The following is a 72,089-nucleotide window of genomic DNA, read 5'->3' as shown; positions in this document are numbered from 1 at the left end:
CCCAAATTACAGCGAGATCATGCAGAGGTATCGGGAACTTCAGAGAGGTGCACGGACTGTGGTGCCACATAACAGTAGAATGAGCACACCAAGGACTGCAATGCAATTAACCTGAAGAATGCACACAGAGCCATCAGAGTACTGGTCAGCGTTGCAACAGTACACATTAGTAGTGTAGAGCCTGGCAAACTATGAATGTTTTTATTGTTATCTAAGGACGTCCACATCCTCTGACTGCTGAGGATAAAACTACAATGGATCTGTATGGTACAGTCATAACATATAGGGTTAAGGCATTGCAGCATGGTAAGACAATAAGACATGCAGATGGCGTCGCTTCAATATTCTATGCCACACAGCTGTGCAAAATCCCTTGGCCTGTAGGCAGCATGGTGTTCTGGGAATACTTAGGCTCCATGCGCACTGGGTTTAAAAAACACCAGTTCCCTTGGCTGAAAAAAAAAACACTCTTACAGAGCATTTTTGTACATATATTTAAGCACCTTTAGCCTTTTTTTTTACAGAACACTCCAGTCAAAAACACAAACCAGAAGGGTATTTTTTCCTGCCTCTAAACGTTGAGCTTAAAATATGCCTGTAATCCTCCTAAAGTGCATGGACACATAGGATAACATTGAGCTGCTTCTACTGGCAAAACACAAAAGCAGCGATTTTTAAGCCAGTGTCCATGGAGCCTTCTTAATGTGCACTTTTTAGTGGATTTACAAGTTTGCATAAATACATTACTGACATAATATGATATACAGCAACAGTGTAATTTCTCAAAAAAATCCACCTTTTATAATTAAAAATCTGTCCTTAAGCTGCATTCATTGGTTGAATAGTTACTCCCTGCTGCTAAAGCCACCCGATCACTTCAACACACCCTTAAATGTGCTGACCACCCCTACTGTGCATCTTTGGTTTCACTGCCATTCTAGGGGCTCGGGCTGGCCATGGTGGGCAGAGTGGAGACTGACAAGCAAAAATCCATTTACTCGTCATATCTTTAGTGAATGAACCTGGAAGCACTGAGCATTTTTAGAATTCACCATTGTAACCTCTCTAAAATTCGCACCTTTTTAACAAATGAAACCACCAAACTCCTCATTCACTCCCTTGTTATCTATCGCCTTGGCTATTGAAACTCCATTCTCATTGGCCTGCCTCTCCATAGGCTATCACCTCTTCAGTCTATCATGAATGCTGCTGCCAGACTTATACACCTTACCCACCGCTCAGTGTCTGCCAACCCTCTCCTCCAATCCCTACACTGGCTCCCAATCATCTAGCGAATTCAATTCAAAATACTAACCACAACATACAAAGCCATTCACAACTCTGCCCGAGCTACATTACCAATATTCTCTCTAAATATCACCCAAATCATCCTCTTCTCAAGACCTCCTACTCTCAAGCTCTCTTGTCTCCTCCTCCCATGCTTGTCTCCAGGATTTCTCCAGAGCCTCTCCCATCCTCTGGAACTCGCTACCTCAACCTGTCAGGCTATCCCCTACTCTTGCTACCTTCAGGCGATCCCTGAAAACTCATCTCTTCAGGAAAGACTATCTTGTCTCCAACTAATTTTTTACCTCTTCCATCAGTTCATTCCCCACAGTTACAATCTTTTGTACCACCTGCCCCACCCTATTAGATTGTAAGCTCTTGTGAGCAGGGCCTTCTTAATCCTCTTGTATTTTATTGTATTATAAATGTATTGTCTCCCTTTTATATTGTAAAGTGCTGTGTAAACTGTTGGCGCTATATAAATCCTGTATAATAATAATAATTTTGTCAATTCCGGATTCAAAGCTTCCATTGCTCGGCTAAAAAATAAAGAATGTCCAGAAAAGTCTCTTGGTAGCTGGAATGCAAGCAGCTCAAACTCTGAAGATATAAATATTTGCACTCTTAGCTACAAAAGTAGCAGAGAGATCATTATGTAAACAGATGTTACAAAGTATAGCGAAATGCATACATTTAGCAGATATTGTCTAACAACTATAAAATCAACTACACACAGCAGTCTCCAACCATTTTGGCACCAGGGACCGGCCAATTTCCCCAGGGAATGAGGGGTTTGGAGCAGGGGCTATTCACAGAGTCTGAACCCCTCTCCACAGTCCCTCCTTTATATCAGTGTCCTCAGTTCCCCTTTACATCACAGCCCCCCTTTACATTACAGGGCAGTGCCTTTTACATCACAGTGCCCCTTTACATTAATGTAACGAGAATTGCTCTTTAAAGGGGGCACTTTAACCACTTGCCTCCCGCCCTATAGGCAATTGACGGTGGCAAAGTGGTTTCATAATCCTGATCGGACGTCATATGACGTGATCAGGATTATGAGCCGCTGCTCCGGGGGCGCGCATCGCGGCGATCGTTGTTGTCTGACACCCGGCAACTACTATCTCGGTAAAGAGTCTCCGACTGAGACTCTTTACCACGTGATCAGCCGTGTCCAATCACGGCTGATCACAGTGTAAATGGGAAGAGCCGGTGATCGGCTTTTCCTCACTCGCGTCTGTCAGACGCGAGTAGAGGAGAGCCGATTGGCTGCTCCTCTGACAGGGGGGGTCTGTGCTGATCCATTATCAGCACAGCCCCCCCCCGAGGATGCCCACACTGGACCACCAGGGACGCCACCAGACCACCAGGGAAAAGGTAATCCTCCCTAGACCACCAGGGATGCCAGTCAGCACAATGGATGCCAATCAGTGCCCATAATGGATGCCAATCAGTGCCCACAATGGGCATCACTGATTGGCATGCATTATTGTTTGGCACTGATTGGCATCCATTACTACAGTATAACACCAATGCCGCCTATGAGTGCCCACCTGTGCCGCCTATGAGTGCCCACCTGTGCTGCCTATGAGTGCCCACCTGTGCCGCCTATCAGTGCCCACCCATGCCCATCTGTGCCGCCTATCCATGCCCATCTGTGCCGCCTATCCATGCCCATCTGTGCCGCCCATCCATGGCAATCCGTGCCAGCTATCAGTGCCAATTTGTGCCACCTATCAGTGTCCATCCGTGTCGCCCATCCGTGTCGCCCATCAGTGCCGCCTATCAGTGCCGCCTATCAGTGCCCATCAATGCCACCTCATCAGTGCCACTTCATTGGTGCCACATCATTGGTGCCCATCAGTGCCGCCTTATCAGTGCCCATCAGTGTAGTCCCATCAGTGCCCATCAGTGAAGGAGAAAACGTACTTATTTACAAAGTTTTGAAACTGAAACAAAAAAAACATTTTTTTTTTCAAAATTTTCGGTATTTTTTTATTTGTAGTGCAAAAAATAAAAACCGTAGAGGTGATCAAATGCCACCAAAAGAAAGCTCTATTTGTGGGGAAAAAATTCATTTGGGTACAGTGTAGCATGACCGCGCAATTGTCATTCAAAGTGCGACAGCGCTGAAAGCTCAAAATTGGTCTGGGCAGGAAGGTGTTTAGGTGCCTTGTATTGAAGTGGTTAATATAAAGGGGGCTGTGATGTAAAGGAAATTGCACTCTAAGGCCCCTTTCAGACGGAGCGGATCCGCCTGCTCAGCAGGATATCTCTCTGCTGGTCCCGGCTGAACAGGCAGATGACACGGTCCGCTCTCCTATATGGGGCAGTCAGGTGGAAATGGACTGCCTGTCCGTTTCCATCTGATTGTCATTCGATCCGCTGGACGGATGGCAAACGTCCCCATCCGTCTGATTTTAGCGATCCGGATGCCGGTGGGTGTCACCTGAGGCCAGTCACTTCACTGGATATATGTAAGAGTTTATAACCACTTTAAATAAACTGTCACTGATGCTGCGTACAGAGGAACGGACTTTGCGGCAGACTAGGTCAGACGGAATCAGTCAGACAATCTGATCGTGTGTGGGCTAATCCAATCGTTTTTCATTTTAAAAATCCGACGGACCTAGAACTAGAACATGTTTCAGATCTGTCCGATGGACTCAATTCCTATCGGGAAAACCGTTTGTCTGTATGCTGGTCCGACGGACCAAATACGGCGCAAGGGAAGTTATTGGCTACTGGCTATTGAACTTCCTTTTTTAGTCGCGTCTTACGTCATCACGTTCAAGATAAACACATTTAGTTTGTTCGTGTGTGGCCAAGTCCGTTCGTTTGGAAGTCCGTCGGAACTCCGCTGAAAAGTCAGTTGGGAAGACCGTCAGACCCAGTCCGCTGGAAAGTCCGCTCGTGTGTACGCAGCATAAGGGCCTGTTCACACCAGAACATGGTGTGGTAAACCCACATTCAGTGCACGTTTCCCACACTGCATTTAAAATGCACTGCAGTTGTGATCTGCAGCAGATGTCAATGCTAATGTAATGACCCCGCAAACACAGATCGCAAACGCAGTGCATTTTCCTGCACTGGGTCTTACAGAAGTGCCATGTAATCCGGTTGTAGTGAGTTTCCAAAAGTAGTGCATACACTACTTTTTGGTGTGGTGCAGTGTGATTTTAGCCCGTTCAAAATGAATGAGCTTAAATCACACCACTCTGAATGATATGTGCATAGCACAGGAATGTGAAGGACATTCTTGTGCGAATCCAGGCATGAACCGGCCCCAAAAGATTGCTCAGCTGCTGCCTCCTAAATGGTTGGATGGGAATGGGAACACCAAACAATAATATAGGGCAGTAATGGCAAACCTTGGCACCCCAGATGTTTTGGAACTACATTTCCCATGATGCTCATGCACTCTGTAGTGTAGTTGGGCATCATGGGAAATGTATTTCCCAAACATCTGGGGTGCCAACGTTTGCTATCACTGCTATAGGGGAATAAGAACCCAGTAGTGCAGTATGTTTAAGTATTATTGAACACATAAACGAAAATACAATAAGAATTGCACTCACAAAACATCAGTGGTAGTGAAGCAGTATTGTGTGACTGATGAGTAGACTCCTGGAACACCTGCCACTGCAAGTCTGTATGGAGCCACCTGCCTGCACTAGAACGCGTTTCGGGGAAGCTCCTCTACTTCCACCATGATTCCAGGAACAGCCTTTGGGAGGAGGTGGGAAGCTCATGACTGTTCCTGGGATTATATTCTGCATGATCTGTTCATGATTAGCTTCAAAAGAGCGCAGAGAAGGCTTCAGAGTCTAATAGACCCCTGATGTCTCAATAAAGTGAACCATTTACTTCATATGTGCTACCACACAGTGTGGGTGGCTTGTCAAGAACATTCAAGTTTTTACAAGATCTTAAGCAGTATTAACCACTTCAATACAGGGCACTTAAACACCTTCCTGCCCAGACCAATTTTGAGCTTTCAGTGTTGTCGCACTTTGAATGACAATTGCGCGGTCATGCTACACTGTACCCAAATGACATTTTTATCATTTTTTTCCCACAAATAGAGCTTTCTTTTGGTGGTATTTGATCACCTCTACGGTTTTTATTTTTTGCGCTACAAATAAAAAAATACCGAAAATTTTGAATTTTTTTAAAACTTTGTAAATAAGTACATTTTCTCCTTCACTGATGGGCACTGATGGGGCTACACTAATGGGCACTGATAAGGCGGCACTGATGGGCACCAATAAAGTGGCACTGATGAGGTGGCATTGATGTACACTGATAGGCGGCACGGATGGGCGGCACGGATGGGCGACACGGATGGACACTAATAGGTGGCACAAATTGGCACTGATAGCTGGCACAAATTGGCATGGATAGGCGGCACAGATGGGCATGGATAGGCGGCACAGATGGGCATGGGTGGGCACTCATAGGCGGCACAGGTGGGCACTCATAGGCGGCACAGGTGGGCACTCATAACAGGTGGGCGCTCATAGGCGGCACAGGTGGGCACTCATAACAGGTGGGCACTCATAGGCGGCACGGGTGGGCACTCATAGGCGGCATTGGTGTTATACTGTACTAATGGATGCCAATCAGTGTCAAACAATAATGCATGCCAATCAGTGATGCCCATTGTGGGCACTGATTGGCATCCATTATGGGCACTGATTGGCATCCATTGTGCTGACCATTGGCATCCCTGGTGGTCTAGGGAGGATTACCTTTTCCCTGGTGGTCTTGTGGCGTTCCTGGTGGTCCAGTGTGGGCATCCTCGGGGGGGGTGTGCTGATAATCGATCAGCACAGCCCCCCCTGTCAGAGGAGCAGCCGATCGGCTCTCCTCTACTCGCGTCTGACAGACGCGAGTGAGGAAAAGCCGATCACCGGCTCTTCCCATTTGCACTGTGATCAGCCGTGATTGGACACGGCTGATCACGTGGTAAAGAGTCTCCATCGGAGACTCTTTACCGAGATCTTAGTTGCCGGGTGTCAGACTGACACCCCGCAACAACGATCGCCGCGATGCGCGCCCCCGGGGGCGCGCAGCGGCTCATAATCCTGAGGACGTCATATGACGTCCGGTCAGGATTATGAAACCACTTTGCCGCCGTCAATTTGTAATAGGGCGGGCGGCAAGTGGTTAAACCCAAAAGCCAACATATTATATATTGTGGCTTACGTGAAGTGGCTGCATTAGATATATTTTCCTTTTTTTCACAAGGTGATCCTGCCAGCAAGTAATTTTTCAACTTTCTTTAACAGACCAAGCTGTCCAGAAAAATTTAGAATTTAGTGGAATTTAGAGAGTTAGGACAAGTTAACACTGAGAGCCGGTTCATACAGGGGCGACCTGGGATCCGTCTTTAAGTCGCCTCAAGTTGCGCGGTTGAGAAAATCAATGGAAGTGAATGGAGCAGTCTTAATGCACACTACTGAAGTCGGTCCGACTTCAGAAAAGGTTCCTGTACGACTTCAATCCGACTTCTAGGCAGGGCTGTCTTAATAGCATCATGGACCCCTGACAAAAGTAATGCTCTGGGGCCCCTACCATGGAGACAGCGCAGGTAAACAGACATTAAGTATGTGGGAGGCAGACAAGCTACATGAACAATCATTCTGTACAGCAAAGAAACTGTGGGAAAATACTACATACATAAAGTAACAAATGATGCTCAGGACAGTTGTAACAAATATAGACACGGCTGCCAATAAAAATCATGAGGCGCCATCCAGCCTGACAGGGCTTCAGATACCCCTAACATTCCAACATTGTGAACAGGTTGAACTGGATGGACTGGTGTCTTTATTCAACCTTACTAACTATGTAACTATATTGCAACCCCCTCTAAAACTTATATACATCCAGCACTCCTAACTTCACCCAACCACCCCCCCCCTCACACACACACACACACACACACACACACCAGGTTTCCCCCTACCATTGTTATCCTGTTACCACCTCCACACCCCTGGATTCTCAACCCCAAATACCTCCCCAGCACTATGGCCCCTCTACACCCCAGATATCCCCCCAGCACACTGATCCCTTTACACCCCACATATTCCCCCAGCACTCTGATCCCTCTACACCCCAGATATCCCCCCAGCACTCTGACCCCTCTACACCCCAGATATCCCCCCAGCTCTCTGACCCCTCTACACCCCAGCTCTCTGACCCTTCTCCATCCCAGATATCGCCCCAGAACTCTGATCCCTCTACACCCCAGAAATCCCCCCCAGCACTCTGACCCCTCTACACCCGATATATCCCCCCAGCACTCTGATCCCTTTACATCCCAGATATCCCCCCACACTCTGACCTCTCTACATCCCAGATATTCGCCCAGCACTCTGATCCCTCTACATCCCAGATATCCCCCCAGCACTCTGACCCCTCTACATCCCATATATCCCCCACGACTCTGATCCCTCTACACCCCAGATATCTCCCCAGCACTCTGACCCCTATACACCCGGGATATCCCCCCAACACTCTGATCCCTCTACATCCCAGATATCCCCCCAGCACTCTGATCTCTCTACATCCCAGATATGCCCCAGCACTCTGACCCCTCTACATCCCAGATATTCCCCCAGCACTCTGACCCCTCTACACCGCAGATATCCCCCCAGCACTCAGACCCCTCTACACCCTAGATACCCCCCCCCCCAGCACTCTGAGCCCTCTACATCCTAGATATTCCCCCAGCACTCAGACCCCTCTACACACCAGATTTCCCCTCAGCACTGTGACCCCTGTACACCCCAGATATACCCCCAACACTCTAACCCCTCTACACACCAGATACCCCCCCATCACTCTGACCCCTCTATATCCCAGATATCCCCCCAGCACTCTGACCCCTCTACACACCAGATATTTAAAACCAGCACTGTTACCATATACCCTAAGATACCCCTTGTATAGTGTCCCCACTAATCCATGATACCCCCTACACTGTGGCCTCTCTACATCCCTGATACCTCTAGCACTGTAGAAAGAGATACCCCAATAATTGCTACCCTCTATACCCCCTCAGCATTGTTTTCCCTCATACACCTTTGCTATCCCCCAGCACCATTATTCCATCCACGTAGTACCCCCTTTTCCAGTGGAGATACAGTGCATGTGAACTTTTGGCCCACCTCCACCAGCACTGTGACAAGGACTCACCTATACCAATCAAGTCATGAAGGCAGAAGGAGGGGTGGAGGAGGGAGCATTCCTCCGGGCATTCCAACTCTTCGATGCAAACAGTGCTGGACAGCTGGGCTCACCATGACACCATCCACAATGCCACTTCCGAGGCGGGCTCTCAGTGCTGCCAACTCAGCATCTCCCACTCCAGCTCCTACGTTTGCCGTTCCTTCAGAGCGCATTCACTGGTTACATCACAGGCTGCTGCTCACTGGAATATTTCCTAAACAGTGAATGTTTAGGAGATATTCATTTTACCTACAGGTAAGCTTTATTATAAGCATAACGCTATGTAAAAATAGAACCAAAGAGTTTACTACCACTTTAAACCCTCTGCCTATCCAGGCCATTTTTCAGTTCTCAGCACTGTGATACTTTGACTGACAATTATTAATTCATGCAACACTGTACCCAAATTATTTTATACAGGGCTCAAGTCCTGCAGGAACGCATGGGAACAGAGTTCCTGTACTTTTTTCCACAACAGGAACTCAGTTCCCGTTAGCAGCCATGTCCTGCAAGACTTTGAAATATGCGAGCTGTGTGGCAAAGTGCTACACCAGCAGCTGCCAACACAGCTCGCAATAGTAAGTGCCGCACACCTGACCATTCAGGCATTGCCAGTAGGGGGCCCCATGACAGCTTCCTCTTCGATCTACCTGTCAATCACAGCTAGCTGACGGGTAGATCAGGTCTAGGTCTAGATAACGGGTAGATCAGCTATTCTGCTCACAGGACATGCGGGGAGAGAGGTGAGCTGAGGGAGGAACATCAGTTTGGGGTGGTAAGCAGAGCACAATACCTGGCAAAGTTTAATGCCAGGAGGGAAGTTTATGTGGAAATATGTGAAGGGTTGGAATAGCAGCGAGTGTGTGTTGGAGCCCTGCAGAGTTTGCAGCCCCCCAAGCTAACATACATCTCCTAAGCAGGAACACATCACTATCTCCCCAAGCATTTTGTCCAGATAATGTGCAGTTAATTTATGACCTTTCTGTTTAACCCTGTGTTATCCAAACTCTGTTCAATGAAAAGTGTAAACTCACCACATAAACATTCTATATACAAAATAAAATTCCCCAATAAAGATCAGAACATGATGTTCACATTTGCATGGAAGCACATTTGAATGAATGCTGATTATTCAGAGAATTGCCGTATTTATGTTTATTGAGGATTGTTTTTTTTTTTATGTACTAACAATTAAGCTTCATACACACAATATGAAAAATACCACTTTTGAAGCGTTCGTGCATAAGAGAGTATAATTTTAATTTTTTTTGGTGGGGGAGTGGATCTTAGGTGGGAGTTCCCACACTTTTTTCCCCAGGACTTGACCCCTGATTGTATATCATTGTTTTTACAGACAGAGCTCTCTTTTCGTGCTATTTATTCACCACTGTTTGTTTACTTTTCACTATATAAAGAAAAAGATTCAACATTGTAAAAAATCCTGTTCCCTATGTGTTCTAAAACTATGTAAATACATTTTTTTTTTTAACTTCTTTTATTTACTTTTCATTCTGTGTGAAAGTTAAAGACTCCAAAAACCATGGTGTCTATATATATATGTATATATATATATATATATATACAGTATATTTGAAATTTATCAGCTCTGATGTTTGACTATCTATCTCATTTCTTGGGGCCTTAAAATGGCAGAACAGTACAAACACCTCCAAAATAACCAATTTTTTGGAAAGTAGGAATTTAAATAAGCAAATAAATTTAGCAAGAAGCATGGGAAGTTTTTTCAAAGTTGGGATTGTTTGCCACCATTTTTGGAAAATTAAGAAAGTAAGTATAATTTGATTTTTTTTTTCACAAAGTTGTCATTTTATTTTTTTTTATTTTTATTTTTTTACACACAGCATGGACATACTTACAATTACACTCCAAAACACATTCTTCTACTTCTTGAATATGTGAATATGGGGATACCACATCATTGAGACTTTTTTGCTGCCTATGGTAATAGGTAGTGAAGGGCTTGGGAGTGTTCGGATGAAACCCGTCAGGAATCCAGCACTACACACTGCCAATCATAGGCAGCATGTGTATGTGCAGCTGCCGGTCATGAGATGTGTCATTGTCTATGATTGGCAGTGTGCAGCTTCCTGGTGGGTTCAATTTGAACATGCTCAAGCCTATCACTATTAAAAAGCAGCAAAACTTGTAATATAGTAGGAAACCTTGTAAATTCTTAAGATATTTCTAGCACAGAGCATAAGCATACTTATAACTACTACACCCTAAAACACATTCTGCTACTCCCTCCTCCCGAGCATGGGTGTACCATATGAGCAAAACTTTTTCTCAGCTTAGCTGTGAAGAGGGACACAAAATCTAAGGAGCACCTTCAGGCCTTCAATGACTTATTTCCTGACTATCACATTTTTGGAGACCTTGGAGTGTCAGAACAGTAGAAGCACCCACAAAATGACCACATTTTGGAAAGTAAACACCCAATTGTATTTTTAGGAGGCATGGTGACTCTTTTGAAAATTTAATTTTTAAAACAAGTTTTCGAAAATTAAGAAAGAAAAAAAAATTTTTTTACACAACGCTGTCAATTTAACCCCTTACCGCCGAGCATACGCAGATGTGCGTACTCGGCTTTCGGGGGTTATACCGGGATGATGCCCGCAGCTGCAGGCATTATCCTGGTACTGGTTTTTAGAGCCGGCGATCGGCTTTCCAAATATAACAACCGATGCGGCTAAAAGCTGCTCGGCTGTTATACTGGAGGAGCGGGAGGGGGCGCCCCCCCTCCCGCCGCCTCCCGCCGCTCTTACCAGGGCTCCCGTTCAATCAGGAGCACCGATAAACAATCCGCTGCTTCTGGCGGCTAGGGAGGGACGTATGGGTGACCCCGCCCCCCTCTGATGTAACGCAGGTTTCCGTTACATCAGAGGGGGGCGGGGTCACCCATACGTCATTGGGGAACCCCTGGCTTCCCTCACTAGCGTCAGAGGGGGCGGGGTCAGGTGACGGGTGGCCCCACCCTCCTAATATAAGAAACGTCAGCGCTGGGATCCCCGCAGTGTCTCCTTAGTGGAGACAGAAGATGGATGCTTGAATGGCCTGCGCTGGACTGAAAATCACCTGTCGCTGGATCAGATCAGCCAACGCTGGACCCCGGAGAGATGATCATCCATCGCTGGATAGCAAGAGTGGATTAGCACCGCTGGAATCTTTTTTTTATTTTTTTTGTTTTTAATAAAGGAATTTTTCAAAAGTGTGTTTGTCTTATTTAACCATTTTTTACACTTTCTTTGTGAAATGGTAGGGGTACTTTTGTACCCCCTTACCATTTGAAACAGGGGGGGGGGCCGGGATCTGGGGGTCCCCTTGTTAAAGGGGGCTTCCAGATTCTGATAAGCCCCCCGCCCGCAGACCCCCACAACCACCGGCCAGGGTTGTGGGGATGAGGCCCTTGTCCCCATCAACATGGGGACATGGTGCTTTGAGGGGTCACAGACCCCCAAAGCATCCTCCCAATGTTGAGGGCATGTGGCCTGGTACGGTTCAGGAGGGGGGGCGCTCTCTCGCCCCTCCCTCTTTTCCTGCAGCCTGCCAGGTTGCGCACTCGGATAAAGGGTCTGGTATGGATTTTTAGGGGGACCCCCACGTAAATTAGTTTTTTTTTAATTTGACGCGGGGTTCCCTTTACTATCCATACCAGACCCGAAGGGCCTGGTATGGATATTTAGGGGGACCCCCACGTCAATTTATTTATTTTTTTGACGCAGGGTTCCCCTTAATATCCATACCAGACCTGAAGGGCCTGGTAATTGAATTTAGGGGAACCCCATGCTTTTTTTTTTTTTTTATGAATTGTCGGCTCCGTAATACAGAGAACACTCATTGAGTGTTCTCTGTATTACGGGAGCCGACAATTCAAATTGATTTTAAAAGATTTTTTTCCTTGCGAAATGACACTTTGTGCAGAGACAATTCTAAGCACGGGAAACATGTGAACCTTCACAGGCATACTATAGACACCCCCCCAGGTACGAAATTTAAAGGAATATTATACTTTTATTGTTTCACTTTAATCATTATTAAAATCACTGCTCCTGAAAAAACTGCCATTTTTAAAACTTTTTTTTGCATTGATCAATGTCCCCTGGGCCAGGACCCGGGTCCCCAAACACTTTTTAGGACAGTAACTTGCATATTAGCCTTTAAAATTAGAACTTTAGATTTTGAACGTTCGAGTCCCATAGACTTTAATAGGGTTCTAAAGTTCACACAAAGTTTAGGTCTGTTCACAGGTTCTGGTGCGAACCGAACAGGGGGGGTGTTTGGTTCATCCTAAGCAGAGATGTGTTCAGCAATCAAGAAAATGATGGTGTAGGCGGCAGGAAGGAATATGCTTGATAAACAGGCCAGGCTCAGTTCAGGCAGCAGGACGTGCGTCACTGCACTGGCTTGGTGGCCAGAACACTGTTTCTTGCTTACACTAGCAATCAGGAATATTGTTGCTGGCTGCACTGATCTAGTGACACTAGCAATGATGTGACTAGCAATCAGTAACACTGTTGCTGGCTGAATTGACTCTGGTAACAATAGCACTGGTGTAGCTAGCGATCAAGAACACTGTTGCTGGCTGCACTAGTCTGGTGACACTGGCAGTGGTTGTTGCTAGTGATTAGGAACATTTTTGCTGAATGCATTGGTCTACTGACACTGGTACTAGTGTGGTGGCAGATAGGAACACTGTTGCTAAAATACACTGGCACTGGTGAGGCTAGCATCAATAATGCTGTTGCTGGCTGTATTGGCTCTGGTGACAGTGTACTGGAGTAATCAAATATCAGGAACACCATAGCTACTTACGCTGATCTGCTGACCCTGGGACTGGTGTGGCTAACTATCAGGAACACTGTTGCTGATCTACACTGGTTTAGTGATAATGGTACTGGTGTGACAGCAATCGAGAACACTGTTGCTTTCTTACACTGGTCAGGTGACACTGAGACTGGTGTGGAGGCTATCAGGAATACTGTTGCTGGCTTACACTGACTGTTCTGGTGACAATGTACTTGTGTAGCTAGCAATCATGGACACTGTTGCTGGCTTACACTAGTTTAGTGACACTGGAACTGGTGTGACTAGCGATTAGGAACATTGTTGCTGGTTTATTCTGGCCTGGTAATATTATATTGGTATGGTGACGTTTAGGAACACTGTTGCTGGATGCACCAGTCTGGTAACCAAGGGGCTGGTGTGGTCGTGATCAGGAACACTGTGAGAAGCTTACACTAGTCTGATGACATTGAAACTCTTGTGGCTAACTGGTGGGGCTAGCGATCAGGGACACTGGTCTGGTGACAAAGTACTGTTATGGGTAGCAAGGGACACTGTAAAAATGTTGCTCTTGATCCTTTTGGGGGGAATTTATCAAAACTAGAGCAGCTGTATATGGCTACCAATCAGCTGCTAGCTTTAGCCCCTCTCTGTTTCCTCTCACAGGTGATTAGTGTGTGAGAGATAACACAACGCTGGTGACAAAAGGCAGCCTTTGCATATAATTATGATTGGGTCACAGTGATTACATGATACAGAGCCAATTTAATTGGCTCTGTACCCTGCTCTGTGCTCTACTGTGTCTAATGGACACAGTGATCCCACAGGGTGCTTGTGCACATGAGCACCACAAAGGGGAAGCCACTATGTGCAGTGACTCAAAAAGCAGCCGCCTAGATCTTATGTACAATGGGCATATGGAAAGTGGTTAAAGTCTGGATTCAGTCAGCTTCTGACAGATTGTAGCATCTGCTGTGCATTTACATTAGAGGCAAGCTGTCAAGTCTATGCTGCTATAAAAACAAGGGAAGGGGATCTGACATTTCAGTGCCTCAGTTGTGATATTGAAGACAAATTTCCTCACAATGCCTATAGCTACAGAGGTAAATGTGGGCTTGTTTTAAAATGTCTTTACTACTTTCTTGTCCAAAATCTAAATACAGGCATACCCCACTTTTAAGTACACAATGGGGTCTATTTACTAAAGCTGGAAAGTGCAAAATCAGGCTCACTTCTGCATAGAAACCAATGAGCTTCTAACCCCAGCTTGATCAATTAAGCTTTGGTAATAAAACCTGGAAGCTCATTGGTTTCTATGCAGAAGTGAGCCTGATTTTGCACTTTCAAGCTTTAGTAAATAAACCTCATTGTGTACTTAAAAGTGGGGTATGCCTGTACGTTAATGTGCACAGAATGGGTACAGGTTTACTCTGAGGTGACTTTTCTAAGGAAGATATAGACTTTAACGCACATCAATACAGGTCAGGCATGTACTGGCCATAGGGACTACAGGGAGTTTCCCGGTGGGCCGATGGCTCAGTGGGCCACTCTGATGTAAGGGGGCTGGTGATGGGACACTTTGATGTAAGGGGGCTGGTGATGGGACACTCTGATGTAAGGGGGCTGCTGATGGGACACTCTGATGTAAGGGGGCTGCTGATGGGACACTCTGATGTAAGGGGGCTGGTGATGGGACACTCTGATGTAAGGGGGCTGGTGATGGGACACTCTGATGTAAGGGGCTGGTGATGGGACACTCTGATGTAAGGGGGCTGGTGATGGGACACTCTGATGTAAGGGGGTGCTGATGGGACAGTCTGATGTAAGGGGCGGCTGATGGGACACTCTGATGTAAGGGGCCTGGTGATGGGACACTCTGATGTAAGGGGGCTGGTGATGGGACACTCTGATGTAAGGGGGTGCTGATGGGACACTCTGATGTAAGGGGGTGCTGATGGGACACTCTGATGTAAGGGGGTGCTGATGGGACACTCTGATGTAAGGAGTGCTGATGGGACACTCTGATATAAGGTGATATAAGGGGGTTGGTGATGGGACACTCTGATATAAGGTGATATAAGGGGGTTGGTGATGGGACACTCTGATGTAAGGGGGGTGCTGATGGGACACTCTGATGTAAGGGGGATGCTCATGGGACACTCTGATGTACGGGGGTGCTGATGGGACACTCTGATGTACATGGGTGCTGATGGGACACTCTGATGTAAGGGGGATGCTCATGGGACACTCTGATGTACGGGGGTGCTGATGGGACACTCTGATGTAAGGGGGTGCTGATGGGACACTTTGTTGTAAGTGGCTGGTGATGGGACACTCAAAATGTAAGTGGGCCGCTCTGGATGAAGTCCAGGGCCAAATTTCTGTCCCAGTCCAGCCCTGATACAGGTGCACAGGTTAAACATATCTTTTAAATAACGCTAGTGAACATCTGTGCAGCATGTTGGCATGGTTTGTGCTTTTGATGTGTGTTATAGCAGGGCTAGGCAACCTCAACCTCAGGACCTACTGATGACAACAGTATAACATGGGATTGTTGATAATGTGAACAAAATGCACGACAACAAACATGGAAAGGTGTGAACTCAGCCATGCTGACATTTCATTGGCTGCTAGATGCACCTACAACTCTACAGTTACCATCCAAGGTCATTTTAATGGTCAGACAAGCCTGCATGGGCTCAGTACCTAAATCTGTTGATTAATGTAAACATTCGGAACCAATCGTTAGGGACCTTAGAACCTTCCAGTTCTGGACAGACGTTTCTGCTAATCCATGCTTTAGTTCTGGAGCTCTGGACAGGCTCACTTTCACAGAACCATCTGAGGAGCGTCAGCACGCGGTACAAGTAAACACCATGGGCAGACGGTATATAGAGAGAGGCGACCAATGTTTATTAATGGATCCATCTGTTCCTGTCTTACACGGAGCGTGGGAATAACCTCCCCTCTAAACTTTCTGCAGATGGATCTAAATTTTTTGAAAGAGTCCAGAATCGCATGACAGAGCTTGGCTGATGTTACCAAAAGGTTTTTTAGATTAACCCCACATGCTGCAGAAAATTGCTATGAATTTCATCTTTTCTTTTTTCCCTTCATATGTTGCATATTTATTTCAGGCTCGTGACTCGGGATCAGCATGAAAGCCAGGTAAGTAGCATTGTCAGAGGAAGGCCAAAAATCGCTGCTCCAATATTAGACCTAGAATATGTTTCCTTAAAAATCTTTTCAGTAAATATCGATACTGATGAGTCTGCAAACTCGCAGCTCCATATGCAGCTGCTGGGTTTTTGCAAGTCTGCAGTTTGCACCATGGCATCTGTTCCCGTAGCCTAATATGCATCGGGGCTAAATACTTACATAATAAGCCAGGCTGAAAAAAAAAAAAACTTACATATTCAGAACCCAAAACCTGCCAGAAATCCAAAACATGTTCTAACAGGGAAACATGTTTTCCAGATCCCTAAATGCAATTACAGTGCCTTGAAAAAGTATTCATACCCCTTGAAATTTTCCACATTTTGTCATGGTACAACCAAAAGCGTAAATGTTTTTTATTGGGATTTTATGTGAGACACCAACACAAAGTGGCACATAATTGTGAAATGGAAGGAAAATAATAAATGATTTTTTTAATTTTTTACAAATACATATCTGAAAAGTGTGGTGGTGGGGATGGTGTGTTCAGGGTGATGTGCAGTGTTAGTTTTCCCCCCACACACAGCGTTTTGCTTTTAGGCCAAAAAGTAAAATTTTTATCTCATCTGACCAGAGAACCTTCTTCCACATGTTCACTGTGTCCCCCACATGGCTTCCTGCAAACTGCAAACAGGATTTCTTATGGCTTTCTTTCATTGGTGACCCGTCCATAGGGGGCACATGGGCGCCGTCCCCCCTATCCATGTGTCCGGCCCCCTAATCTACATGCGCAGTGCCAGGCGCATGGATTTCAATAGGGTTTTTTTTTTTAAAGCACATGATTAGAGGCTGAGACTCTAATTGGGTTCAAAAGAGGGTGGGCTCGGGGCGCAGAGCACTACCTTAGCCCACCCAGTTGTGTCTTCCTGTTTCTCCTCCTGGCCAATCAGGAATCGGTTCCTGAGATCCCATTGGCCAGGAGAAAAAGAAGGAGGGGGGACACAGAAGCCAGAAGCCTCCGCCGGATGAACTTAAACACGAGGGAGAGCTGCACTCTCTCTCCCTGCTCTGCCCGCCTCCTTTCAGCAGCAGGCATTCCCACACTGTTCTGTGGATCTGTCCTCCTCAGGCTCACCCTCTGCTGGGATCCTGTCCTCTTTGCAGTCCTCTACAGTAGATGTGAGGACTGCACATCTGTAATTATAGTGGAAGTGCTGCATGCTGTCATCCTGTGTACTGATGGAGGAGGGAGCTCCCTGCTTAGATCACACTGCAATCTGTCTGCTGAGCCGTGACCACAGTCATATGGTAAGTGAGTGGGGTCCATCTATCCCCCCTCGACCGATGGAGCACCAGCCACCACTGCTTTCTTTCAACAATGGCTTTCTTCTTGCCACTCTTCCATAAAGGCCAGATTTGTGGCATGCTTGACCAATAGTTGTACTGTGGACAGATCGTGAATGACAAATAAAGTGCAATGTGCCATATAAACAAACAAATATAAAAAAAAATATAAAGTGCTGGGTAAAAAACAGGGAAGACCATGCAAAGGTTAAACTGTCACAATTAAACCGCACAAAGAAATACAGATAAGCTTCAGTGTTGCAAAATTCTTCCAAAAAAGAGAGTGGAAATTCCTTCACCAACTTGATATACACCCAACGTGCTCTTATATAAGATCTGCTTACCAGAACATGTTGACTACTTTACTTAAAAACTGAGTCAAATTGGACTTTAGCAGGATTATGCCTACTGCAATGATGAAGCCCATGGCAAAGGAAAACCCCTCCTCCAATGGGAACACGTATGGGATATGTGGAAAAGATAAATAGAAATCAAATAGTGTAATCCTGTTTATTATAAAAAAAATAAAAGCATAGATAGGCCAAATGGCTACTTAAATCAAGGTGTGCCTTATCCCGACACTGGGATGGCAATCGTGACCGTTTGTCGGACAAATGCCTCGCGGCTCTCCCCCGCAGCTAGCATGTGTTCCACTGTCCTACCCAGAAGTAACCAAAGGGTAGGAAGTAACGTGACTAAGTACCGCCTCGACATACGTTTCGTGTTTACGTCATCAGGAAGCGTCGCTAATGGAGTGATCAGTTTGAAAGCTGGAAAGCAGGGGGACTGCCAGGATTACCAGGCATTTCAAATAACAGAAGCAATACTAAGAGGCTAGGATACATTTTCATATAAGTACATGGTACAAAACATACATATCAGGAATATGAAATACTGGGGTAACATACACTTTAAACTAGTACTTTTAAAATGAATACTGTTTTTTCTTTTAAACATTTTTTTTTTATTTGTTAGCCTATACTATAGGAATGTAAGCATTATTTAGGTCAGCAATTAACTGTCATGTTAACGGATGTGTAGCGGCTTTACTAAACTTGGCCTGGACATCTACACTTCAGTGACCTCTGGTAACCAAAGGGTTAAATATCTTTTCTTCCAGGCACAAAGCAACCCCCCCCCCCCCCCCCCTCCATAGCATGTTTGTCTACATGTTGTCAGAAAATATTTTCATTCTGTCAGTAAAGACCTATTCTATGTTTAGCAATCTCGATAAATTCTTTTGCCATCGCTTTTCCTTTATTATTATTGCACAATAACACATTGGAGATGAATCTGTCAGTAAACGTTTACATAACTGTCAGTATATTTAAAAACAATGTGCAATTCTGCTACCTCTGTGTCACTGGTCATTTACGCTGTCAGTAACTGTATTCAGAACTGTCAGTAGAAAGAAACAAAAAAATAAAATAAAAAATTTCCAAAACTGCATATTATTTTTTTAGTTTCTGTGTTTTACTATGTAGCATATAAAGCACAGCTGTCAGTTAATGTCTACAAACCTTGGGGGAGATTTACTAAAACTGGTGCAGCTGTGCTTAGTAAGCAATCAGCTTCTAAATGTCAGCTTGTTCAATTAAGCTTTGTCAATAAAACCTGGAAGCTGATTGATTACTATGAACAGCTGCACAAGATTCCGTGTGCACCAGTTTTAGTAAATCTCCGCCATAATGTCGAAAATAAAATAATACAAAAAAACCCCAAAAAACAAGCCTCGTACACATGATCGGATTTTCGGCAGGGAATTGTGAGATGACAGATTGTTTGCCTAAAATCCGACCGTTTAGTACGCTACATCAGACAATTGTTGTCCAACTTCTAGTAAATTTTCGGCTGACAACGGTCTGTTGTTAGATTTTCGTATCATGTGTACACAAATCCTTAACACAAAAGTCCAAAGTACAAACACGCATGCTCAGAATCAATGCTCACCAAACACGACATTAGCAGAAGGTGCCCAAAGAGTGGCGCTCAAGAGCTGAAATTCCACGTAGCACGTCACTACGTTCGTGTTTGTTGGCCAACAATTGTGTGCCATTATTATGCAAGTCAAGTTCCTGGCACACGCCCTTTGGACAAAAAAGTCTGACGTTCTGTTGGCCAACAATCCGATCGTGTGTACGAAGCTTAAAGCTGGATACACACTATACAACTTTTGCTGCTCAATTTCCTTTAAATGTACCTTCAACTATGTAGTACAAGGGCCTGTCTGATTGCATACAAATTGAAAGTGTTTAGGTTTGACCTTATATTATATGGTTTTGGTAAATCTAAAGGAAAAATAAATCGAAAGAAAATTGTATAGTGTGTATCCAGCCTAAACCAAATTCAATGCTGTGCAATCATTGCCTATCTGCAGCCTGCCTTTGCGCTCTGCATAACAATGGGCTGTAGACAAACTCTAGCTGTCAGCAAACATTTAGGTATCTGTCAGTAAAATAGATACTCTTAAGGTTTTTGCAGCCCTGCAGATTAATGTGTATCCTTTTTTCTTAACAGCTCCGTTCAGCCAGGATTTGGCGCTCTGCGCAGACAGACCGCCAGGATGTGATGCTTTTGCAGAAGTAGCTGGTAGAGAAAACAGGGACCCATTAAACTGCGTAACAGGACTGTACATGAAACCTGTGCAGTAGGGGGGGAAAGATTGGAGGGGAGGGGAGATGGAGCTGTGCACAGTGGCAGAGGATGGCTAGCTTGTAAAGGAGGAGGCAGGGGAATCACTGCAGAGGAGGAGGAGGAGGAGGGGAATTAACAGAGGAATCCCCCAGAACACAGAGACACATCAGAAGGATTGGACACAGGCAATCCAGGGGTGCACACATAGCAAGATAACAAGAAGAGGGCAGGGGGGTACAGACCGTGCGCAGCGGGCCCCTTACTTTGCACAATGAGCTTTCATAAGCCCCCGGTGGGGTTGCCAGAAGATGCCAAAAACAGGGGATCCCCGAGAAAAGATCAGGACTTGAGGGGCGCAGCCATTCTGCACCAACAGAGGCGCCTCAAACAGGCCACCCAGTTTGTGCACAAGGATTCTGCAGATCTGCTGCCGCTGGACCAGCTGCGGAGATTGGGCACCTCCAAGGACCTGGTGAGTAAACTGGAAAGGACTGGGGGGGGGGGGGGATAAGGGAACTGCTTTTGGGTTCATGCAGCAGGTGGGACAGGGTCGTGATGCGTCACTAAAATTTTTGATCGTGTGTTAGAAGACGTGCAAGCAGCACTGTGGGGGTCCTGCGTGAACAGGTATCACCACAGACAGCAAGGCATTTTTTAATAACACTTCAGCAAAGCTATGGGGTACACAAAGACCAATAGGAATGACTTGCAAAATTAGGGGAAAATCAGTCAAAAAGATTTTCTAATTTATCAGTCGAATTTTCTATTTTATTGATAGCAGTTATTGATACCATTGATCATTTTAGCGTAAAAGGGTGAGGGTCTAATAGTATCATTTAATGTTTAAGATAGAGAGAGAGAAAAAAAAAAACATCAATCAAGTGACTATTGTTAAAGGTGTAAAGAAAGATGGCAAAATATAGACTACTACCATACAGGATATTGTTATTGTTGTTACTTACCATTATTCCAATCATGCAAAGATTTTGAATCTTCAAAAAATCCTACAAATAGCTCAGTTATTGATTGTCTAGTATATACGTGATGCAGGAAAAAAGGGATTGCTTAGAGGTGTCATTATTTGGCAATGGATACAGGAAAAAGGGAGAAGAAAATGAGTGCTCAGGGGTGTCACTGTCAATTGCGTAAGGTAATGCCCAGGGGTGTCACTATTAGTCCCTGGATGGTGGAGAAAAAAAACTGCTCAGGGGCGTCACTGTCAATTACGTAAGGGAATGCTCAGGGGTGTCACTATTAGTCACTCGATGGTGGAGAAAAAAAAATGCTCAGGTGTGTCACTGTCAATCACAGGATGCATGAAAAGGAGATTTCTCAGGGTTGTCACTGAAAATCACAGGATGAAGGAAAAAAGGGGGTGCTCAGGACTGTCACTCACAGGGTGCAGGAAAAAGGAGAGCTCATGGGAGTCACTGTAAATCACAGGGTAGATAAGGAAAGGGACTGTTCAAAGGTGTCACTGGGGTGACTCAGAGTACAGGAAAAATGGACTGCTCAGGGTGTGCCTGCAAATCACAGGATGCAAAAGAAAAGGGACCTCTCAGGGGTATTGCTGTAAATTACCTGCTGGAGGAAAGGGACTGCTCAGGGGTATCACTGACACTCACAGGATAGAGAATGAAAGGGACTGCTGTAAGGTCTCAAGTCAGTCACTAGGGGGACTGCTCAGGGTTGTCACCATAAATCACAAGATGCAGGAGGAATAAAACTGCTCAGGGGTGTCACTGTCAGTCACAGGGTACAGGAGGAAAGGGGCTGCTCAGGGCGTCACTGTCAGTCAGAGGATACAGGAGGAAAGGGGCTGCTCAGGGGTGTCACTGTCAGTCAGAGGATACAGGAGGAAAGGGGCTGCTCAGAGGTGTCACTGTCAGTCAGAGGATACAGGAGGAAAGGGGCTGCTCGGGGGTGTCACTGTCAGTCAGAGGATACAGGAGGAAAGGGGCTGCTCAGGGGTGTCACTGTCAGTCACAGGATACAGGAAAGGGGCTGTTCAGTGATGTTAGTGTAAATCATAGAATACAGGAGGAAAGAGACTCTTCTGGGATGTTATGGTAAGATCAAGGGACTGTTTAGGGGTGTTACTGTCATTCACAGGATACAGGAGGAAAGGGACTACTCAGGGGTGTTACTGTCATTCCCAGAATACGGGAGGAAAGGGGCAGTTCAGGGATGTTATTGTAAAATCACAAAATTCAGGTGGAAAGGGGTTGCTCATGGGTGTCACTGTCATTCATAGGACACAGGAGGAATGGGGTTGCTCAGGGGTGTCACTGTCGTTCACAGGATACAGGAGGAAAGCGACTGCTCAGGGGTGTTGCTATAAATTTCAGGATACAGAATAATAGGGGTTGCTCAGGGGTGTAACTGTAATGCCGCGCACACACGACCGGACTTTTAGAGGGACTAGGTCCGCCGGTCTTTCCGACGGACTTTCGGCGGAGTTCCAACGGACTTTCCGAATGAACGGACTTGGCCACACACAATCACACCAAAGTCCGACGGATTCGAACGTGATGACGTACGACTGGACTAGAATAAGGAAGTTCATAGCCAGTAGCCAATAGCTGCCCTAGCGTCGGTTTTTGTCCATCAGACTAGCATACACATGAACAGATTTCTCGGTCCAGCGGAGTTCCGGTGGAAAAATGTAAAACATGTTCTATTTCTAAAGTCCGCTGGATTTTTGCCAAGCAAAGGTCAGATGGAGCCCACACACGATCAAATAGTCCGACAGACTCGTTCCGTCGGACCTTTGCTGTCCAAAAGTCCGGTCGTGTGTACGTGGCATAAATCACAGCAGGACCATTTTTAAGGCAGGGCAAAAGGGGCAGCTGCCCTGGGCCCCATCATTGCAGTGGGGCCCAAAACAGCTGCCTAATACTTGCCAACTATCCCAGTTTAAATTCCCTTATCCCTTGAAGTTTAAGTCCTGTGCTGTGTCCTGATATCTCAGTGTAAACTTCTGCTGCTGCTGCTGCCCATCTCTGCCCTATTGCCATGTAGAGATGACTAACCGGCAGACCCTGTGTTTACATGTAAATAACCTGCATTGATATGTAAATAGAGGCAGCATTCATATATATATATCATGTCCCCCTGAGGTCAAATCCACCATTACTTCTGCTGAATGCTGCCCACTAGGGAGGTAAAGGAGCATGCTCGAAAGTCCTGCCTACAACTGTGGTCATTAAGCCTAACATCAGCCTGTTCTGCAAAAGTAAGCAAATTGGAGGTGGAACCCTTCTTCAAAATAACATGGTGCCACAGCACCCTGAATTTTGGTGCATGTGAATACGCAGGCAGGCAGTGAGGAGATGATGTGCTGTAACCTTTACCAACCAATCAGTAAGCAGTAATGCTGTGCATTAACCTCTTGCAACCAATCAGTGAGCAGTAATGGTGTGCAGTAACCTCTAACAACCAATTAGTGAGTGGTATATAGATGTTCAGTAACCTCTAGCAATCAATCAGTGAGCAGTACTGATGTACAGTAATCTCTAGCAACCAATAAACAAGCAGAAGTCATGTGCTGTAACCTCCAGAAAATAACAGTGAGCCATAATGTGTGCTGTAACCTCTAGCAGACAGTCAGTAAGTGGTAATGATACACTGTAACCTCTGGCAACCAATCACAATCACTGCCTGATCTGAATCAGTAAACTGATTTTGAGCCTAGCTGCTGTTTATTGTATGTCTCAAAGCATGTGGAGAGCGAAATTCCATGGAAGAGGAGGCCCAAGAAAATGTTTGCCCAGGGTCCAGTCAATATTAAAGATGGCCCTGAATCACAGGATACAGGAGGAATGGGGATGGTCAGGGGTGTCACTGTCATTCACAGGATACAGGAGGAATGGGGTTGGTCATGGGTGTCACTGTCATTCACAGGATACAGGAGGAATGGGGTTGGTCATGGGTGTCACTGTCATTCACAGGATACAGGAGGAATGGGGTTGGTCATGGGTGTCACTGTCATTCACAGGATACAGGAGGAATGGGGTTGCTCAGGGGTGTCGCTGTTATTCACAGGATACAGGAGGAAAGAGATTTCTCAGGGGTGTAACTGTAAATCACATGATGCCTGTGGAAAAGGGTGATTGTGGCAGGGTAGGAGGTAAGAGTGCAGCCATAACAATCATACCAGTGAAGATCTGCCATTTCTTGCGGTCTCAGGATTCACAAGCAGAATCATCTTCGAACAGTATTATCTGGTTTTGCTGCATCAAGAAATGGCATTTTGTAGTGCTGTGTATGTGTGGTGAGGGCAGGCTTGCCAACATTCCTTCTTACTCTTAAAAGGAGACAGGGCCGGTTTTGCCAAACCAAAATAAATAATTTTTCAGACAATTGTATAAAAATAAACCAACAGCTTCATTTTTTTTATGAAGACATCACAGTGACATCAGTGAGAAGCCCACAGTACAGTTATCTGGCAGTATGATCATTGCTGTGTGTGCCTGGACAGGCTGGCATCACTCTGTAGTTTGCTGTGTGATGTACAAAATACTCCATGCTCTGTGCCAGGCTGACAACAAATTAATTTTCACTGCATCATCATCGTGGGAACAGGCTCCAACCGGCTGTTTATCAAATTAGGAAAAAAAGAAAACAAAATGACTTTATGGGTTTTCCTGACAATCTTTATATTTCTGTGTTTTGTATGGACTCTCCGCATTTTTGTGGATAGTTAGTAACCCAACATAGGGAGGGTTATTGTGTGACCAATTTCAGTAACATCAAGATTCCGATCTAGGCCAACAGTGGAGGTATAAGTCAGATAAAAGGGTTTCTTGTAGGTTCTGGGTGGAGTTGGGAAGAATTAGAGACCCTCTTTTTACTATCTGGGGCTCCATTAGAGAGATTCCCTGCCTGCTACTGGGTGCTGCTTAGCAGGTTTTAGACGAGTACAGGTATACCGGTACTTTAAAGTAGGGCAGACTCAGAAAAGAAAACCATGGTTCCGGTAACTTGCTTTAGATTTGTTGATTTCATGTAAGCAGTCCTGGCTTTACATTAAGCTGAGACAAAATTGTTAATTAGTTAAAGGTTATATTTAATGAGCTGAATTACCCTGCCATGCCATAGAGAATATTTTAATTTAGATGCAAGTTTATTGCCAATGACAGATGAGGGTTGCAGAGAATAAGGTGGAAAGTTAGTACTTTGTACTCTGTAAATAGAAACCAATGTAAAATCTGTGTGTGTTGTCACTACTGATGCCATTCTTTGTTTCTGGATGTAGCAACCTCACAGTGTGATCCAGAGGCGTCTTCTAGGTGGGAGTCCTATAAAAGAGACCAGCAGCTTAGTACCGTCCTTCGATCTTTGTAACCTGGGGGTGCAACCTACCAATGAATCAGCTAACGTAGGAGAGAGGATTGATGAAGACTTCAATACGGTCCAGTGCCAGCCAACAGCTCCTGATACCTCTAAGGAGACTCCGGGGAGCTGGGCACAACGCAGCCTGCTGATTAGTTGTAAGGTGAGACGCACGATACACAATTCACTCAGACACAACTGTAGCAATCCCAACATCCCAACTTGAATATTTAAAGTGGACCTTCAGTCATTTTTTCATCTATTAAATCTTCTGTCCTTGTTGTTTTAACTTTGGGTACTAAAATATTTTTTTCTGCCAGTAAATACCGTATACAGCCCACTTCCTGTTTCTTGTCTGCAAAAAAAGCCTAGGCTTATGACAACATGCACAGCTCTCTCTCACTCTCCTGAGAGTTTGCCAGGAGGGGGGGGGGTTGAGTCACAAAAGGGCCAATGAGAGCTGCAGAGCCGGAGGTGTGCCTCTGCGTGTCTGTGTAAATCCAGGAAGTGAACAGGCAACAGCTTCAGCTGCCCACATTTAAAATGGCTGCAGCCAGACTCAGTGGAGGGATATTTCTGCAGAATATTTGGCAAGTACAGAATCACAGTATATATAAAATAGGCAAAGTGGTTGGAGGGAAGCTTCAGAATGGCAGAGATGCTTTTATTATAAATTATGTGAGCAGACTGCAGTTCCTCTTTAAAGCCTAATTCTAGTCAATCTTATTTTTTGTCCTTGGATAAAAGGGGAAAGGGGGGGGGGGGGGGGCAGTTAAAGCTGATACCCAGGATAAGCAAATATTGCCTAAATACAAGAAGAATTTGCATCAATAGTTGAGTTTTGGTGTGCTTTGTGTATTTCTTCCAGATCTGTGCAGTAATACAGTGTGAAACTTTTCCTTTGTACATGAGCTTCCTGTACTAAAGACCGGTCACTGCTGCTCTCTCTACTTGTGCAGGGTGACTGGTCTTGTCTCCACTCCCTTTGGAGCTTTCTGCAGACAGCCTGTAATGGGTTGAGCCTGCTGAGTATCTCCCACAGCTCTTCTTTCTGCATAGGCTTTGTACAGCACAGTAATGATATTAATGCTATCTTATTAAAGTAATATCTGGGTTTCCAAAACATGTTTGGTCACAAAAAATGGAGTTTCATTCGTTGCGATTATTGAGAAGAATTTTTAAATTAAAGCATTTGTGGCAAAAATTCAGCTTTAAATGTTGGTTCCTTTTGTGACCTCATTAGAGAGATCTTCTCTTACTTCCTGTCCCTCTGACATCCATAGAAGGTGTAGCGCCCCCTAGCTGTGTTGCTAGGATTTTTTCTTGTTAGTGTAAGTAAATTATTCAGGCTTGGCTGGCAGCCAAGCCTATGTGTTTTTCTGTGTCAGGGTTTGAGTGACTCAGGGAGGGCTGGGTGACTCACGGCAGCATCTCTGAGACCTCCCCCTACTTCTAGAAACTTGCAGAAGATTCTAGAAGAATGGGAGTGGAGAAGGAGGAGCTACCTGGAGTATTCTGAGGGCCCTGACCAATCCCCAACAGATGGGTTGGCAGGCGGCAGGCCCCCTAAAATACACATAGTCAGCCCAGCGGGGGCAGTGGAGTTCGGGTGGAAGCTGGAGTGTTAGGCTGTCGGTAGCTCTTGAGGGTGCCCCCTATTCTGGTTGGGGGTGATCTTGGGCCTGGGCTTGGGTGTGTAAGGGGTCTTCTTCATAACAGAGGTGTCCTGACCAGAGGCACAGAAGCAAGTAGAGGACAGCAGGAGAACACTGCTGGGCAAATCTCCAGGGAGGAAGATAGCCAGGTGGGCAGGTGGGTGTTGCAGTCAAGAGGACTGGGTGTAAGCAGTCTGGGATGGATGCAGTGCCAATCTGGGAGGGCTGTGGAGTCTTAGCCAGGAGGGCTAGTAAAAGGGGCAGCTGCAGCCAGGTGGGCTGGCAGTGCCTGAGGGCTGGAATCAGCCACAAGAAGAGAACAGCTAGGCACTAGGAGTTTTGGCTATACTACCAAAGAGGCCCACAGTCCCAGCCTGTAAAGGGCATCAGCTACTGGTCTTATTGCACTCTTGTCAGACCATCCATGCAGTGCCAGCTGGTCCTGGAAAATTTGGTTCTACAAGCAAGATTTGTGCTGGAGGTAAAAGGAGAAGTGTATATACAGACTGTATATAGTTGTGTCCCTGAAGAATTCTATTACCGTGATCAAGTGGGCATCCCATAATTTCCCTATCCAAGTTTATTCCTCTCAATAAAACATAAAAACAAAGCACTACACTGTTTTTCTGACTCAAGTGTGCTGTGAAGATGCGGTGTGCCTGGTTGTGCAGGGTGGGGATCCCTTTCTATTTAGGGGGTGTGCTACAAAGGAATGGAGGTATAGGTGTCACTGGGACAGGAAGGCAAAGACAGCCAATTAAAAACACTGTCAAAAAATCTATCTCTTCCCCACTGAAACTGTATTTTTCTTTACATCAATGTCCCAATTGATGTCCCCATTTAAAAAAATAAAGTCTATATGAAACTGGCAAAGAGCAGAAGCCCTCTAACGGCTGTAAAAACTTACCAGGGGCTCTAACTCTTCTCTGTGTCATCTAAAACTAAATAAAATGTAGAGTAATGCCCTGTACACACGCTCTGACTTTTTTCGATCACAAAATCCGTCTGATTTTTTTCTGACGGATTTTGGCCCAAACTTGTCTAGCATACACAGGGTCGCACAAAGTTGTCGGAAAATCTGATCGTTTGGAACGCGGTAATGTAGAACGCGTACGACGGGACTATAAACGGGCCGGTAGCCAATAGCTTTCGTCTCGTAATTTATTCTGAGCATGCGTGGCACTTTGTCTGTTGAAATTGTCTACACACGATCAGAATTTAAATCGGATTTTGTTGGAAAATTTTAGATCCAGCTCGATCCGATCGCACATTTTCCGTCGGAAAGTCCAACCGTGTGTACAGGGCATAATAGTAGTAGGATAGAGACAATTGAAATACAATGTAGAAATTAGTATATAATTCACATACGTCCATAGATACATTCAAGTCCTCCTTCCATTAAAAGAAAAAAAGTAGTGCCAATCTGTACTTACCCTATCCACGCTCCAGCACTGTTCCTGATTTCCTCCTTGGCCCAGCACTGGAGGGCTTCTTTGGGGCAAAATCAACACTATCATTCTCACCATTTCCTGTGGGCCCAGAATGTCATTTACACCCCTCAGGGGGTAAGTTATTACACTGGCTGGACTTACATTACTCTAGGACTGAGTGACTCTCACATATGATTACTTGAGCGTCCCTCATTTCAGAGAAGTGCCGGTCCCCTATTACCACTGGAAGAAGAAGAAGCTGCAGTGATGTAATCAGACTGACAAGAAGGCTGCAGAAAAAATGTATGCATACCTCCCAACATTTTGAGATAGGAATGAGGGACACCTACTACCAAACGTATGTAGGCATAGGGTACGCCCCTGCCACATCCCCTTAAAGGAGAATTACCGAAAAAAAAAGGTTAATTAAATCCACAAGGGCTTTTTTTTTTTTTACCACTACCATTCCTTTATATTTGCTTCTAAAATTTACAAATGCAGCAATTTAGAATTTGGATGAAAGGTTTAGCACTGGGAACCACTTTTTGAAAGATAAAAAGTGCACTTTATATACAACTTTATAGATCAGACCAAAATGAGGAAGAATGAGGGACAGAGGGACATTGCTCCAAATCAGGGACAGTCCCTCGAAATCAGGGACAGTCCCTCGAAATCAGGGACAGTTGGGAGCTATGTGGTATGGAGGTTGAGGCTTCCTAAAGGGTTAGGGGGTGGCTGGTAGCTTTAAAGAGTCAGACCCTTCAAAGTGATATTTCAGTTAAAGGCGGTAGCTGGTGGACTTAGTCAGCCCTTGGCTTCTTACATGTCTTGGCTACTCCAGCTGTGAGATTTCCATTTCATAAGTCCCATCTGTGTTTCTGCACAACTTTCAGTGTTCCTACCTACCTTTGTAGGTCTGAGTTCCTCCTGTTACAATCTCCGTAGCAGACTAGAGCTACTTTTACCAAAATGTTTTAGAAAGCACACATGAATTCTCTTTGATGTTAACGTTTTTTCTCTTCTCTCAGGTGTGTACGCAGGATGTCTCTTGCAGGCTGTCTATTGAAAACTATGAGAATCTCATCTCCAGGTCGTGCATGCAAAGACTGGGGTAAGATGTGGTCCCAAATCCTAGAAGGCTAGTACCTTCCCTTACACTATAATTACTTCATCAGCATTTACAATAATCACTGAGACCTGAAATGCTAACAGCACACAAATATGGAGTATATACAACTCCTTCCTTTGCATTGTTTACCACCATTAGTGCTGTTTCAAATGCAGCTTTATACATTGACATATTTCAAGAGCCCCAGTCTGTCTTGACAGTATGGTCACCTGCTGACTTGGTTCCATCCACAGGCAGCTTCAAGTGATTGTAAAGGTTTTTTTTTTTTTAACCACTTTCAGACCGGACCATTTCGCTGGTAAATGACCAGAGGTCTTTTTACACTTTGGCACTGCGCTGCTTTAACTGGTAATTGCGCGGTCATGCAATGTTGTACCCAAACAAAATTTGCGTCCTTTTCTTCCCACAAATAGAGCTTTCTTTTGATGGTATTTGATTGCCTCTGCGATTTTTATTTTTTGCGATATAAACGTAAAAAGACCGCAAATTTTGAAAAAAAATGATATTTTCTACTTTTTGTTATTAGAAAAATCCAATAAACTCAATTTTAGTCATACATTTAGGCCAAAATGTATTCAGCCACATGTCTTTGGTAAAAAAAAAGTCAATAATTGTATATTTATTGGTTTGCGCAAAAGTTGTCACATCTACAAACTAAGGTACGTTTTCTGGAATTTACGCAGCTTTTAGTTTACGACTGCCTATCTCATTTCTTGAGGTGCTAAAATGGCAGGGCAGTACAAAACCCCCCCAAATGACCCCATTTTGGAAAGTAGACCCCCTAAGGAAATTGATAAGAGGCATGTTGAGCCCATTGAATATTTTATTTTTTTGCCTCAAGCGATTGAATAATGACAAAAAAAAAAATTTTTTTTTTTTTTTACACAAAGTTGTCACTAAATGATATATTGCTCACACATGCTATGGGCGTATGTGAAATGACACCCCAAAATAAATTCTGCTGCTTCTCCTGAGTATGGGGATACCACATATGTGGGACTTTTTGGGAGCCTAGCCGCGTACGGGGCCCCGAAAACCAAGCACCGCCTTCAGGCTTTCTAAGGGCGTAAATTTTTGAGTTCACTTCTCACTACCTATTACAGTTTTGAAGGCCATAAAATGCCAAGATGGCACAAAACCCCCACAAATGACCCCATTTTAGAAAGTAGACACCCCAAGCTATTTGCTGAGAGGCATGTTGAGTTCATGGAATATTTTATATTTTGCCACAAGTTGCGGGAAAATTACAAACTTTTTTTTTTTTTTTTTTTTTTAACAAAGTTGTCACTAAATGATATATTGCTCATGCATGCCATGGGCATATGTGAAATGACACCCCAAAATAAATTCTGCTGCTTCTCCTGAGTACGAGGATACCACATATGTGGGACTTTTTGGGAGCCTAGCCGCGTACGGGGCCCCGAAAACCAAGCACCGCCTTCAGGCTTTCTAAGGGCGTTACAGTTTTGAAGGCCATAAAATGCCAAGATGGCACAAACCCCCCCCAAATGACCCCATTTTGGAAAGTAGACACCCCTAAATTTAGGGGTACACTAGTCAGACTAGGTAATAAATGGCGGGTGCCCTGAAACTATAAAAAAATAACTAACCAACCAGCGTCACCTGTAACAGTTATATGGTGATCACTGGTGAAAGGGTTAACTAGGGGGCAATTAGGGGGCTTTATGCGGTAGTATATGGGGGTCCCTGGCGCTATAAAAAGCTGCAGCGAACCTAAATACCTACCTGCCTAACTAGCGTCACCTGTGACACTAATACAGCGATCAGAAAAACGATCGCTTATTAGGCTGGGTTCACACTGGAGCGATGCGGGAACGCCACGAATGCGCGGCGGGTTCCCGCATCGCATGCCTCCCGGCGGCAGTTCACACTGCCCTATGCGAACTGCTGGGAGTGTCAGTGAAATGTTACTGACACCCCCAGATCAGTTCGCATATCGCAGTGCGATCTGCAAACTCGGATCGCATGGTGTGAACACCCATGCGATCCGATTCTGCTGCGGGCCAAAAAAAGGGTCCCGTGCGAATTTGCGGCGGGTGCGGCGGGTGTGGCGGGTGCGGCGGGTGCGGCGAATGGCTGAACTCGAATCGCACAGAGATCGGATGTGATTTGCACTGCAGTGCGGTGCGAATCACATTCGTTCTCATAAACCGCTGCAATGTGAACCCAGCCTTAGTGACACTGGCGACGGGGGGTGATCACGGGGTTAAACCTTTATTGGGGGGGTTAGGGGGGTACATTATAACTAAAGGGGGCTAACTCTAACTGCCCTAACAGTTATTACAGTCACAAATGACACCAATGCAAAAAAAAAAAAAAAAAAAAAAAAAAATGACATTGGTGTCACTGTGACTGGGGGGCAGAGGTAATTGGGGGGGTGATCGGGGGGTAAAGGGGGGGTGTGAGTGTGCCTGGCATGTTCTACTGTGTGTGTAGAGTGTTGGTGCAACTTACTGATCCGCTCTCCTCCGTGTCGGAACGAAAAATACCGACACGGAGGAGAGAATACATCACTTCCTCTCCTGTGTTTACATTACAGGAGAGGAAGTGATGTCACCGGGGATTTCTATTCGTCGGGAGCGATCGCGAGGGGGTGGCCATGAATGAATGGCCGTCCCCTCGTCCGGGATCGCTCCCGTACGAATACCGACCGCCGCAGGCACCGGGCGGGGGCCCGATCGGGCCCCCGACCCGCGGGAGGCAAGGGACGTACATGTATGTCCTTATGCCTGCCCGTGCCATTGTACCGACGTACATCGGCGTGCGGCGGTCGGCAACTGGTTAAATACCAAACATGTTATACTTACCTCCTCTGTGCAAGGGTTTTGCACAGAGAGGCCCCGATCTTCCTTTTTCTGGGGTCCCCCCACAGCGCTGCTGGCTCCTCCTCATCTTGAGTGCCCCAATGGAGAGCCACCAAGGGGGCATTTGTATGGGTGTGCTCCCGAGTCCCCAGTGTCACTGGATTTGATTGGCAGCAGCGGGAGCTTATGGCTATGGCTCCTGCTGCTATCAAACTATCTAACTAAACCCAGAGACAGCGCCTGGAACTGCAGTGTTCATCCCCGTCACTGGAATGATCAGCTCAGGTGAGAAAAAGGGGGGCTCTGGGGGGCAGCTGCAGCACAAAAGGTTTTTCACCTTAATGCATAGAATGCATTAGGGTGAAGAACCTGATGGTTTACAACTCTTGTAACGCTTCAGTAAGATATTAAAGTTGAATCCAATGCAATTTTACTTCTGCTAATTGCAATACATAGGATGTTTTGCAGTCTTTCCAAGTGTTCGAAGACAAAGCCCTGAGGCCTGAGCCCTGTACCTGTGTAGCACTGACCCCCGAAGGAGCGGCTGGTTTTGTTTGGGCTTACCGTTACCTTCTCCACCTCATGCTCATCTAAAGGTTTCCCGGGGTTGATGGCCCAGTAAACTGTAGAGACCGACACTTGAATCCCTTTAGGAATTCTTATTTGCAAAAAAAGTTAAACAGAACTCCGTCTCTCAGTAGGGAATAGAGGGTATGGGTAAGAAAGCTCAGGTACTCTTGGAACTGCTGACACTTGAAATGTCTCTCTCTAGGTGATCCAGCGAATAGCCATTCGCAACTGGATATTTCATCTATCGAAGGGATATACAATTAGCGGACCTCCAGCTGTTGCAAAACTACAAGTGCCATCATGCCTCTGCCCCTGGGTGTCATGCTTGTGGCTGTCAGAGTCTTGCTATGCCTCATGGGACTTGTAGTTCTGCAACAGCTGGAGGTCCGCTAATTGCATATCCCTGATCTATCGGATAAATCCCCTTTTAGTGAATTTAGCAAAACTTAGTTGTAACCGAAGGATGAAATTAGGAACTCTCTAACGGTACCAGTATCTTGCAGCCGGTCCGGCGCTACCGTAAGAATGTGGATTCACTTGGTGTCCTTTCATCTTAGCTTCCAGGCTCTTACCGAGCACCCAGCCTCGTGCGTGGCTCTCTCCCGAAGAGTCCTCCCTTGGTTGCGTTTTCAGTTGCTGGGCCTCTCCAAACCTGAGAAGGCACCGGACCACCTCAGAACCCTCCTTCCAGTTACTGTGCCTCGGGCTAGCCAGCCCAGAGACTCAGGCCATGAGGGCCCCTGGGGGCTGGTCAGGAGGACCAGGAAGTCAGCACATACTCCTGGCCCGGAACCCAGAACCACGTGACCTCAGCACCTTAAGTACCCTCTCCCGGAATACACAGCGAGACAACGCACCTGCTGATTGGCTCAGAGTGAGAGATTCGTAACCCAATGCGTCCAACCAGACTGCGTTCCAATGCCTGCCAAAGGTGACACCTATGACCAGGCAGAACATAGTACAGTCCAGCCAAACTGATGCCAAAAACATAATTTACTGAAATTACAACTAAAACCCAACTATGGTCTTAGGAAAAACTAAATTTACAAAACATAGCACGTGCTCTTCGGGAGCCCGGCGCTACACCTGTAAATAGCTAACACTGACTGAAGGAAGATAGAAGAAGTAGGGAGGGTCTCAAGGGTCTAGGACTAAACTATGTAGCACTAAACAGTAGGGGAGGACAGATTAAGATACCAAAATCACATTAGTAAGGAAGCTGTAGTGGCCTAAAACCACCACTACATGTCAGCATACAACAAAACAACAACAACCTAATACAGTTCCATATAGCACATAAAAAATAAATGAAAACGGGGTAGAACAAGTAGCTTTTAGATACAATGGATCAATAGAGTTGTGCATTTAATCAATGTTTTGCTTTTTAATATGCAGTGTAGCATTAAAGATACAAATGCCCCCCTTCTTTCCCTTCCCCTCCCCCCTCTTATCTTCCACGTATCCTAACTCTCTCCCCCCCCCCCCCCCCCCCCTTCCCCAGGACCTTCTTAAGTAATATTGCTGAGACTTACTACCTTCAAACCCATATCCTAATGTGATGTAAAATAACAGCTCTACACATTTCTCTCTTGTTTAAATGTGCAACCAACCATCTTGTGACAATTCATGCAATAATATATCTGCGAACAAATGTGTATATGCATCGCTTGTACTGTAAAAATCCAATAAACATTTTTTCTTGTGAAAAAAAAAGATACAAATCTATTGTACTTTCCTATGGCAAACTTTACATTAAAGTGGTTCTAAAGGCCATAGCATCCCAAGGTATGGTGGTAAGTGTCAACCTCAGTCTGGACTCCAGACAGGCCACGTTCTCCACGCGTTTCGCTATACCCCTTGGAGCTCAGTCATTGGGATATTTGTTGTTGTTGTTTTTTTTTTATTTCCTTATCACTTATCACTTTTTAATGTTCTCGAGCAATTTGCAATGTGCAGAGAGAACATTAATCTGCTTTTAATTTTAGAATTAGAAGCATGCACCTGTGACCTAGTTCTGACACTATACTGTCACTGACAGCAAGGGTCTCAAACTATTTGGTGAGAACACATTAGGATTGTCACTATAACATCTGCATGTGACCAACATGACAGCTAATCACAGTGATTGCAAGGTGTTTTTTTTTTGGTGGTGGTGGGGGGAGTTTGTGCATTTAATCAACCTTTTACTTTCTAATATGCAGAGCAAAATTAAAGAAAGAAATCTACTGGTGCCCTTTTAATGTTCTCGGGCATGGTTTCCCCATGCCTACAGAACAGTAATCGACTTTCCATTTTAGAATTAGGAGCATGCACTAGTGTGCGCTCCTAGTTCTGAGACTGTACTATTTAGAAGCAATAAGCATGGTTTCTTGGTTACTTTACCATCAGCATGTGGTCATCATAACAGCCAATCATGTGATTTTTACAAACCAACCTGCTGGCTACAGATAAAACATTGCTGGTGACCTGCTGGCCGTTGGTGGTAATGCAGTTTACAAACCAGAGCTATCTACTAGAGAATTTGAAAGATGCCGATGCAGGCAGCCATCCCAGAATTGGGAAGATCTTCAGACATGGCTAGAAATCTGCTGTTCAAGTATGTGCGTGTACACATTTTACATCTTTATCTGCAGTTGTATGGCATTAACTATTTAAAGTTTGATTTTCAGGCTTCAGAGGTTAAGTGACCCTCAGGGGAGGGTGCCGGTGGAGGTCGAAGTAGGAAACGAGAAACTGACAAGCAGTGCTGTAATTGTTGGTAAGACAATGACAGATTCTAGCAACAGAAAGGGGGGCACATTGCAGAGATGGAAGGATCATGCAGGGCATAATGAAATCACAAAGCATGTGTTGCTTTGTGATTTCATAGTGCCCTGTATGATCATTCCAGGAAACGTGGTGGGACTCAGAGAGAGAGATGGACTGCTACACTGTGCCAGACAGCTTTTAATCTGTCTTAAACTGACCATACACTTTACAATCCCATTGTACAATCTCATCTATCATCTATCTAGTGCAAGGGCCTGCTTGATTTGATGCAAATTGAATGAATAGTTTAGGTGTGTTCTAAGTTCACGTTTTGGTAAATCTAAAAATCACTGTAGACTAGGATTGTATAGTGTATAACCAGCAATAAACCCCATACACACATTAGATTTTCTGCAGATTTTTGTGTTCAGATTTACCAAAACCATGTAGTGCAATGGCCTGTCTGATTGCATACAAATTGAAACTCTTATGCCGCGTACACACGATCAGATATTCTGACAACAAAATCCTGGATTTATTTCCGACAGATGTTGTCTCAAACTTGTCTTGCATACACAGCTGGCCGAGAACAATAAAGTTCAATAGCCAGCGCGGCTCTTCTGCTTAATTCCAAGCATGCGTGGACTTTTGTGCATCGGAATTGTGTCCGATGTTTTTTGTCAGAAAATTTGGGAACCAGCTCTCAAATTTTTGTTGTCGGAAATTCCGACAGAAAATGTCCGATAGAGCATACACACAAGCTCACATCAAACATTTGTTGTCGGAAATTCCGATCGGCTTAAGGTTTGACCTCATATTATATGGGCTTACCGGAGCCGTCGGCAGCGGCGGAGGGGATCGCGTCCTCTTGATGGCTCAGTATGGAGACGAGTGAGGGGAAGATGGCCCCCACCCATCTCCATACAATTGCTGGGCGGAAGCAACGTCAAAACGTCACTTCCGCCCACAGCTCTTAAAGGGACAATTTTTTTAAATGATTTTTTTAAATTACATTTTTTTTTATTGCATTTTAGTGTAAATATGAGATCTGAGGACTTTTTGACCCCAGATCTCATATTTAATAGGTCCTGTCATGCTTTTTTCTATTACAAGGGATGTTTATATCCCTTGCAATAGGAATAAAAGTGACAATTTTTTTTTATATTTTTTTTAAACAGTGTAAAACTAAAATATAAAAGGTAAAATAAATAATAATAATAATAAAAAAATGTTTTAAACGCGCCCCGTCCCGCCGAGCTCACGCAGAAGTGAATGCATACGTGAGTAGCGCCCGCATATGAAAACCACACATGTGAGGTATCACCACGATTGGTAGAGCGGGAGCAATCATTTTTGCCCTAGAGCCCCTCTGTAACGCAAAACATGCAACCTGTAGAATTTTTTAAACTATGGATCGCCTATGGAGATTTTTAAGGGTAAAAGTTTGTCGCCATTCCACGAGCGGCCGCAATTTTGAAGTATGACATGTTGGGTATCAATTTACTTGGCGTAACATTATCTTTCACAATATAAAAAAAAATGGGATAATTTTACTGCTGTCTTTTTTTTTTTTTTTAAAGAGATTTTTTTCCCAAAAAAGTGCGCTTGTAAGACCGTTGCGCAAATACGGTGTGAAAAAAAGTATTGCAATGACCGCTATTTTATTCTCTAGGGTGTTAGAAAAAAAAACAATATATATAATGTTTGGGGGTTCTAAGTAATTTTCTAGCAAAAAAAAACTGTTTTAAACATGTAAACACCAAAATCTCAAAACGAGGCTGGTCCTTAAGTGGTTAAAAAGGTTTACTCCTCATTTTAGTTTAATAGGTTTAGACATTCAAATCTTTCCATTTTGTCTAGGTCCCCAAGCTGTCCCCCCTGAAAGCCATGGTTTCCATACACCGAAGCTGGCCCAAAAGTCTAAAACTGTATACAGTTTGGGATAAAGGGCTTTATAATTGGTTGTATCTGGGCTGTAAACTAGCACCTCTGGATGTACACTTGTCCCAGGGGCATAAAGGAATGATTTTCTTACTAAAATGAGGAAGAAAACCCTCTAATTATGAAAGTTTGAGTGAAGTGAGACATGCAGATAACCTACTGTTTTTAGAAGGATCTACTGAGGATTAACTTGACTCTGAGGTCCAGGGAAAAATCTACCGTTTGTTAAGCCAAAAAAATAATAATAAATAAGCCTGTTCCCTTAAAGCATGTTATATAGCACAGTGCTTATGCTGTGTCTTTTAGCCCCCTGTATACCCTAGAAAACCTAGCTGATCCTGCCTGGCTATACCCTCCCCCCCTGCAAACAGACCACCATAATCATGGCTGCTAAGCCCTGACATTGTGGTCTATTTGTGTGATTCTGTCAGCCGCAGCTCTCCTGTCTGCAGCTCTCCCGTGTCTCTCACCCCTCCCCTCCCTGCTCGTACCTGGGCCACCCCCCCCCGCTCCTCTTTTTTTCATAAATCTTCTTATCCCCTCTGTATCGTTAGAACATGTGTCCCTGTGTCTGTGTAATGTAAAAACTCCACCGATCTGTACTTGTATAAATTCTCCCGGCGCCCAGCTGATCGTCGTATCTCTCTCTCCTCTCTCCCCCGCCTCCCCAGCTGGCGTCAGCAGGACAGCTCGGCCCCGCCCACTGCAACTGTGAGCCACGATAGAAGAGAGCAGAGCAATCATCTGTGCGAACGGAGTAGGACTTATATCGCTACAGATCGGCGGATTTTTTTATATTACACAAGCACAGGGACACATGTTCTTATGATACAGAGGGAATAGGAAGATTATATTACAGTGGCTTAACAACCACTTTAAACACTTCCAGGCCTATTCCTATTCCAGACCTCAGGCCTATTCTGGCACTTCGCTCCTACATAATACGTAAAAATCATCTTTTTTTTTTTCTAGAAAATAACTCAAAACCCCCAAACATTATATGTTTTTTTTTTTTTGCAGAGACCATAAGGAATAAAATGGCGGTCGTTACAATTTCTTATGTCACAGGGTCTTTGCGCAGCAATTTTTCAAGCACGTTTTTTTTTGGAAAAAAAAACAGTTTCATGAATAAAAAGAAAATAAAACAGAACAGTAACGTTCGCCCAATTATTTTGGATAAGGCCCCTTTCACACAGGGCAGATACGCTCAGCGGAGTCCACCAGCTCAACGGGAGATTTCTCCATTGATCTCTGCTGAGCCGGCGGATGACATGTACTTCTCTGCTCACTGAGTGGGGGGGGGGGGGGGGACCTGTCAGAGCCCTGCTGATTTCTATGGGGAAATCGGACAGAAACGGACAGCATGTCTGTTTTCATCAGATCCCTTCCGATACGATCTGCCAGATGGATGGCTAAACATATCGCCATCCTTCTGTTTTTAGCGGTTTGGGTGGCAGACGTGTGTCAGCGGACACATGTCCGCTGACATCCGCCTGCCCATATGAGGTTAATAGCCACACAGAATTTAAATTTATTTTGTGTGCACCAAATGATTTTACAATCCTAGATATTATTGTAAAGCTAGCAGTGACATCATCATTGTGCTGCACATAGCCCATGTAACCCAATAGACCTGTATCGTGTGCCTCTCAGGCTCACTGAAAGGGATGCTACTCCTTGATATCCACCGCTGGGAGTGCTGGTCGGGAGGGAGCTTGCCGCAGTTCCTAAGATTGCTCAGTGTAAAGGAAGGTATCCCTGTGACCGCACATCCATCTCATCCCAAAGTGCAAATGTAAGTGGCAACCTCAGCCTGGACTTTACAATGCGTTTTGCTCTGCCTTTCAGAGCTTAGTCAAGGTGGTGGAGATCCCAGGCATGTGGGGGAGTTTTAATGCATCATTGGCTGTCACGTTAAGTGAAAAAGAAATGTCAGGTGTGTGCAGATCTATTATGGAGCTATGTGAGAGACAAAACAACTTTGTAATCAACCACAGAGACCATGAATCATGGACCACAGAGACCTATAAACAAATATTGGATAGCACTGATATCTAAATGCAAAAATGAAAAGAGGAAGCCAACATTTTTTTATAGGTCTCTGCGGTCTGATTAGGTTGATTACAAACTTGTTTTGTCTCTCACATAGCTCCATAATAGATCCACCCACACCCGACACTCTTTTTTTTCACTAAACGTGACAGCCGATGATGCATAAAACTCCCCCACGTGCCTGGGATCTCCATCCCCATGACTAAGCTCCGAGGGGAGGAGCGAAACACGCTGAGGTGTAGCCTGGCCTGGGTCCAGGCTGAGATTGCCACTTACCACTGTACTTTGTGATGACATGGATACCTTCCTTTACACATAGCCCAGCAGAGCTGTGAGAGGGGCCCAACAGGCCCATCCACTATAGACTGCCTGCAGAAAACTACAACAGGGGACAGGGATGCTGCATCTTTGATCTTGTGAGTACATTTTACGGAGGGTAAGGACATTTGTGCTGTGCTGTACTTCTGCACTCTGCATTACATATTACTAACCAAAGAATTCTGTGCTTCATACTAATGACCCCTGCACTCTACCTTACATAACCTTGCCCTTTGAACTATGCATTACCTACAACTGACTCCTGCACCTGGCATTACTACTGGCCGCTGCATTCTGTATTTACTACTGACCACTGCACCTGATATTACATACTACCGATCACTGCATCTGCATTACATACTACTAGCCCCTACACTCTGAATTACTTACTCCTGGCCCCTTTACTCTGCAACAAATACTCCTGATCTCTAAATCCTGCATTACTTGCTCCTGACCTCTGAGTTACCTCCTACCCCTAAACTCTGCTTTGCATACTTCTGAACTCTGTGCTCCATTACATACTTATTAAATCTGAGGTGTGCATTACGTACTACTGACCCCTACACTCTGAATTACTTACTCCTGACCCTTTACTCTGCAATACATACTACTGACCTCTAAACTATGCATTACTTACTCCTGACTTATGAACTCTGCCTTACCTCGTACATCTAAACTCTGCATTACATACTTCTAAACTCTGAGCTCCGTTACCTAAATCTGAGATGTGCATTACATACTACTGACCCCTGCACTCTACGTTCCCTGCTACTAACCTCTGAACTCTGTGTTAATAACTACTGACCCCTGCTGTCTGCATTAACTACTCCTGACATCTAAGCTCTATGTTACTACTGACACCTACACTCTGCGTTGCTTACGTCTGACTTCTGAACTATGTAATACTCCTTACCCTTGAATTTTGCTTTACGTACTCCTGACCTCTGAACTCTGTCACTTACTCCTGACCTCTGAACTCTGCATTACTTACTACTGACCCCTGAACTCTGCATTCCTTACTCCTGACCTCTGAACTCTGCATTAATAACTACTGACTCCCATACTGTGCATTACCGACTTCTGACCTCTCAACTCTGCGTAACTTACTAAGGAACCCTGAACTCTTCAAACCTTCCTTACTTTTTAATGTGGCCTTGTTACAGTATCTCACAAAAGTGAGTACACCCCTCACATTTTTGTAAATATTTTATTATATCTTTTCATGTGACAACACTGAAGAAATGACACTTTGCCACAATGTAAAGTAGTGAGTGTACAGCTTGTATAACAGTGTAAATTTGCTGTCCCCTAAAAATAACTCAACACACAGCCATTAATGTCTAAACCGCTGGCAACAAAAGTGAAGATGTTAAAATTAGGTCCAAAGTGTCAATATTTTGTGTGGCCACCATTATTTTCCAGCTTAACCCTCTTGGGCATGGAGTTCACCAGAGCTTCACAGGTTGCCACTGGAGTCCTCTTCCACTCCTCCATGATGACATCACGGAGCTGGTGGATGTCAGAGGCCTTGCGCTCCTCCACCTTCTGTTTGAGGATGCCACACAGATGCTCAATAGGGTTTAGGTCTGGAGACATGCTTGGCCAGTCCACCACCTTTACCCTCGGCTTCTTTAGCAAGGCACTTCATCTTGGAGATGTGTTTGGGGTTGTTATCATGTTGCAATACTGCCCTGCGGCCTAGTCCCTGAAGGGAGGGGATCATGCTCTGCTTCAGTATGTCACAGTACATGTTGACATTCATGATTCCCTCAATGAACTGTAGCACTCCAGTGCCGGCAGCACCCATGCAGCCCCAGACCATTACACTCCCATCACCATGCTTGATTGTAGGAAAGACACAATTGTCGTTGTACTCCTTGCCGCCACTCGCGCTTGATAGTATCTGAACCAAATAAGTTTATCTTGGTCTAATCCTGACCACAGGACATGGTTCCAATAATTCATGTCCTTAGTCTGCTTGTCTTCAGCAAACTGTTTGCAGGCTTACTTGTGCATCATCTTTAGAAGATCCTTCCTTCTGGGATGACAGCCATGCAGACCAATTTGATGAAGTGTGCGGTGTATGGTCTGAGCATTGACAGGCTGTCCCCACTCCTTCAACCTCTGCAGCAATGCTGGCAGCACTCATACGTCTATTTCCCAAAGACAACCTCTGGATATGACACTGAGCACATGCACGCAACTTCTTTTGTTGACCATGGCGAGGCCTGTTCTGAGTGGAACCTCTCCTGTTAAATCGCTGTATGGTCTTGGCCACTGTGCTGCAGCTCAGTTTCAGGGCCTCAGCAATCTTATTATAGCCTAGGCCATCTTTATGTAGAGCAACAATTATTTTTTTCAGATCCTCAGAGAGTTCCTTGCCATGAGGTGCCATGTTGACACCAGTGACCAGTATGAGAGAGTGAGAGCGATAACACCAAATTTAACACACCTGCTCCCCATTCAACCCTGAGACCTTGAAACACTAACGAGTCACATGACACCCGGGTGGGAAAATGGCTAGTTGGGCCCAATTTGGGCATTTTCACTTAGGGGTGTACTCACTTTTGTTGCCAGCTGTTTAGACATTATGGGCTGTGTTGAGTTATTTTGAGGGGACAGCAAATTTACACTGTTATACAAGCTGTGCACTCATTACTTGACATTGTAGCAAAGTGTAATTTCTTCACATGTTGTCACATGAAAAGATATAATAAAATATTTACAGAAATGTGAGGGGTGTACTCACTTTTATGAGATAATGTATATCCTTGAAAAAGCAAGCAGCACCCTGATGATCTTTGATATCTTCCATGTGGTTCAGATAGATCTCCACCTCTCCAGGGTTGCCTACCCCTAGTCTAGCCCTTTTATACTGTATCCTAAAAAAATTGTCTTCAAACTTTAATATATGTAAGCTACATTCAAAATATGTACATTTCAGTTACAGATGACTACAGTCATTCTGGTGAAGAAGGAACAGAATACCCCTGGCAATGAAGGGGTGAGCCCACCCATCATAGTGGAAACACAATGGGTGCTGTAGCTTAGCTATATGGCTCCTTGGTCCCAGCTAAAAATAACTGACTTTTTAAAAAAACAATGACTGTATACATATCCTGGAATGTTATCCCTGTGAATGGAGCCAAGTTTCTGTTATCATAACAGGATTTTATACAGATTAGGTGCACTGAGCCCCTCTCCTGACGTGGAGCCAGTAACGTCATGGGAGGACACTGTATATAGAGAGCTGTATGTGTGATAATCATTTACATTTGGCTGGTCCACTTATGTTAGTCTCAGTAGCTTTTGTATTTTTAGTTGGGGCAGTGGCACTCTGTCTGAAACTATCCCACTTTGTGGGATAAATTAGAAAACAAACAATTAAAGAGGTTTCTATTTCTGGCCAAGAAAAATGCTAGTTTACTGGCTGTCATTCCAGTCTTATTGTTTCCTTATTTCCTGACCTAAGATAAGCATTCAGATCAGGAGTCCTAACTTTGCTCTGCCTTTATTTGCGGGTCAGTGACTCAGGAAGCACAGAAATCATTGGATCAGCATCTAACAGCAATTAGCAGCCTGGAAAATAGCGTTTCCAGAAGAAGAGCGACAATGGTAGCTTTCGTATTAGAGCTAAAATCCAGGCAAGCCGCTTAATACCCAGATGAAGTACAAATAGGGGAGCAGTGTTACTGTCAAATTTAAATTTGTATTTCTGTCCATCCAATTCTGAGATTCACAATGCTCTGCTCTGTCTAACAGGGGGAAGGAGACCTGATTTTTTTTCCTTGCTGCATTTCAGTAAAATTTACATGTCTTGTCCCTCCCAAAGCCTGTGACTGGACAGGGAAAAGACGAGCAGAAGACTGATGAGCTGATCTCTCTTCTCTTATCAGCATCCTCTTTGCACTGCAGCACAACTGCCGGGAGGAAGTGGGAGCTGGAACCCTCTAAAAAGAGTGTTTCCGCTCCCCCCTCCCCCCCCAAACAAAATGACATGCCAAATGTGGCATGTTAGGGGGTCACCTTCCCTTAAAGCGGAAGTTCCATTTTTGGGTGGAACTCCGCTTTAAAGCTCAGGTGGTGGCACTCACAAGTACAGAATCCAGATGGGGGAAGGGGATTTGCATGCATGCCATGTTATCTAATGATGCCATGCACCGGAATCAGCATTAAACTTTCCATTTCTCATGAGAAAAACTGCCTTCATGCAATGCCAGGCAAGGATGGAGGACAGGTACCCTTGAGACCCTCACACTTAAAGCGGAGTCCCATCCAAAAGTGGAACTTCCGCCGCTTATCCCTCCCCCACCCCCTCCCTCCAGTGCCACATTTGGCACCTTTCGGGGGAAGAGGATATGTTTCTTACAGGTAACCAGGCTGCGGCAAATTACGTCAGCAGCTCGACCCCCATCCTCCTCCCTACCCTTCTGCTGGGACAGTGGGAGAGCGCAGCGTGCTTCAAGCATGCGCAATAGGGACCTGGCCATGAAGCCAAAGGGCTACACTGCCGGGTTCTCTTATCCGCAATGGTGGCGACAACATCCAACCAGCCAATGTAAACATCAGCTGTGGTGCTGACATCGCTGGACTCCAGGAGAGGTAAATGTCCTAATGTTAAAAGTCAGCAGCTACAGTATGTACAGTATGTGTACAGTACGGTATATGTACAGTATATGTACAGTGCAGTATGTGTACAGTATGTGTACAGTACAGTATGTGTACATATGGTATGTGTACATATGGTATGTGTACAGTATGTGTACGGTATGTGTAGAGTACGGTATGTGTACAGTATATGTACAGTATGGTGTGTGTACAGTACAGTATGTGTAGAGTACGGTATGTGTACAGTATGTGTACAGTATGTGTAGAGTACGGTATGTGTACAATATGTGTACAGTACGGTATGTGTACAGTATGTGTACAGTACAGTAGGTGTACTGTACAGTATGTGTACAGTATGTGTACAGTACGTGTACAATATGTATACAGTACAGTATGTGTACAGTACAGTATGTGTACTGTACGGTATGTGTACAGTATGTGTACAGTGCGGTATGTGTACAGTATGTGTACAATATGTATACAGTACGGTATGTGTACAGTATGTGTACCTGCTGACTTTTCATTTTTAAAGGGGCGGGTGGAACTGTGCATTCCAATGCAGTGCATTAATGCAGATTACAGCACACATTGTATTGAATAATTGCAGTCCATTCACTATGAATGAGCCCCCTATACACCACAACGGATGGAAAAATGAGCATCATGCTTTTTTAACCATCGGACAGAATATGCGTTGTGATACGCTGCAGTGTGTTAGGCACAATGTACAATGCGTTGGAATGCCATTCACAATGAAGGGCACATTGCCACAACTCACACGTGTGAATGAGCCCCCAGAGGAGTAAACTGCTTCTTTCTTCTTTTTATACATTGGCTCTGCATGTCTTCCCATGAAAGGACTATAGAAGTGACTGGCAGTGAGCAGTCTATATTGACACAGGCAGGGTAGGTGACAGCAGCATACAAACGACCGCAGAGATTTATACATTGTTATTCTAAGCTTTCTGTTGGAAATTTGCAGTGAAATTATTTCCCCCCTAACAGATGACGGCAGTGCAGAATTCAGCATCGGTCTGGACACACTGGTGAAACTCAAGGTATGTCCTGCATTTCCTGTTCCATGGCTCAATGTGAGGTGAGACACGGTCTGGGCTTCATCTTGAAAACTGTTACCTTTTAAATATCTTTCTCATGCTTGCTGTACCATATTTCCATCACTACTAATATTACTATTACACATACACACACAGATCCCACCCATATCACCCTAGTTTTAGGTCTTTTGTCAGATACTGTATATTTTTTCATCTTAAGTGAGTGTAATACTTCCAGGTATTATTATCTCTAACAGAGATCACAGTAACCCCCTCCAGGCAAAGTCTTCAACTCCTCTTCTCTCCAGAAGGCCAGAGTCATCTTTGTTCAGGCATCGTCCACTTCCTTGACTTTTTTTTTGGGAGGTTGCATGTGATCAGCACAGGGCCAATCAGCACTGTCCAGACAGAGGGTTAGGGGTCATGAAGCCTCATAGGACATTCAGAGGAGAATGAAAACTCCTTCTACAAGCTTTAATCAGTGGACACTGGACACTGATAGAAGTCATAAGACTGCTATATACTGCTGATGAGAAAGGATATTTAGCAGTTTATATTTACTAACATATTTGCATTTCCATGTTCTGTGTACTGTGGGAGACCAGATATAGTGAATGCAGGCTCCTGGGTTTAGTAACACTTTAAAGAGAAACTGCAGTCAGCTCACATGATTTGTAATAAAAACATCTTTGCCATTCTGAAGCTTCCCTCCAACCACTTCTGTACTTGCCAAATATGCTTCAGAAATCTCCCTCCACTGAGTCTGGCTGCAGCCATTTTATCTGTGGGCAGCTGAAGATTCTGTCTGTTCACTTCCTGGATTTACACAGACACAAAGCTCCAGCTCTGCAGCTCTCATTGGCCCGCTTATGACTCATCCACCCTCCCTTCCTGGCAACCTCTCACAAGACTGAGAGAGAGAGCTGTGCATGATGTCATAAGCCTTGGCTTTTTACCAGACAAGAAACAGGAAGTGGGCTGTATAAGGTATTTACTGGCAAAAAAAAAAGTTTTACTATCCAAAGTTAAAACAACAAGGGCAGAAGATTTAATAGATAGAAAGTCGAAAAAATGAATGAAGGTCCGTTTTAAGTGCCATCTCAGAGATGATGCAGTCCTCTACATCCTAGAGTGCCCGTGCAGTTTTTGGCTGTGTTCACAAATGCCTGACACAGGTTTGCCCCTGTTGCAGCCTCTCACCTTGTGACTTGCTACAACGTAACAATGTTGTAGCTTGATCACTGGTGGAAAAGAGACTGAGGAAATGCTTTCTCCTGTCTGAGACATAATTTCGGCCTAGGCAAGCCCACTCAAGGATGACTTCTTAACAAACTTGCCAACCACCGCACGCCGATGTACGTCCCTACTTTGGGGATGGATATCATTGTTATGGCAGAAGCTAGCTGCCATAACCCCGGTATCCCCGTGTTCGGCCGGCGGTCGGCTACAAGATAAAAGTAGTCTCTGTGGCAGATTTGCTGCGAGATCCCTTTTATCGGTGGCGGGAGAGGGGATCGCGTCCTCTCACTTGCTGTGCATAAAGACGAGTGAGGGAAAGATGGCCCCCACCCATCTCCATGACACTGCAGGGCGGAAGCAAGGTCAAAACGTCACTTCTACCCATACGTCTTAAAGGCACATTTTTTCAGTGTCATTTTTTCAAATTACTACATTTTTTTTTTTATTGCATTTAAGTCCAAATATGAGATCTGAGGACTTTTTGACCCCCAGATCTCATATTTAAGAGGACCTGTCATGCTTTTTTCTATTCCAAGGGATGTTTACATTCCTTGTAATAGGAATAAAAGTGACCCAAATAATTTTTTTTAAATGCCCCGTCCCGACGAGCTTGTGCACAGAAGTGAATGCATAAATGAGTAGCATCCGCATATGAAAACGGTGGTCAAACCACACATGTGAGGTATCGGCGCAATCGTTAGAGCGAGAGCAATAATTCTAGCCCTAGACCTCCTCTGTAACTCAAAACATGCGACCATTTTTTAAACGTCGCCTATGGAGATTTTTGAGGGTAAAAGTTTGACGCCATTCCATGAGCGGGCGCAATTTTGAAGCGTGACATGTTTGGTATCAATTTATTTGGAGTAACATTATCTTTCACAATGGAAAACAAAATTGGGCTAACTTTACTAGTGTCTTATTTTTTTATTCAAAAAAGTAAATTTTTTCCAAAAAAAGTGCGCTTGTAAGACCGCTGCGCAAATATGGTGTGAAAAAAAGTATTGGGATGACTGCCATTTTATTCTCTAGGGTGTTAGAAAAAAAAAGTAATTTTCTAGCAAAAAAAAAAGGTTTTTAAACATGTAAACACCAAAATCTCAAAACAAGGCTGGTCCTTAAGTGGTTAAAATTATTGTAAACGATCACCTTATAAAACAACCCATTCCGTTTAAAAAAATAAAAATGAAAGGCATAACATTTGTGTATAGATATAAAAATATATAAACACTTTTTTAACCCTTTTTTTTATTATTTTCCCTTCACATTCCCTCTAATCTCAGCTGCGTAAAAGCTGGGGGGGAGGAGAAGCAGCAGTAAACTGATCTTCCTAAGGAAAGGCTGTGAAAGGGGGGGGGGGGGGGTGTCAGCATAAGTCTGATAATTGGAGAAGAGCAGGCTGAGTTCTCAGCATAGCTAGAGAACTGACCATGCAGTGTTTTCCTGTCTAGTGTGGTCCGTTTTTAATAGGAAAGTAGAGGGACTGGCAGGAAAACACCAGGTATTTTACATACAGGAAGAAATGCAAAGAGAACAGGAAACTTTCTCATACTTTGAGTACAGCAGACACATATCAAGAATATAAAATGTTGGGTTTACATACTCTTTAATGACAAAAAGTGGAGCTTATTTTAAAAAGATGATACTGTTGCTGTATATAGGGATATTTCTTGAATGATGATTCCTTGATTTCCTCAGAGCTGCATAGATCTGGAGCATGGTGTCCTAAAGACCCCTTCACAAGTGATCTCATTTCTGACTTTCTTCAACATTCATCCAGAGGCAGAGAAGACCGCCATTATCTCTGCCCCAAACCAGTGAGCGCTGAAGCACCACCCGCTGGCAGGGGAGCGAACAGCAATGCTGGCCGAGAAGCACAAGTACAGCCATCCCTCTCCACACTGTGTTCATGGACAATTTTTCTGCATGGCCTTACAAGGCAGGAATAATCAACTGAAGATATGTTTGTATGCAAATGTGTGTTGCTAAAAAAAAATTGTTCATTTTTTGAAGTGTTCCAGGAGAAATTTGAACTGACAAATCTGTGACCATTCTTTATAAAGGAAGACATTTTCTCATACTATGTAGTGTAAATGTGTATATATATATATTAAAGAGTTATTTCCCAGAACTCAGCAGTGGCATCCCTAGTAAGTGTACAATACAGTAAACAATGTAACAATCACGCCTTTGCAGCAAAAAATTAAGAGATCAGTGTATTGAGGACAGTAGATAAAATCACATGGCAGCTATATTTGCTTACATGCTTTAAACAAGGGGTAGACAACCTTTGAGAGGTGGAGATCTACCTTAACAATATGGAAGAGATCAGAGATCGCTAGGATTTTGCGCCTTTTTATTTCTTCACACTGTGTGCAGTTACCTGCGTTTTTTTCCTCATGGATCAATGCAGGTAACTAAAATGACCCACAGAAGACCATAGTTTTCTATCTGTCATGTTCATATCAGAACACTGTGTTTCTCTGGGTTCCAGAAATGTGTGATATGCAACATGTTTGCATAAGGCCTGGTTCACACCTATGCATTTTTTGTGTGTTTTCAGTTTTGTGGAAAGGGCCAGGAAGTGGACTTTTTCCTGGTTTTTGGTTCCATAGACTTCAGTGGATCAAAAACGTGTATTAAAAAAACGCAAAATGCGGGGGGGGGGGGGGGGGGGGCTTGTCCAAGATGGCCACCTAAGCAGATGCTTACTTCAGAGCTCTGCTGGCAGGTTCTGCTAATATCCTTTCTTGGGCAGTAATACCACCTGCAGACAAGGGAATTTCAGCCAGATTATGTCTGGAAGGGGGAAAAAGCTCTGGTTTCCACAGACTGAGGAGATTACACCCCCCTCTCCTCCCGCACGTGTGGAGCCTTGTGTGGCACAGAAGTCCAACATGGAAAAGTCGCCTTAACCGAGCTTTGTGGCTGACATGTCAGCGATTGCTCTGTGCCAGTCTACGCTGACTACAAAGATTGAAGCGGTGCAGCTAGAAATGAGAGTCATGCGGCAGGACTTGGATAAACTCTGGTCCCGTGTCACTGAGACGGAGCACCAAGTGGGCCTCGCAGAAGACACCATCACAGAGCACTCCTCGGCTCTCAGCACCATACAGTACCATACAGGTACTATACCATACTAAAAGCTCTGGAGTACAAGGCGGATGACGCAGAGAACCGCAACAGGAGAAACAATCTTCGCTTTGTGGGGGTGGAAGGTAATAACCCTACAGTGTTTGTGGAGGACTTGTTGCGCACCCTGCTACCAAACACTCATGTTTCTCCATTTTACACCGTCGAGCGAGCACACAGCATTCCGCTTAGACCTGAGCCCCTGGGATCTCCTCCTCGTACCATCATACTAAGGCTCCTCAATTTCCAAGACAGGGATGAGGTGCTTTGTGCCGCCCGGGTCAAGAAAGGACATGGCCTACCAGAATAGCATTATTGCTTATCTTCCCAGATTATTCTCTTGAAACCCAGAATCTTAGGAAATCCTTCGACCAGGTGAAGGCGGTGTTGTGGGCTCGCTACATACAGTATAGTGTTATGTTCCCTTCCCACCTGCGGATTCAAGATGGGCAATCAGTTTGTTTTTTCACATCCCCGCGGGAAGCATCATCCTGGATAGACACCCTTCCTCCACATCGCTGACCATCTGGAGGCAGAGGATTCCACCTTCACAGTCCATACTCTCTTGTCTTTCCTTTTGGATCTCAGATCGGTTTGTAACACAAGGGTATACCCCCTTTTTACCCTATGTTCCTTTTTGCCTGTTGGGGAGTCCCCTACAGCGGAATTCTGCTGCTCTGATGTGACCACTGGACAGTGGCGGTGCATCCATAAGGGCGCACAGGCGCCGCCCCCATCTCTCCTGCCACCGCCTCTAGCACCAATAAATAGATTCATGCATTGCATGAATCTATCTATGGCCACCGATGCCACCCCTTATTCAGGCTCCCAGACCCTTTTCGGGTACAAGTGGCGGGGGGGGGGGTGTTTTTGAAGCACCTGATTAGAACCATAGGCTCTAAGAGGCGTCAAAAAATGTGACCTGCGAGTGCCATGCTGGGTACTCACAGGTCACTCAGCTGTGTTAGAAAAGCGAATGAATATGCGCTCTCCTAATACTAAACCGCCTCTCCACCAATCAGGTGCTCAGATCTGTTACCCATCACCTGTTTGGCTGAAATGACAGACGCTGTGATTAGATGCCAGGCGTCCAATCATAGCAGAGGACTGGAAGAGAGGATGGGAGAAGACATTGAGGAGCTGTCCCACCAAGACAGGTAAGTGCAGATGACGGGCTGGTGGGGGGCACACTGACAGCATTTGATATGGCACAGTGGCTGCGTTTGATGGGGCACAGTGGGAGCAATTGATGGGCACAGTGGTGGCAATTGATGGGCACAAGTGGCTGCATATGATGGGCATAGTGACGACAATTGATGGGCACAAGTGACTGCATATGATGGGCACAAGTGGCTGCATTTGATGGGCACAAGTGGCTGCGTATGATGGGCACAAGTGGCTGCATTTGATGGGCACAGTGGCTGCAATTGATGGGCACAAAGGCTGCATATGATGGGCACAAGTGCCTGCATATGATGGGCACAGTGGCTGGGTTTGATGGGCACAGTGAGGCTTTAATTGATGGGCAAAGTGAGGCTGCAATTGATGGGCACCATGAGGATGCAATTGATGGGGGGGTTTCAGTATTTTTCAGCTTGTTTGTGGCCCCCCCCCCCCCCCCAAAAAAAAAAGATTTTGAGCACCAGCTGCCACTGCCACTGGAGCATACCTGTTCAAGTTTTGTGCCCCTGGGCTCCTGGTACCGTATGGTGAGCTGTTTTAATGATGCTCTTTTTCTTTTTGTTTGCACTGGCCATACTTGAGATGCTGCCCAGGAGAAATTTCTTTATCACTGCAGGCACATTGTGCTAACTGACTACCAGAATCTCCTGTACAATGCAGGTGCTTGCTACGTGAGCCAATACATCTGGCTCACACCCCTCTAGGTTCTACCTTGGTTGACTAACTGTTTGGGGTTCATACTCTCCATGTTTTGGATGGGGTGGCAGGGAGGGGGGTGGGTTTTTTTGCTCCACGTAGTTGGGGGAGGAAAGGGGAGCAATGGTTGGTTTAGTTCTAAATGTTTTTTTCTATTTTATTACCTGTTTTGTGCTTTGTTCTGCATGGTGCCCTTAGTTACTGCAACACCTGACCTTAAATGTGCTGGAATACTACTTTTATGTATTGTGTAATGACTGGATATTATTCCACACTGTCCCTTATCTTTGCCGTAGGCCTTCCTGTGTCAATTACTACATTGAATGAAATCATGCCACTGGTGTTGGGTTATGACACTCCAGCTGTTTTCATACTGGGTGACTTTAACATGGTCCCCTGTCCAGGTGTGGATAGATTGGGGGGCAGGCACGGGGTACATCGGCGCTGATGTGATGGGCCTCTACATTTGCTCTTGCGGATGTTCGAGACACATGCATCCAGCTGCTCGTGAATATACTTGCCACTCTACCTCCTTTAATACCCTATCAGGGTTGAATTTGGCATTTGCATCCCCTGATGCCCTTAGTTGGGTTACCGAGGCAGCCATACTCTAGTGGCATCTCTGACCATGCTCCACTTAGCCTGACCCTCTCCCTGTCTGCCTGCCCTGGCTCTAGACTATGACATTTCTCCAGATTCTGGGCAACGGATGATAGACTGCAGGAACCTATGGTGGAATCGGTGTGCCATTTCTGGAATACTAATGGAGAATCTGAATCCCCCCTAGTGACCATGAAAACTTTTAAGGCATGGGTCAGGGGGGCATACATCTCCTGCATAGTGGTACTTCAAAGGGAGGCGTCCCACTCATTAGAATCTCTGGAGACTGAGGTGGCGGGACTTGAGCCAGAGTATGTTTACTCTCCAACCCCCGGATAGGTATTAGGCCTGACAGAGAACCCCGAGACAGCTTTCCCTGTTGAGGGTGGATAATACTAAAAAGGCCCTGTTCCACTACCAACAAAAAGTAATTGAATACGGAAGTAAGAATGGTTATGCTCTGGGCTGGCTAAAAGCCAAAATCCAACAAAGCACATTGCTAATGTAAAGAGGGAGAGTGGACAATAGTAGCCTGAGAATTGATTAATAAGGCATTCATGCAGTTTTTCAGCGATTTGTATAGCTCCAGAGTTGCGTACTCGCAGGATGACCTAGATACCTTTCTAGACCCTATTGCATTTCCAATTTTGGATGACAAGGCTAGAGAATGCTTGGAAGAAATCCAAACGGCCATAGGTAGTTTACAGGCGGGTAAGACCCCAGGTTTAGATGGGCTTCCTGTTGAATTCTATGCTAATGTTATGGAAGTAATGGCCCCCAAACTTACAACCCTCTTTTCCGATCTATCCTCCCTGGACATACTCTCCGAGTCTATGCAGGAGGCAATTATAGTGTTCATTCCCAAACCCGGTAAGGACCCTCAGCAATGTGCCTCATATAGGACGATATCACTGTTAAATTTCGACGCCAAAATCTTTGCAAAGGTCTTGGCGAATCGTCTGTCTACTGTGATTGAAGATCTGATGCATATGGACTAGATGGGTTTCATGCCGGGCAAGGGAACAGATATTAATCTAAGACACCTTTGTCCCAGTGGCAGCAGAAAAGGTGTGACGAAACACGAAGGGAGGAGCTACGTGCTGACGTCACCACGATACATGGAAGTCCCGGGCCTCGAGCTGTTACAGAGAGCCGGCTGGCATGGTTTTGTTATCTGTATGAGCCATAAACCCCTGTTAAGATGCTGGGATCTCTGCTCTGTGCAACCAAAGGCCTGGGCTGGGTATCAAGCCACAGGTGTGTATGATCTCCTATAATTCAGAGATCCACAAGAGACGGTAAGCGGCAGTTTGTGTGGAGGTGGAAGGCAGACCTTTTTCTTTTATCACCATTCCTGGGTGTTTTGTGTGATATCTGCACGGTGGAGAACAACTATCAATCTGAATGGACTATTAACTATACACTATGTGATTAGTTTTCCACTTTATTGTTTGTTTGAAATAAGGTTTTAGTACCATATTTGTCACCATTTATTTACAGCGCAACTTGATATTTACAAAAGACTGGGAAGATAGCTTGGAACAGGGTCCAAAACATATTTCCTCCAGAGATTGTTCCTTGAGAGTGACCCCCGTATGCCCACGCTGTAGACTCTACCAAGGTTCCTACATCCATATGTTCTGGGAATGCCCAGTGATTGTATCATACTGGCAGGCTGTTTTCGCTGAAATCAATCTTAGATTACAACTCACTCTGGAACCCACCCCATCTCTAGCATTACTGGAAATCACAGATGACGACCAATGTTCCCATCACTCTAAGCTTCTTGTAGCATATCTTCTATACTATGCAAAGAAATTCTGCTAAAATGGGCGTCTTTGACCGCACCGGAGGTGTCTGCCTGGGAAGCTCTGGTTGATGCGGCCCTACCCCTATACAAGATGACCTATTCCAACAGAGGGTGTCACTGGAAATTTGATATGGTCTGGTCCTCCTGGACCTTGACATGAATTCCACCACACTGCTGAGTCTTCATTGGGTGATGGTCATAACCGGTCCTCTTAACCAGGAAAAATGAATGTCTATAATGTATTTTGTATTATTTTTCGGTTTGTTCTGGACACTGTGCTGTCCGTTGTTCTGGCACAGGCTTAAATTGCCCTACCTGTCTAAGTTTCAAATAGGTTGTCTTATTGTACTGTGTAATTGGAAACCCCTGTTTCTTTTTAATTGTTGTGTACCATGCATCTGTTAATAAAGCATATATGTTTGTTAAAATAAAAGAAAAACGCGAAATGCACCTGCAATAAGCAAACTGCAACCCACATAGGTGTGAATCAGGCCTAATATCGCATCTCACTGGATGTCCCTGTATGTCACCGTGCAGCAAATGCAATGCACCATGCTGCTGTGTGGTGACATGAATGAAGTGTCACTTCGTACAGTGACACAAAAAAAAGGAAACTGATATGCTTAAACGTACATCACACTCCCCCCTACCAATAGCTCACTGCAGCCGAAATGGACAGATGCCTGTACACTAAACCGCTTCAATTTAGTGTGCAATCAGTGTGAACGGGCTTTTAAAGAATTTAACTGGAAAGGACAGTATGAAGAAAACTTAGAAAAATCTAATAAAACAGATGTCATTGTAAAAATATAAACTTGGCCTACCTTAAGGCTGGGTTCACACTGCCAACAGATGCTGCTTGCATCAGGGGTCTGATACGTCCTGTTCTCCATTTCAGGGACGAATAGGGGCCAAATTTTTGCCTGAATTTGGCCCTGTAACGGAGCCAAAGATGCACAGCGCTCCGCAGCCACAACAGAAATATGTGAATCGGCTCCATTGAGAGCCAGTCACAATCTCCTGTCATGCAAATTGGATTCGGAGAAACTTGCATCCAATTCACACTAGTTTGAGCCCAGCCTTAAAGTTAGCTTCAGTGATCAAGGTCAGTTGAATATATTGCAGCATACAGGGGTCAGTAGTATGTGACATAGTGTACAAGGGTCAGAAGTTAGTAGGACAGAAAATGTTGTCAGTCAGTGGTGCAGTGGACAGTGTCAGTGGGGCAGTGGATGGTGTCAGAGCAGTAGTGGGTGTCAATAGGGCAGTGGATGGTGTCAGTAGAGCAGTGGATGGTATCAGTAGAGCACTGGATGGTGTCAGTAGGGCAGTGGATTGTGTCAGTAGCACAGTGGATGGTGAAGGTGGGACACTGGATGGTGTCAGTAGTGCAGAGGATGGAGTCAGTAGGGCAGAGGATGTGACAGTGGATGGTGACAGTGGAGCGAAGGACGGTGTCAGTAGGGCAGTGGACTGTGTCAGTAGGGCAGAGGATGATATCAGTAGCACAGTGGAACAGAGGACGATGTCAGTAGAGCAGAGGATGGTGTTAGTAGGGCAGTGGACAATGTCAGTGGGGCAGTGGTAGGGCAGTGGACGGTGTAAGTAGGGCAATGGATGGTGTCAGTAGGGCAGTGGATGGTGTCAGTAAGGCAGTGGACGGTGTCAGTAGAGAAGTGGAGTTGGGCTTTAAATGTAAACTCCAGGCAGATATAACAGACACAAACTAATGCCTCTCTGCAATTAGTAATATATTAAATGTATTTTTTTTAAATGCAAGCAATGAAAGTACCTGGATTTGTCTGGGATTCTTTTTCTGATATACAGGTAGATCAGCTCAGGCAGGTCACGGGATGGCCAGGCTTGGGAGCAAAGATACAAATTTATGCACACGTGTCCCACACATGTACAAAGGCAGAATATTTTTTTTTCCTATGGGAAAAGTTGTAAAACGTATCATTGTACAGTATATATATATATATATATATATATATATATATATATATATACAGTATCTCACAAAAGTAAGTACACCCCTCACATTTTTGTAAATATTTTATTACATCTTTTCGTATGACAACACTGAAGAAATTACACTTTGCTACAATGTAAAGTAGTGAGTGTACAACTTGTATAACAGTGTAAATTTGCTGTCCCCTCAAGCCATTAATGTCTAAACCGCTGGCAACAAAAGTGAGTACACCCCTAAGTAAAAATGTCCAAATTGGGCCCAAAGTGTCAATATTTTGTGTGACCACCATTATTTTCCAGCACTGCCTTAACCCTCTTGGACATGGAGTTCACCAGAGCTTCACAGGTTGCTACTGAAGCCTTCTTCCACTCTTCCACTCCTTCATGACAACATCACAGAGCTGGAGGATGTTAGAGACCTTGTGCTCCTCCACCTTCTGTTTGAGGATGCCCCACAGATGCGTAATAGGGTTTTGGTCTGGAGACATGCTTGGCCAGTCCATCACCTTTACCCTCAGCTTCTTTAGCAAGGCAGTGGTCGTCTTGGAGGTGTGTTTGGAAGCGTTATCATGTTGGAATACTGCTCTGCGGCCCAGTCTCTGAAGGGAGGGGATCATGCTCTGCTCCAGTATGTTACAGTACATGTTGGCATTCATGGTTCTACAGGCCAAAACCAGGCAAGAATATCATCCAATAAAAAAACAGCATGGTATGCAGCGGTGTTGCTAGGGGGTGGCTATTGGGGCTATCTCTGCAGCGGGGTGGCATGGGCTGCAGGTGCGGCGGGCAAGCTGCATGAGAGAGTTGGGCAGGCAGCTGAGAGAAGCGAGTGTGTGAGCAAAGGTGACATCATCTCTCTCAGCCTGCTCCGCATCACTGCTCTTCCGCCCTGTCAGCTGGGCCTCTTCAATGTTGGAGCGAGATGACATCGTGTCTCATGACCCCGCATCACTGCTCTCCTACCCTCATTCAGAACCAACCACTGCACCTGCCTTTGTGCTAAATGGGTCAGTGCTACCACCAATGCAGCGAAAATGCACATTTGGTGGCACTGGTTGACATGGCAAATAACAATCCGCAAATAGTGGCTGGCGACATGAGAAGCGATCATCCACATCTGGTGGCAGGTGACGTGGCAAGTGACAATCTGCAAGTGGTGACAGGGGATGTAGCAAGTGACAATTTGCATCTGGTGGCAGGTGACAATCTGCAAATGGTGGCAGGCGACGTGGCAGGTGATAATCCGCATATGGTGGCAAGTGACAGTCCACATCAGGTGGCAGGCAGCATGGCAAATGACAAGCTGCATCTGGTTGCAGGCGATATGGCAAGTGACAATCTACATCTGGCGGCAGGTGATGGTAGCAAGTGACAATCCACATCTGGTGGCAGGCGACAGTAGCAAGTGACAATCTACATCTGGTATCAGATGACAGTGGCAAGTGACAATCCACATCTGGTGGCAGGTGACAGTGGCAAGTGACAATCCACATCTGGTGCCAGGCAACAGTAGCAAGTGGCAATCCGCATCTGGTGGCAGATGATGGTGGCAAGTGACAAGCTGCATTTGGTGGCAGGGCTCCCACTGATTCTGCATTATGGTGAGTTAAAACACTTCATTATATATTACAATGTAACAATAGAAATAATGCGCTTCAATCAGGGTCAGTTCACACTGGGACGACTTGTCAGGCGACTTAGCTGCCTGACAAGTCATGTCCCATTCTATACAATGGAGCCGTCCTAATCGGAGTGACACAAGTCGCTCCGACTTAGAAAAAGGTTCCTGTACGACTTTGGGTGTGACTTAAGGCTACTTGCATGGACTTCTATACAGAAGTCGTTTTGCAAGTCGCCGCAGCGGTTGTGTCCAGGTCAGGCATGTACTGGCCATCTGGACTACCGGGAGTTTCCCGGTGGGCCGATGGCTCAGTGGGCCACTCTGATGTAAGGGGGCTGGTAATGAGACACTCCGTTGTAAGGGGGCTGGTGATGGGACACTCAAAATGTAAGTGTGCCGGTTTGGATGAAGTCCAGGGCCAAATTTCTGTCCCAGTCCAGCCCTGGTCCAGGTTGCCTGAGGCAGTTGCGCTGCAAGTCTTGCTGCCTCAGTGTGAACCGACACTCACCCTGACACCATATCAACCATGGTGCCAGGATGATTGAAGTGCCAACACCAGCCATTGACTCCACAAATTGCCAGCCGAAAAAATTGACAATCACTTCAAAAACAAGGTTGATGCAATATGTGGGGACAACTCCACTGCACAGATATCTCCCCCACTTAACATACCGTGTCTAAACCACATTCAATACTTTCTTTTTTTGCCCTTGTTACTACAGAAAAAAACACAGATTTTTTTTTTTCCTCAGAAGCCCACCTAACGACCTGTCCTCCGGAACCATCTTGCTCTGTTCTATGCTCCCTCACTCATACAATTTCTCCCCCTCTACTGTTACCATCCCCCGTCTAATGCATGAATTGGTCACCGCCATACTTAAAAAGCCCTCACTGGATCTTACCAGCCTGAACCTATAAATGTCCAGGATGCTTAGACAACAACCAACTGAGCTCCTACTTCACTGACAACAATCTTCCTTATACCATACACAGTCTGGCTTTCACTCGCAACACTTCACAGAAATTGCTCTTACTAAAACCCAGTAACGATTTACTAAATGCTAAAACCAATGGCCAGTGCTCCATCCTTGTACTACTAGACCTTTCTGTGAATATAAAGTGACAAGTAAAGGTGCCAGAGAAAGTGTGTAATAAAGAGTGAAGCTACCCCTAGAGAAACACTCTAACTGAATGAATAAATATGTGCAAAAAGGTTGTGGCGCTACCTCATGTATAAACCTTCATCTTAAACCAGAAGTGATATAATCATATATACCATACGACACCAGAATTAAAAAAAAATTGAATAACTATTAAAAAAATTATAATATAAATATAATCCAAATCAATTTCTCAGATAAAATCTAATCACCGTGAGAAGGAAAAACAAAAAATTCTTCAAATAGTGAACAAAATGCAAACTCACCAGAGCTTTAAAGTAAAAAAGCCTTGTGGTATTAAAATATTTATTCCAACCCATGTTGGTGCTAGCATTTAGCACATTTAAATGTAAGCTGTAAATCCTGGTCAGGAGTAGCAAACTATCTACATGGAGTTTGCATGTTTTCCCTGTGCTTTCACTCCATACTCCACTGGTAGCTAAATTGGCTGCTGTCCGTAATTGTCCCTCATATGTATATGCATGTATGTATGGATATGAAATGGGGAGCTTGGACTGTAAGCATCTTGATGGCAAGGACTGATGTGGACAGGGGCGGACTAACAACTCAAGGGCCCCCCGGGCAATAGGAGATTATGGGGCCCCCGGGCAATAGGAGATTATGGGCCCCCCAGGCAATCGGAGATTATGGGGCCACACAGTATACACACACCCACAGTATACAATCACACAGTATACACATACATGTACACACAGTATACACAGACATGTTTCTATTGGCTGAGAAGGTACTGGAGAGGTGGGGCAGCTATAATCTCAGGATTTTTAGACCAAAAGGATGTCGGTAAGGGACATTTCATAGACAGATGTAAAAAAAACACAGATTTTTACATAGTGTCCATGGTTTTACTGAGGCTGGCAACCCTGATGGGGCCCCCTAGTGGCCCGGGGCCCTCGGGCACTGCCCGAGTGGCCAAATGGTCAGTCCGCCCCTGTATGTGGATGTATTATTAAAAGTGCTGCGTAAATTGTTGACGCTATGTGCAGTAAATACCTGTGATAAATTATACAACAGATGCCAAATCTTGACCTTTTTTCCTGAGCAATGGAGTGCCAGTAGGAAAAGTTTCGCCACCCATGCCCAAAAGGTCAGACCGCAATTAAAAAAGGCAGGATTAAATCTTTCAGGAGACTGTGGGAATCATTTATCGTGGTGTTGGCTGTCGGGAGTAAAAAGTTACTGCTGCAGACAAATTAAGCAGTGTATTAAGAACAATTCCCTGTAATCATAAAATAAATATAATATTTTCGCTATAAGGGGATGATTTATTGCACACTGGAGCCACGACGAGAAAGACAATAATACATGTTTTTATTATTAAGAAACTTAATGCTGCGGCGGTATAATTGGCTAATTCACCATTCTAAATGAGTCTCATGTTCCTTCCTTCTCAGCCAAGGCATCTGTGAATCTGATGTTTGCAAGGCTGACATTTACTATTAGTTTGGAAGAAATATTCCATTTACAATGTTTATTTGTATTTCTATGCAGTGTTTTTCCATATGTAGAATTCTGTGAGCTCAAGGGGGGTTTTAAAGGGAACTTGAATAGGCAGATCTATGGAAGCTGGAGCAATAATCTGAGTTTGAACAGAGAAACAACTTTAAATCATAGGGCCCCATTGCAAAATTGTGATGTGACCTCTTTGTTACACCCAGCAATGTTATTTGGGCCAATAGTATAATTGTCTATAGTATACTTTTAATTGTAAATAGTATAATTTTGAGGAAGATTTGGGTGTTTTTGTGCCCATAGACTTCAATAGGAATGCCCAAACACACTCAAAAAAAGTAAGTGTTTTTTTTATCAGATGTAGTTTAGGGATTCTTGAGTCTGTAAGAACTGGTCTCCTTCACATAGTGCTTTCCATTGGTTAAAAACATAAATGCCTAAAGCGTGAATACACATGTAAAACGCTTGTATATGTGCACAAAATGGCTTACAAATGTTTAATTAAAAACGCCTGAAAATTGCTCTGCTTGTATGTGAAAGCAGCGTTAGTGCCCATTTATATTGGTGGGTGTGCGTTATGCTTTGTGGTGCACATTGAGTAGGGGTGGTGCGAAGCATTGTGAAAATTATACATTTTCCTTTTTTTTTACTTTATCAAAATGTCTCAAAATTACATTTCATTCAACTCTGTGCACCGCAGCGTATTGGTGTAGCAAGGTCCCAGGCCTCCTTTGGTCTAATGAGAACCTCCAGGGCTAGGGAGGCATTCTTCTGTATATGGTGGGTTGTGAGGCATGGTGGGTGCAAAGCAAGTAGATTCATTGGGCACCAATCTTGAATGTGAAAGAGTTTTTTTTTTTCTCCTAACAGAACTTTGGGAGAGAGGGTTAGGGCCAGGACACTCTTAGGTAGTTGCAAAATTAATTGGCAGACTCTGAGACTTCAACAGAAGGACAGCCATGCAGGGAAATGCATCCAGCAAGACGCTACATCTGCATGTGTAGGGATGCTGTATTCTATAGCAACAGTCTTTAACAGTTCCTAACAAAAGTGTAACAATTCCTTCACTTCCACTACAATCAGTTCTTGTAGTTCTTCAGCCCACTGAGCTCCCAGTCTCTCTCTCATTAGACTAGATGATTCACTGCCACTGAATCCCTTGAGTTCCTCCAATCTCCATGGCAGTATCTTCCTCAAGTGTCACCCCCACCTCTATGCTGGGTCCCTAGCTTGGCACTCAAGATACTTCTCAAGCTTCACCCCACTGGCCCGCTCAGTCACTGGCTTGGCACACAAGGCTGCTCTGCAAAAGTCACCTCCGCTGGCTGGGTCCCTCGCTTGATACCCACTGAAGTTTACCGATGTGCCCAGGATATGCCCAATCTCTGGCCTAGCAGCCTGGGCAATACAACAAATGTCCACCCAGACAGCCGTTCCAGGTGGCACAGAACACCGATCACCTGACTCCACCCGAATGTATACGTTCTCCCAGCAGGCCAAGGGATTCAAGAAAACCCCTGCCCATTGGCTGAGATGCCCCATACACTCATAATCTGACCTTGCATTGTCATTATGGCATCTAATGCCACCAAGTACCCGGCCACCTAGCAGCAGAAAAGAAAAGTGCAGCAATGCCAGACTTAGGGAGAAATCAAAGATCCCTAACAATTAGCCAAGGTAGCTACTCCTGGCAGGTAAATTAAGGAGCAACCCTGCCCAAACACCAGTATGCTACATCGGGATACATTGTAGTGTGTAAATATGACACGTGCCCCTCTTTTCTCAGTGCAACTGGGTACTGGAACAACACGAAATAAAGCAAATTGTCTTGTTTGTACACTGGGACTGCATTGGGCAATGTTGCCCAAGGTGGCTAGTGTGAACAAGCCCTTAGGGGCCAGTGCTGTGGATAGAGAAGAGCGGCAGTGCTGTTAATTCATTTTCCAATGTAAACGCTCCCTTTCACTATGACGCTTCAAGTAATCATCCAGCTGCATGGGGACCTCCGCAGACGCACGTCGTGACTGTGCTCAGTACACTTGTTCTATCCCACCCCCCAAAGCCTATGGAAGTGTATTTCCCAGAGGTACAGACACAAGCCGCTTCTCTCCAGAAACATCTCTAATTATTTATCGAACATGTTAAAAACACTTTCCAATTCCTTTCATTTTTGTATGCTCCGGGGGCAAATTGCTTGCTTTTTCTTGTAGAAAGTGAGAATTACTAAAGAAGCCTCATTTCTTATTCTTATTATTCACTTCAGGATCATTTCCTTCCTTAATGTCTGCTGATAGAGGGGAGGTTTTCTGGGAATAAAAAGGACAATGGATACCAAGGACAGAACAGAGAACATTGATGTAGGTAGTGTATATAGAGGATGATGAGAGACAGCAAAGAAGTCATTGTAAAATAGATGAAAAGGAAGAAAGAGAGGAGAAACCGAGGGGAGGTGGAGAGAAAAGAGAAATGGAGAGAGAGGGGGGACAGACAGACAGAGAGGGAGAGAGTGTTACCAAAGAGAGAGAGGGGGGGACAGACAGACGGAGAGGGAGAGAGTGTTACCAAAGAGAGAGAGGGGGGGGACTGACAGACGGAGAGGGAGAGAGTGTTACCAAAGAGAGAGAGCGGGACAGACAGACGGAGAGGGAGAGAGTGTTACCAAAGAGAGAGAGAGAGAGAAGGACAGACAGACGGAGAGGGAGAGAGTGTTACCAAAGAGAGAGAGCGGGGCAGACAGACAGAGAGGAAGAGAGTGTTACCAAAGAGAGAGAGAGAGAGAGAGAGAGAAGGACAGACAGACGGAGAGGGAGAGAGTGTTACCAAAGAGAGAGAGAGGGACAGACAGACGGAGAGGGAGAGAGAGAAAGGCACGGAATGACACTGCAAGTGATAATGGAGGGCCGGGCATGACAGTGTGACTAAGGGACATTGAGGGTTAATATTTTGTGCAAGGCAGAGAGGAAGTCAGGTGGCTGGACATCAGTTAACTTTGTGGAGGAAGGGGAGGAGCCTTATAAAGGGTGTGGGCGGAGTAAACATTTAGTCCGTGGAGAGAATCTGGAAGAGGAGGCAGCTTTTACCACTGCTCCTCTCACTATGGCGGACGTGGCCGAAATCTTGGCGGGCTTGAAGCGGGCGGCGGCGGTGATGGGTCCGGAGTGGCTGCGGGACCAGGTGGCATCGCTGGCGGTGGAGTCGGGGAGTGATCGGCGGCAGGGTGAGCGGACACACCGCGCGCGGAGGTCTCGGCCTCCGGCGCATTATTCGCCCGGGCCTGCCTCGCGGCCGCATCGTGGGGTTCGGAGCCCTGGGGATGATGGAGCGGTCCCCCCTGCCAAACGGGTGCTATGCGAGGCGGTGGGCTCTGGGCGGTTGGGACGCCGCCAGCTCATCGCGGGGGGCGGGGCCACGGGCCGATTTGGCGCCGCTTCTCCGTGGGGGGGGATAGAGACTGGGGGATGGGGGGAGGACTTGGCGGGCCCCAGCAATGCAGGAGGATCGTCCAGTGGACTGGCGGGAGGGGGACATGGATCCCGGGGGAACGCCAGCAGGATCGCGAGTTCCGCTCGCCCGGCGCGGGGGCGGAGCTTACCGGATGGTCGGTCGACTGCAGCAGCGGAGGCGGGACCGTCACGAGATGCACTCAGGTCTGGTCTGTCACGCCGGTCTGAGTCGCGGAGTTCAGTCTGCCGGGGGCGGGCCCCATCGGAAGCGGAGGAGACGGCCTCGGGAGTCCCGTCGCTCGGGGGGCTTCGTGCACCATTGGAAGCGGAGGAGACGGCCTCGGGAGTCCCGTCGCTCGGGGGGCTTCGTGCACCATTGGCGGAGGATCGTTCGGATCGGTCTGAGGGCGAACTTTCGGAGGAGGAGGAGCAGACTGCGCCTGCGCGGGAGAGCAGCAGACCGGCTGGGGGGCGTGCCCCTGGTCAGCCTGGTAAGTCCATTGTTCCTTTGAATGTGTCTCATGCTTTGCAGGATTTGCTGGGGGTGGTGCGGGTAGGCACAGGGGTGTCGGTGGTTCCGGCCGCGGGGGAGGGGTCGGTGGCTGCGGTCGAGTCGTCGGCGGGGACAGCCCCTGCCGGGGACGGAGCCGCGGCTCAGGTTCACGAGCTTTTGGAGGGTCTGCGGGTGTTGGTGGCTAAATTTGATGGGGGACGGCCCTCAGCGGGGCCAGCGGCGCCGTGGTCGGCGCCGGGGGTGGGGACCCCTGAGAAGGGTGATCGGCAGGCGGCGGGGGGGGGCGCCCTCCCTGGCCCCTGTCGTGGTTCATGCAGGAGTCGGCACGCCCACACAACAGGTGGGGGAGACGGTCAACAAGGAGGCGGCCGTGCGGACCGACGTGGTCAGGATCGCGGATGCAGCCCGGTGCGAGGTTTACGTGTGCTTTGAGGGGCCGCTTGGAGAGCACTTGAAACCGGAGGTTCGCGCGATGATAGCGAAAGGTGAGTATGTCGAAATCTTCTCGCTGCTCCCCTTGGAGAAGTTTAACCTGGACAGGGTGAAGCCGGATAGTTCTAAGAAAGATGATGAGGAGAAGCGGCGGTATCGGTTGATTCCGCGGACTTTTCCGAACTGGCTCCAGGCGTTCGCCATCTTGGCTAGCGTTATTGGCGAGACTCACCCCGAGCAATGCTCGGCCCTCTTCTGCTATATGGATGCCATCGGGGAAGCGCATAGGGTGTATGGGGGAGTTGCATGGCTGCGGTATGACGAGCAATTCCGCCAGCGGAAGGCGGTCCGGGCGGAATTGCGTTGGGATCACAAGGACATCAGCCTCTGGATGAGGCTTATGTCTTCGGCGCGGGCCCCGCCTCAGTTTCTTCAGGGGGGGGCCGGGAGTGCGTCGTCCTCAGGACTGCCGGCCGGAAAGAAATGGGGGGTCTGCTGGCAGTACAATGAGGGTGCCTGCAAGTTTGGGAGTGGGTACAGGTTTAAACACGAGTGCTCCGGGTGTGGGGGGGCCCACATGCTGTCCAAGTGTTTCAAGCGAGGAAAACGGGCTGGAGACCTTGCGCACAAGAGGGATGACGCCGGTGAAGGTGGAAAGGATGCTTCCTTTTCTAAGTAAGTATCCGGATAGGGCGGCGGCGAATCTGTTGGCATTGGGTTTTCGGGACGGGTTCAGGATTCCTTGTTCTTTGGCGGTGGTTCCGCCGGAGGCGGGGAATTTGAAGTCGGCTTTGGAGCACCCGGGGGTGGTGGACGAAAAGTTGGGGAAGGAGGTGGCATTGGGCCGGATGGGGGGCCCCTTTGTGGCTAAGCCTTGGGGGGACTTGGTGGTTTCCCCATTGGGAGTTGTTCCCAAGAAGGAAGCTTCGAAGTTCCGGCTGATCCACCACTTGTCCTTTCCAAAAGGGGGTTCGGTCAATGACTTTATTGACCCAGATGCGTGTACGGCTTCTTACACGTCCTTTGACGCGGCGGTCCGCTGGGTACGCCGGTATGGGCGGGGAGCGCTTATGGCAAAGGCAGACGTGGAGTCGGCTTTTCGCCTGCTTCCGGTACATCCGGACAGCTTTCGGTTGTTGGGGTGCCGCTGGCGGGACAAGTTCTATGTGGATAAGTGCCTGCCGATGGGCTGCTCCATTTCGTGCGCATTTTTTGAGTCCTTTAGTACCTTTTTGGAATGGGTGGTGCGGGATGTGTCTGGGCTTGATTCGGTTATCCATTATTTGGATGACTTTTTGTGCATTGGGCCCCCTGCCTCCGCTGTGTGTGCGATTCTCCTTTCCACGTTGCAGCACATCGCGGGCAGGTTTGGAGTGCCCCTGGCAGCCGAAAAAACGGAAGGCCCGACCTCAGAATTGAGTTTTTTGGGGATAGTGATAGACTCGGTGGCCATGGAGTGTAGGTTGCCGCAGGCTAAGCTTGAGGATTTGCAGGGGGAGATCAGCGCGATTCAAGGACGGCGCAAGGTGCAGTTGAGGACGTTGCAGTCGTTGTTGGGTAAGTTGAACTTCGCTTGCAGAATCATTCCCATGGGGAGGGTGTTTTGCCAACGGCTGTCGGCAGCTACGGTGGGGGTGACGGTCCCAACTCATTTTATTCGTTTGCGACGGGCTCACAGGGAAGACTTGCGGGTGTGGCATGCCTTCTTGGCAGCGTACAATGGCAGGGCCATGTGGATGGCCGGCCCCGTGAGTAACTTTGATGTGGACCTAGTGACGGATGCAGCTGGCTCAACGGGTTATGGGGCGTACTTTCGGGGACGGTGGAGTGCGGAGCCCTGGCCGCGCTCTTGGAGCGAGGCTGGGTTTCTGGGGAACTTGGTGTTGCTGGAGCTTTTTCCCGTGGTACTGGCGTTAGAGCTGTGGGGGGAGGACTTTAAGGATCTGAAATTGCGCATCAACTGCGACAATATGGGGGTGGTGCAGGTCATTAATCGGATGTCGGCTTCCTCGCCTCCGGTTATTAAACTGTTGCGTCAATTGGTTTTCAGGTGTTTGCAGTTGAACATTTTTGTTTATGCTGTGCACATTCCGGGGGTGGAGAACTCATTGGCGGATTCATTGTCTCGTTTTCAGTGGGACAAGTTCCGGAGTTTGGCACCGGGCGCGGAGGAGACGGGAGTTCCTTGCCCGGCTTGGATGTGGGAGCTGCCTTTGGACACGCCGCAGGATAGATCCGGCGGTCCGTGAGTGCATCCACTTGGGCGGCTTACTCTAAGGTTTGGTCCGAGTGGGTTGAGTTGGTTCAGGAGGTTGGGGCGCGTGATTGGGGAGCCGATCGGCGACTGCTGGTGCTGTACCTGGTGGTTCGGTACATGGAATCGGGGGCGTCGGTCTCGGTCCTTGACCGGAAACTGGTGGGTTTGGCCTTCTTTTTCAAATTGAGTGGGGGGGTGGATGGTACGAAGGATTTTTGGGTTAGGCAGGCGTTGAAAGGTTATCGGAAACAGCATAGGACTAAGGACGCGAGGCGACCGGTCACGTTTGCCAATTTGGTAGCTATATGTGAGCGGTTGCGGTATGTTTGTGTTTCGCGCTATGAAGTGTTGCTGTTTACAGCGGCATTCTCGTTGGCGTTTTACGGGGCGTTCAGGATTGGGGAGCTGGTCAGCCCTTCCAAGAAGGCGGCGGGGGGTTTGTTGGCGCAGGATGTGAGGGCGGACGAGGATCGAGTTACGCTTCGGTTGCGCAGGTCCAAGACGGACCAACTGGGGAAGGGGGCGGTGGTGTCACTGTATGCGATGCCGGGTTCTGGTGTCTGCCCTGTCGCGGCAGTCCGGGAGTTTCTGGAGGTTAGGCCAGGGGGTGATGGCCCCTTCTTGCGTCATGCGGACGGTTCATTTCTGTCCAAGTTTCAATTTGTGTCGGTATTCCGGCGGTGTTTGTCGGAAGTGGGTTTGGAGGGCAAAGCCTATGCATCACACTCCTTCCGCATCGGGGCGGCCACTGAGGCTGCTAGGTACGGGTTGGACGAAGCTGCGGTTCGCAGGATTGGGAGGTGGGAGTCTCGGAGGTTCCGGTCTTATGTACGGCCGCAGTTGGCAATGGATTGATTTTTCCTACTTCCTGGGTTCAATTGGGCAGTGGGGGATGTTGGTTAATGGTTGTGTACAGATTTTGTTCCATGTGTCATGATAGTTGTTTTGTTTTTGGTTTTGTTCCAGGTGGAGGTTCTGAGCGCCTCGTCTGGATTTTGGGGCATTCTTATGTTTGTTGGGGGGCCCGGAGAGGTGACGCACGACCGGATGGACGGCAACTGGGTATTTCCAGGAGGGAGGCATGTGTGAAGTGGCTGGGTTTTCCGGGGATGCTGTGGGAACGAGTAATGAGGGAAGTGGAAAGGTTTACGGGGAGGGACAGACCCCCCGATGTGTTAGTGATCCATGCCGGGGGCAATGATTTGGGGCTTCGCAAGGTACGGGACATAATGGCGGACATAAAGGCGGACTTTATGCGCCTGCGGGCGCAGTTTCCGGGTACAATTCTGGTATGGTCCGATATTGTGGCCAGAACGGTGTGGCGGTGGGCCCGGTCGGAGGTGAGCATTGAGAAGACCCGCATTAGGATCAATAAGGTGGTTGGGCGGTTTGTGACAAAAAATGGGGGGATTGTGGTCCATCACCGGGAGTTGGAGGTTAATGTTGGCCTTTATTTACGGAAGGACGGTGTTCACCTGTCAGATGTGGGCATTGACCTTTGGTCCCTCGGTTTGCAGGAGGGGATCAGGAAGGCCTTGCAGGTGTGGGGTTGCCCTCAAGGGTGAGGGGGTCCCCCTTTTGGGCTGTGGCGGTGTTCTTGGTGGTCTTTGACGGTTGACGGTAAATCAGAGGTGATCTGATGGGGTGGGGGGCTCATCAATAGTATCAGCCCCTCCGGTGTATTCCAGAACGGTGGATGGAATACTGGTATGTGTCACTGCGGGAGGTTGTCTCCGACCGGCTACAGGTGGAGGCCTGGTAAAGTTAAATGGGTACCGCAGTGACTTTTGGTGTTTGGTGGAATTATGGGTCACCGTCAGAGATCACCAGGATGGGCAGGTTATGGTTATTGTGTTAATGTTGTATATATATATTTATTGATTATTTATATATAGATATATATATATATTTTGTTGGAGTGTTGATAAGTTGTTAATAAAGGCTGTTGTGGCCATTTTACTCCAAAGGAAAAGTGTGGTCTCATCTGTTAATGGGTTGAAAGGTAACGGGAAGGTAAAAAGGGGTGGGGGACTAATTAAGTTGGGGTTACAAAGGAACCTTTAGGCTACACGGGTCATGTTACCAAAGAGAGAGAGAGAGGGACAGAGAGGGAGAGAGTGTTACCAAAGAGAGAGAGAGAGGGACAGAGAGGGAGAGAGTGTTACCAAAGAGAGAGAGAGAGGGACAGAGAGGGAGAGAGTGTTACCAAAGAGAGAGAGGGGGGACAGACAGATGGAGAGGGAGAGAGTGTTACCAAAGAGAGAGAGGGGGGACAGACAGACTGAGAGGGAGAGAGTGTTACCAAAGTGAGAGAGAGGGACAGACAGACGTAGAGGGAGAGAGTGTTACCAAAGAGAGAGAGAGAGAGGGGGGACAGACAGACGGAGAGGGAGAGAGTGTTACCAAAGAGAGAGAGAGGGACAGACAGACGGAGAGGGAGAGAGTGTTACCAAAGAGAGAGAGAGGGACAGACAGACGGAGAGGGAGAGAGTGTTACCAAAGAGAGAGACAGGGACAGACAGACGGAGAGGGAGAGAGTGTTACCAAAGAGAGAGAGAGAGAGGGGGGACAGACAGACGGAGAGGGAGAGAGTGTTACCAAAGAGAGAGAGAGGGGCAGACAGACTGAGAGGGAGAGAGTGTTACCAAAGAGAGAGACAGGGACAGACAGACGGAGAGGGAGAGAGTGTTACCAAAGAGAGAGGGGGGGCAGACAGACAGAGAGGGAGTGAGTGCTACCAAAGAGAGAGAGAGAGGGGGGACAGACAGACGGAGAGGAAGAGAGTGTTACAAAAGGGAGGGGGGCAGACGGAGAGGGAGAGAGTGTTACAAAAGATAGAGAGAGGGGGGACAGACGGAGAGGGAGAGAGTGTTACAAAAGAGAGAGAGGGGGGACAGACAGATGCAGAGGGACAGAGACAGAGGGACAGACAGATGCAGAGGGAGAGAGGGACAGAGAACAGAGACAGAGGGGGGGGGCAGACAGATGGAGAGGGTGAGAGGGAGAGAAAAGAGAGACAGAGAGGGGGGGGGGATAGACGGACAGAGATGAACTGGGAACAGAGACAGAGAACAGAGGGGGGGGGGAGACAGATGGAGAGGGAAGGAGAAGGACAGAGAAGGGGGGGCAGACAGATGGAGAGGGAGAGAGGGACAGAAAGAGAGACAAAGAGAGGGGGAGGATAGACCAACAGAGAGGAATGCAGAACAGAGACAGAGAAAGAGAGGGGGGGGGCAGACAAAGGGGGGAGAGAGAAAACTGAAACAGAGGGAGAGGGGGGACAAACAGAGAGACAAAAAAGAACCAAGAGAAAGGGGGGGGGGGACAGACAGGCAGACAGACAGAGAGAGGGAGAGACACAGACAGATAGACAAAAGAGAACCAATAGAGAGGGAGGACAGACAGACAGAGGGAGGGGGGAAGATAGACAAATGGGAAAGAGTGAGAGAGAGAAGGGACAGACAGGGGGGACAGAGAAAAGAGAAACTGAGAGTGGGGGGAAAAAGAGATGGAGGGGGAGGAAAGATAGACAAAGGAGGAGAGAAGAACTGAGAGTGGAGGGACAGACAGACAGAGAGGGGGAGAGAGAAACTGAGAGTGGGGACAGACAGAAGGGAGAGAAATGGGGGGGTGACAGACAGGGGGGCAGAGAAATTAAACAGAGAAAGGGACGAGGGACAGACAGAAGAAGGCAGAAGGGAAAGAGAAACAGAAAGAAGAAACCAAGAGGGGCGCAGACAGACAAACAGTGTTTAAGAATGACACATATCCCTCTTTTCTCAGTGCAAGTGAGACCTGGAACAACATGAAATAAGGCAAATTGTCTTGTTTGTACACTGGGACAGCATTGGGCAATATTGCCCAAAGGGGCTAGTGTGAACAAGCCCTTAGGGGCCAGTGCTGTGGATAGAGAAGCTGTGTCTGTCTGTCCCCCTCTCTCTCTCTTTGGTAACACTCACTCCATCTGTCTTCCCCCCTCTCTCTCTCTCTCTCTCTCTTTTGTAACACTCTCTCCATCTGTCTTCCCCCCTCTCTCTCTCTCTCTCTTTTGTAACACTCTCTCCATCTGTCTTCCCCCCTCTCTCTCTCTCTCTCTCTCTCTCTCTTTTGTAACACTCTCTCCCTCTCCATCTGTCTGTCCCCCCTCTCTCTGTCTCTCTTTGGTAACACTCCCTCTCCGTCTGTCTGTCCCCCCTCTCTCTCGTTTCTCTTTTCTCTCCACCTCCTCTTGGTTTCTCCTCTCTTTCTTCATTTGCATCTATTTTACAACAATGACTTCTTTGCTGTCTCTCATCATCCTCTATATACACTACCTACATCAATGTTCTCTGTTCTGTCCTTGGTATCCATTGTCCTTTTTATTCCCAGAAAACCTCCCCTCTATCAGCAGACATTAAGGAAGGAAATGATCCTGAAGTGAAGAATAAGAATAAG

At 46.3% G+C, this 72,089-nt stretch overlaps 2 protein-coding genes across 3 annotated transcripts in view; both read left to right on the top strand.

The window, feature by feature from the left end:
* TEX52 (testis expressed 52) overlaps positions 1 to 2,221 on the top strand; it is a 9,944-nt gene extending 7,723 nt beyond the window's left edge. For both annotated transcript variants that reach the window (XM_077468976.1, XM_077468975.1), the window contains exon 3: positions 1 to 2,221. This exon is cut by the window's left edge. In XM_077468976.1, coding sequence (XP_077325102.1) covers positions 1 to 115 — 115 coding nt within the window. In that variant the 3' untranslated portion in view covers positions 116 to 2,221.
* An 18,352-nt stretch (positions 2,222 to 20,573) lies between these two features.
* On the top strand, positions 20,574 to 49,495 carry NRIP2 (nuclear receptor interacting protein 2). Its single transcript, XM_077468973.1, has 6 exons — positions 20,574 to 20,935; positions 25,721 to 25,960; positions 29,911 to 29,993; positions 36,076 to 36,164; positions 46,079 to 46,131; positions 49,063 to 49,495. Exons 1-6 carry the CDS (start codon positions 20,735 to 20,737, stop codon positions 49,183 to 49,185), a joined length of 789 nt encoding a protein of 262 aa, XP_077325099.1. The 5' UTR covers positions 20,574 to 20,734; the 3' UTR covers positions 49,186 to 49,495.
* The last annotated feature ends 22,594 nt before the right edge of the window (positions 49,496 to 72,089 follow it).

The sequence above is a fragment of the Lithobates pipiens genome, unplaced genomic scaffold (genome assembly GCF_037356315.1).
Source record: "Lithobates pipiens isolate NorthernLeopardFrog02 unplaced genomic scaffold, aLitPip1_a1.2 Scaffold_8, whole genome shotgun sequence".
Taxonomy (NCBI): domain Eukaryota; kingdom Metazoa; phylum Chordata; class Amphibia; order Anura; family Ranidae; genus Lithobates; species Lithobates pipiens.
This window is presented reverse-complemented; position numbering and strand designations above follow the sequence as displayed.

Bases quoted from the DNA above. Each gene is read 5' to 3' on its own strand.
- NRIP2 (XM_077468973.1), top strand. From the start codon at position 20,735: ATGAGCTTTCATAAGCCCCCGGTGGGGTTGCCAGAAGATGCCAAAAAC. The intron at 20,936-25,720 runs GTGAGTAAACTG...TTCTGGATGTAG, and splicing joins TGGGCACCTCCAAGGACCTG to CAACCTCACAGTGTGATCCA. The intron at 36,165-46,078 runs GTAAGACAATGA...CCCCCCTAACAG, and splicing joins AAGCAGTGCTGTAATTGTTG to ATGACGGCAGTGCAGAATTC.